Source organism: Symphalangus syndactylus, chromosome 18, assembly GCF_028878055.3.
Source record: "Symphalangus syndactylus isolate Jambi chromosome 18, NHGRI_mSymSyn1-v2.1_pri, whole genome shotgun sequence".
Lineage (NCBI taxonomy): Eukaryota > Metazoa > Chordata > Mammalia > Primates > Hylobatidae > Symphalangus > Symphalangus syndactylus.
In genome coordinates this window covers 10,172,708-10,244,322 of record NC_072440.2, presented here as the reverse complement: position 1 = coordinate 10,244,322, position 71,615 = coordinate 10,172,708, and the positions used below count along the sequence as shown (strand labels likewise).

General features: G+C 51.2%; 1 long non-coding RNA gene across 1 annotated transcript; it reads right to left on the bottom strand.

Moving 5' to 3' along the window:
* Positions 1–65,108: 65,108 nt before the first annotated feature.
* On the bottom strand, positions 65,109–70,168 carry LOC129468511 (uncharacterized). The gene is made up of 3 exons (XR_008652688.2): positions 69,816–70,168; positions 65,542–65,733; positions 65,109–65,358 (listed from the first exon to the last, which is right to left on the bottom strand). It is a non-coding gene; the product is annotated as an uncharacterized lncRNA (long non-coding RNA).
* Between the last annotated feature and the right edge of the window lie 1,447 nt (positions 70,169–71,615).

Here is a 71,615-nt window from a genome sequence, read left to right as displayed (position 1 = left end):
ACAGAAGAATAGCTTGAACCCGGGAGGCAGAGGTTGCAGTGAGCCGAGATCACACCACTGCACTCTGGCCTGGGTGACAGAGTAAGACTCTGTCTCAAAAATAAATAAATAAATAAAACTCTCCCAGCAGTTGGGGACACCCAAGACTGCACTGAGCCCCTTGGCCATGGCCCCTCCAGTCCCTGAAAACTTCCCCATCCACTGCAAGTAGACAGCACGCATGCCTCCCAGCCACCCCATCCATGACACGCTGACCCATGAAGTCCCCAACATCTGCTCCTTGGGTCGGAGGGCACGGCAGCAAAGCAGCGGGTTTAATTAATCACACCTAACTCAGCCGCTGATGACCCCAGGCACAGCCAGGGAGGGCACAGGGGGACAGGCAGCCGAGAGAGTCATCTGCTACCTTCTTCTCTCCCCATCATAGGAGACAGGAACTGATTAAAATGCACGTAATTTATTGGGATTTATTGGAAAGGGGTCTGTCATCTATTAATTTACCATCTTAGTTTCCATCAGGGACACTTTTTCTACTTCTGCAGATAATCAGCGAGATTTCTTGCAAAGGGTGGTCTTGACCCCTGCAAGACACGGTTTCCCAGGCGAACATCCTAAATGGGGTAATTAGAGCTGAGAATCGCAAATATCCATCCTCTAAACTGAATAAAAATGGAAATACCGCACTGAGGCATCATTATGTGCTCATCGAGTGAAATCCGCTTCCTCGCATCCATTAACCTTTTGTTGTGTGGCCCTCCCGCGCGGCACGGAGGCCAGCGCGGGCACGTCTGTCTCCGAGTGATGAATGAGCTGTCCATCCAGACGCCTGACGGTTTGACCTTTATTCAGCTAAAAGCACGGGGGCTCCTGGTGTTAAGTGGATGCCACTCCAGGATGAAATTGATCCAGAGTAAGCATCTTTGTAGTTGTCTTAGATAACACGATGGGAAATGTACTCTCAGCTCAAGGATAAGTTAACAAAGCCCAATGCAAATACCAATAGTCTTTTCCCTCGACTGATTTGCTTTAACGCAGAGCTACACTGTCTACCTCACTAAAGAAACTCAGGCTCTTAGATACATCGAGGCCTTCCACCGGACTAAAGGGAAGGGCCACAAACCATCACACAAGCAGTGCTCTGGAGGAGGTGAGGCGGACTCAAACACCTTCGTGTTAATGCAGTTCCACACAACAGTGAATTTGAACCTCAAAAAAATACATTGAAGTCGTTAAGAATGCTTTGGAAAAAATGAATGGGGAAGGGCCTTGTCCCACAAAAACTAAACACAGTGCTGGAACTGCTCCAAATAAGGGCAGGCAAGTGAGATGCACGCACGGCCCTTCCCTAGATGACAATCCTAGAAAGGGGATTAAACAGACTGAACGACACCGGGGGCTCCCAGTGCACACAGGTGGCCAGAGGAGTCCATTCGGACGAGCGTCCGCTGGAAAGAGGGTGCCACCAGCTCCACGGCTCTGTGTGTGGAGAAGGGTGGAGGAAAACCGCAACCTTTCTGGCTGAAAGAGTCAGAGGTGAGCATTCAGGGTGCAGGAGAATGGTGAGGAATACCTAGGGAGCCACAGAGTGAGATCCAAATTCTGGGCGTAAACCCAGCCCGACCCACAGCTGCCGGCTGCACTGTAGGGAAGACACCCGGGGCCGGCGGGAACGCAGGCGAGGCCAGGAGAAGCTCACTCCTGGGAGGGAGCCCCACAGGCCAGACCCGCGAGTCAGCTGCTGTGTTGAACCCAGCACATCCGCTGGCTGAGACGCTGAGGAAGCAGAAACCATAGGCACGAAGAGTCCGGTGGGAAGGCCGGGCCCATGTCTGCCCAATTTCACAGGCAGCGGGGAGAGCATCAGGAGCCGGGCTAAAGAAGAAGGGCAGCCCCAAGGAGCCGCCAAGGCCGAGCAGGGAGGAAACGGCCTCCTGGAACCAGGAACACCAAGTCTGCAGAGCGAACCCAGAACAGCTCCCCACCTCCCAAGCAAAACGGAAAACAACCCCCAGGAAAACACGAGGAAATTCAGTCACTAAAACGCATTCCCTACGACGTCAGCTTTTCACCCCAAAATTGTCAGACAACAGGAAGTGTTGACCCACAGTCAGGAAAAAAGGCAGCTGATAGACACTGACTTCAAGTGGACCCAAATGGTGAATTTAGCAAAAGAAGCCATCAAAGCAACCGTTATAAATACGTTCTTAAAAAACTAGAATAAGGTGACCAGCGTGGTGGCTCACGCCTGTAATCCAGCACTTTGGGAGGTTGAGGTGGGTGGATCAGTTGAGGTCAGGAGCTCGAGACCAGCCTGGCCAACATGGCGAAACCCTGTCTCTACTAAAAATACAAAAATTAGCTGGGCGTGGTGGCAGGCACCTGTAATCCCAGCTACTTGGGAGGCTGAGGCACAAGAATCTCTTGAACCCGGGAGGCAGGAGTTTCAGTAAGCTGACATCACGCCATCGCCTTCCAGCCTGGGTGACAGAGAAAACCTATCTTAAAAAAAATAAAAAAATAAAGTATATCCAAATAATAAAATATGTATAAGTACAGGAAAATATTATATCAATCAATAAATGGGAAATCTCAACAGAGAAATGAAAACTAGAGAAAATGGATGGCAATTCTAGAAGTGGAAACTGCAATAAATGAAGCAGAAATTTACTAGACAGCCTTGACAACACTTTGGAGGTGGCCAAGGAAAATAAACTTGAGAACACAGCAATAGAATTTGCCGGATTCAAAATAAAGAGAAGGCTGGACACAGTGGCTCGCGCCTGTCATCCTAGCACTTTGGGAGACCAAGGCAGGCAGATTGCTTGAACCCACGAGCTAGAGACCAGCCTGGGCAACATAGTGAGACCCCACCTCTACAAAAAACACACACAAAAAAAAAATGGCTGGGCGTGAAGGTGCACACTTATAGTACCAGCTACTTGGGAAGCTGAGGTAGGAGGATTGCTTGAGCCTGAGAGGTCGAAGCTGCAGTGAGCCATGATCACAACACTGCACTCCAGCCTGGGTGACAGAGTGAGACCCTGTCTCAAAAAAAAAAAAAAAAAAAAAAGCAAAAAGCAAAGGTTGAAGAAAAATGAGCCAAGCCTCAGAGACCTGAGGGCCAAGAGCCAGTGGCCCTGCGTGTGGACAATGGCCGTCACAGGAGTGGAGAGGGAAGGGCATGCATTGGCCAGGTCCATACAATGGCCAAAAACTTCCAGAATTTGGTGGAAGATGTTAACTTACAGACGCAAAAAGTTCAACAAACCCCAAGCAGGATAAACAGGGGAAAGAAACAGTCCTGGATACATCGTAGCCAAGTTCTAAAAATCAAAGATAAAAAGACCATTTTGAGGCCGGGCACGGTGGCCCCCACTTCCTATAATCCCAGCACTCTGGGAAGCCAAGGCAGGTGGATCACAAGGTCAAGAGTTCGAGACCATCCTGGCCAACATAGTGAAACCCCACCTCTGCTAAAAATATAAAAATCAGCTGGGCGTGATGGTGTGCACCTGTAGTCCCAGCTACTAGGGAGGCTAAGACAGCAGAATCTCTTGAACCTGGGAGGCAGAGGTTGTGGTGAGCTGAGATGGCGCCACTGCACTCCAGCCTGGCTACACAGTGAGATTCAAAAAAAAAAAAAAAAAGCCATTTTGAGAGAAAGAGAAGAAAACAGCATGTGAAATACAAAATAACAACAATGAAGAGAAGAGAATCACAGGAGATTCTCACCGAATGAAGGAGACCCAAAGTGGGAAAAACACTAAGTCAATTGTTAGCAAATGAAATTATTTAAAAATCTGGCCAGGTGTAGTGGCTCACACCTGTAATTCAAGCCCTTTGGGAGGCCGAAGCGGGTGGATTACCTGAGGTCAAGAGTTTGGGACCAGCCTGGGCAACATAGCAAAATCCCATCCATACCAAAAATATAAAAATTAGCCAGGCATGGTGGTGCACGCCTGTAATCCCAGCTACTCAGGAGGCTGAGGCAGGAGAATTGCTTGAACCCAGCAGGTGGAGGTTGCAGTGAGCCAAGACTGCACCATTGCACTCCAGCCTAGGTGACAGAGCAAGACTCTGTCTCAAAAAAAAAAAAAAAAAAAAAAAATCAGAAGGCTTTGCCCCTGTGTCAGAAAACCTATAGGAACATTCCACTACAGTAGCAGATGAAAGAGACCGTCTGTCCAAGTGTTTTCAGCTGCACGAGGCCCGGCTGCTTGTTCTCAAGGTCCAATAACGAGATGCAGACAGACTGGGAAAGGAGGGAGTTTATTTCAGCAGCCAGGTACAAGGAGGAGGTCGGAGTAGCTCACCAGACCAACTCCAAGTGACAAGTTTCTCTCCAGAGCTTGTAAACACTCTGAGATCCATGCTGTGTGTGGGGTTGCACCTGCCAGCAGGACTGTTTCTTTCAATCTCTATCGCATCTTTAGCGAGGGTCTGGTGTCTGGAAAGCTTTCTCTAGAGCCTTGTAAAGTTTCTCAGTCTTAAGTGGGCTCTGGTAGGAGGTATATGTGTAAGGATGCCTTCCTGCCCCCGCCCCCAACCCCGAGATGGAATCTTGCTCTGTCGCCCAGGCTGGACTGCAATGGTGCGATCTCGGCTCACTGCGACCTGCGCCTTCTGGGTTCCAGTGATTCTCCTGCCTCAGCCTCCCAAGTTGGGATTACAGGTGCACACCACCATGCCCAGCTAATTTTTGTATTCTTAGTAAAGACGGGATTTCACCATGTTGGCCAGGCTGGTCTCGATCTCTTGACTTGGTGATCTGCCTGCCTCTGCCTCCCAAAGTGCTGGGATTACAGGTGTGAGCCACCACGCCCGGTCCAACAATGGTTTTATTATTGGATCAGACTTCAGGGTCTGAGAAAACACATTCCAGCCCCCACACTCAGGCTTCTCCAGTTCCTTAATGTTCAGCTTATGCGTTTGTCAGAATTTTAGAAAAGAGTTAGTGGAAACTGGCTGTCTGGTTGCTAATGGAAACCCAGCCTGCCCCACAAGCTCAACAGATTGGAAGAAAAAAAGGGGGCATAAACAATGTTTCCACAACCGCTAATTAGGAAAACCTCTTAGCAAGCTAGAAACAGAAAAAAATTGCCTAAATGGACACAGAAGAACTACCAAGACCTAGAGCAAACTGCTTGCTTGCTAGAGAAATTTTATAAGAATTTCCATAAAAATCAGAAACAGGATGAGATTCTCCCTCTCTCTATCTTATAACGTTTGCTGGGTGCCACAGCCAAGACAGTAAGAGAAGCAAAGTAACTGAGAGGTATAAGAATTAAAAAAAAAAAAAGAAAGAAAAAAAGAAATGCTTTCAGGTGCCGTAATGATCTGTATAAACAATCCAAATTACCAGAACTACTTGACCAGTTAGTAGAACGAACCACCTTCAGTCAGGTGCTAGGAATGAAAGAGCTCAGAGGCAGCTCAGCACTCATCCAAGATGCAGACGTGATGGCGTCAGGCTCAGGGGATGGGGCGCTGAGGCTCTGCAAACAGTAAAGTTAAAAAGCAGATCTCTGCCTCCTCCTGTACACAGAATTCTGCATATCAAAAAATCTTTAGGACTAGTAAAGAAATCTTTAAGACTAGTAAGAGAATATCTTTAATCATGGGATAGGGAGGGATTTCTTCAAACAAATAAAAAATCCTAGAGAAAAAGATTCCATACCTCTAACTCTATATTTGAAGTTTTTTCTGACAAACAACCACACCATTTGTTTTAAAAAATGAACCATTGACTGGGAGAAATTTTGCAATACACACAACATAAAAAGGACTAATATCCAGATATATGTGGAATTCCTACAAAGAAATAAGTGAAAGAAAAACAACCCTAAAATCTGGCCAGATGAACAGGCAAACTGTAGAAGAGGAGACCCCAATAGCTAAAATAAAAATCATATAAGCAGCTCAGTCTATTCATCTGAAAATCCAGAATTAAACCGCAAAGAGGTGCAAATTAACAAAACTTTCACAGCATGACATAGGAGTGATGGGAGGATTCACAGAGCCAGGAACCCACACACCACTGGCTTGAGCGTCCATTGGTGCAATGACCTCCAAGAGCCTGGCCAGCACCCAGCAGTGTTCGCTGGGAGCACGCACACCTCCAGCCCAGGAACTTTCCTCCCAGATATACCCCCTGGAGCTCTGCTGGGTAAAGCGTGGCCCAGGGACCAGCGTCGGAATCTGCACATCAACAGGGTCTCCGGTCGCTCGCGAGGGTGACACCTGGCGAGGCCGCCCAGAGACCCCGCCGTTAAGCTCCGTGAGACACGTCAACAGGGTCTGCAGTCGCTTGTGAGGGCAACACCTGGGGAGGCCGCCCAGAGACCCTGCCGCTGAGCTCCGTGAGACACACACCATCACATGTACTCCAGCCTCATCTGCGACTAGAAACTGAGAACCCTGCACATCTGCAAGGCACAGAAATTAACGCTGGTGCCTTCATATTGTGCAATAACAAACTGTGGTTAACCTGGATGAAGCTGACCTCTAGAATCAAAAAGATAGTTCTGGAAAACATAAAAGAGCAAGTTGTAGCACATGACATTTTACAAACATTAAAATAGCATTCACCCAAAAGATGACCAGTCACCCACAGCCGCACAGGTACCGTGTGGACGCGCAGCAGAGCCAAGGAGGGGGCACCTGGCAGCGAGAGGGGCAGGCACGTCTTAGGAGGAAAGGTCTGCGGTGCTCCTTTCTTTAAAAAGAAATAGAAACGCTCTGAGGCAAATATGGCATCAGGTTTGCCTCATTTATACTCCTCTGGGATTTAATTTTCAAATTAATAAGCAAACAAGACACGTGAAATGGGATTCCCTGGGGTTACATAGCCATAACCACATGCTTGGTGTCAGAAGCTCCGCAGAGAGCCTTGAGGAGATGAAGCCCAACATTTTAGAAGCCAATTTTCCAAGATACCTCAAGACACTTTGTCTTGGTCTCCTCTTCCTAGAAGAACATTCTTTAAAAAAAAAAAAAATTAGAAACCGCCTGATGTGCAAAGATGTTTATAAGAAGAAAAAACTAAAAGCAAGTCAAATGTCCCAGTAACACGGCAGGTGTGAGTCGCAGCACGGCGCCGCAGAGGAGAGCAAACCCACCCACGGCACGAGCGTGAGTTGCTGCAAACCGCAAAGGTGTGTGCCACAAAGCACCAGAGGCCCCCAGGCCCCTGCGGCCTGGCCTGGGACAGCCTTGCTTTGCAACCCCGGAGAGGCAGGGCCTGGACCTCACCCTGGCCTCCACCTGCCACCATGCTCTGTTCCCACCACCCTGAATGCCCCCTTCCAGGCATCCCTGACCAGCACAGCCTCACCCCAGGGGAGCCTGACACCCTCCGCCATCTGCTGCCTGGCACACGACGTGAGCCACGGGCACCGAGGTTACCACAGGGTCCACAGCTCCAGAGCGTCCCAGAGCCAACCCCAGGCCCGCCCCGCGCCTGCCCGGTGATCAGGTGAGTCTGCGAGCCTGTGGGGAGAATCCTTGGGCGCCCATGTCAGGGTTCAAGGGGTGGGCGTCATGAGAGCAGGACCAGGCACCCAGGGGCCCCAGCCGCACCAGCTCTCATTCCTGCCCCACCACAGGCAGGCAGCCCAGCTGGCGTCCAAACCTCCTTCCGGGGCACCAGGGAAAGTGGCTGCCTCGGAGCCCAGGCCCAGGGGACCGTGAAAGATAAACTGCCATTGTACAGCTCCAGGGAAAATCCGAATCGTCCCTAAGGAGTCTCGACAAAGCACCCCTCAGCAAGATGGAGCCCCAGGTCCTGGAAGAGCCACGAGCTGTTCTGTCCGAAAGGGCAGAGGGTCGGAGAAGCCAGCCCTGGGGGGCGGAGGTCGGGGCCATTCGCCAGGGCCTTCCTAACCTTCCGTCCGAGCGCATTCTGGAGGAAGGGCAGCAACTCAGCCGTGCCTGAGAGGGCACGGCCCCGGTCGGGGTAGACAGCCGCACCTCTGCCCCATCTCTGCCCGGCTGACACCTGTCCTGGTCCAGGTCCACCTCCCCCAGCATCCAGGCCCCAGCTCGTCCCTCTCCTTAAAGTCTTCCGGCTCTCACACCCTCTGTGTGTCCGTTCACACACTGCTAGAAAGACCTGAGACCGGGTAATTTATTTTAAAAAGAGGCTTGGTTGACTCACAGTTCTGCAGGCTGTACAGGAAGCACGGCTGGGAGGCCTCGGGAAACTTACAATCATGGCGGAAGGTGAAGGGGAAGCAGGCGCTTCTCACCACAGCTGCGCAGAGGAAGAGAGAACGGGACCGGGAAGGACCTCGCACGTTTAAACCCGCAAATCTCGTGGGAACTCACTATCGCGAGAACAGCAAGGGGGAACTCCGCCCCCATGATCCAGTCACCTCCCACCAGGCCCCCCTTCCAACACTGGGAACTGCAATTCCTCCTGAGATGCGGGTGTGGACACACAGCCAGAGCACAGCACACCCCCCAGATCAGGCTCCTGATCTGGGCACCTGCCCGGTCTCCTGCAGGAGCTCCAGCCGGAGCCCCAGGGCCCTGCGATTCCCCTCCCTGAGAGCCCCTCTGTCAGCCCATCCACAGGTTATATCCCTCCCACCTCCAGATAGGGCTCAGGCCCGCCCTTCCTCCAGCCCCTGCCACCTCCGGCCAGTAACCCGGTGATGATGTCACCTCCGCAAAGGCTCACACGGTTCCACCTATCCCCTGCTCTTCTCCATGGAGCACCAGTGTGAGCCTGAGAAACGCGCCCTCTGGCACCTGTCCTCATAAGGCCTCTCCTGGCTTTCTGTGGAGTCCAGCCTTACCCTGGCCTCTACCTGCCACCATGCTGTTCCCGCCACCCTGAATGCTCCCTTCCAGGCATCCTTGGCCAGCACAGCCTCACCCCAGGGGAACCCTCTGCCATCTCCTCCCTAGCACACAACGTGAACCATGGGTGCCCAGTTCCCCTCAGTCGCCTACCTGCTCCAAGGGCAGGGCCCAGACTGATGGCCTCTGGGGTGAGCCACGCTGAGACCCCTGCCCCTGAGGGCCCGGCCTGCACTTCCTCCACCTCACTGGATGCTGTTAACCCCCTCTGCTCCTCCTCCAAGTACGGGGAAGCCACAGGGAGGCAGAGGGCAAACATTGGGGAGCTGTGTTCCCGCCACAGATCCACACTGTCGGTTGAGTGCACCCTCACCAGGAAAGCTGGGCCCACTGTGTGATTTCCTGGGGCCTCCATGACGAAGGGCCACACACTGGGGGCTTAAAGCAACAGAAATTCTCTCGCAGTTCGGAGGCCGGAAGTCCAAAATCAAGGTGTCCGCGGGGCCGCGCTCCCTCTGAAGGCTCCAGGGGAGGGATCTTCCTGTCTCTGCACTTTCCGGGGACCCCACGATCCCTGGAATTCCCTGGTTCACAGCCGCATGGCCCGATCGGAGCTTCTGTGTCTGCATGGCCTCCTCCCTGAGCCTCAAACCTCTCTCCCTTTTTTTTATGAGGACACCGGTTACAGGATTTAAGGCGCACCCTATCTGGGATGGGACTATCTCATCCCCAGATCTTTAACTGGATTATAACTGCAAAAACCCTATTGGCAAATAAGTTCACCTTTACAGGTCCTTGGGGGGCTAGGATGTCAACACATCTTTTTAGGGGGGACACATTCAACCCACAACACCAGTGCTAGCAGAATTCCAGCTGTGAGAGAGTCAGGCATAGGGGCAGGCCACTTATAAAGGAAGAACGCAGAGTGTTGAGGCCATTTTTTTAAGCCACAGGTAAGAAAAAATTGCTGAGTCAGCTTCAGCATTCATTAAGAGCCACCGGTTTCTCAGGAAGGCCTGAGGGAGATGAATAAGCAGCAGCCGCGATTCCATCAAGCTTAATTTAAAACCCTGGTGGAGGAAGGCATGGAAACCAGTGCTGCTGGCCCCAGGAGAATGCTGGAGTTGAATATATCTGTATTCAGATGCAGGCTTTACCTAGGAGTAAGAAAGCCTGTGTAATTAGACCTGATGACAAAGAGGCTCCACATCTCCCTCAGTCCCAGGGTCACTGGGCTGCAGCCGACAGCTCCAACCAGACGCCTCGCAGTTCCCGAGGCCAGCACCCCAGAGAAGGGATGTAGGGATCTTCAGAGCAGAAGGTCTTCAGGGATCTCAGCATATGTGCTCCAAGCAGACATCTCCCTGGTCCCGAGGGGCAGGGCCGTGGACAAGCAGCTGGAAGCCCACCCGGCCAGCCTTGCTCCAGAAGACGACCCCTGGGTGACCCCTGGTGAGGGCCGGCCTCAGTGGCTGCAGAGACGAGGGGGCCCTTCTCACATCCCAAGAGTCACTTCAACCAAATGGTCGACCACCAGGCAGAGACAGGGCTGCCCAAGGAGATCCACAGCACATCCCATAAGACACACACTCAGCCCTGGCCCTGTGCCCTCCTGTCTGCCCCTCTAGCCACCCACTGCCCGCTGCCCACCACCAGGCCTCCAGAGCAGGCTCAGCTGGCACTAAGGGCCCAGCTGTCGGGGTGCTGAGATAGAGCGAGGGTCAAGCTCCCTCTGGTTTTCAGAAGGCCCTGGCCAGGATGTACAGGTGGCTGCAGGCCTCAGTCTTGGAGATGGCCCCAGGCAGTGGGGGTGCAGGTGGCAGATCCTCGATATGAATTTAAATCATTTCAACCCTTCAGCCAGCCAGAAAACAGTTCCAATCCCATCCTGCTGGCCCAGAAGTGGGATGAGGGGAGAGAGAAAGCCGAACCCTTGACCAGCTCCCCCTGCCCTGGTCAGAAAGCCAGAGTGTGAGAATGTGCGGGGCTTGGTGTCCGGCCCCACTCAGCCATCTGTGCTGAACAGGATGCCGTGAAGGATGACAAGGCTGCCTCGGATCCTGATGCTGCGCTTGTTTCAAATCCTTGACGGGGAGAAACATGGGGCGCCACGCGGCACCTCCAGGTCACCAGTTCCCACTCTGGGATTCAGATGAGAAGCCAGGGTCTCAGGGTCCCCTGTGACCTCTTGGCCTTTGCCCATGGGGGACAGTCGTTTGACTAAAACAGGACCTTTCTCTCCCAAGGCACATTTCCGAGCCGTTTCTCACTTGTTCAAGGTACTTTTTACTTTAAATGGAACGCAGTCAAGAAGCAATGTACGGCCACCATGCACGTGGCTGCTCCTCTCTCCTGGGCCTGGGCACCCTGGGGGTGCCCCAAGAAGAGGCCCCCATACCATGGAGGTGGGCGAGGGGCTCCGGCCGGCCTGAGGGGGCTGGGATGGCGAGGATGGCCGGATTGGGCGGCTGCCGTTTCTCGGGGCCTGGTGGGTCCCTCCTCGGTGGCTTGACCCGTTTGCCTTTGAGCAATGACTCGGTGGGCAGCAGAGCCCCATCCATAACCAGCCTGCACAGCACAGCCCCACAGGAATCTGTTCAGGCAAAGGTTCTAATTATCAAGACATTTTTATTTCAAGCAGAGCTCAATATTTCAAGTTCATCCTGTGCCTACGTTTCAAAAAAAAAAAAATCTTCCAGCAAGAACGCAATAAACAAGACCGAGAGCCTCATTAGGAGCCCGTGAGCACCACATCACCGGACGCGCTGCAGCTCCCCATGACGACCGCTCCTCCTCCGAGCCCTGCACACGGCGCGGGTTAGATGGAAAAGGCACTGAGTGTGGCCCACGGGAGAGACGGGGATGGAACCAGGACCCCGAGGCATAGGCTGGGGGACGCACCGTGGCCGCCTCCCGTGGCGGGATGGTTTCCCCAATCGGGGATCCCAGCAGGGTCCATGCTGGCGGTTCTGCCTGTCCCTGGCACGGACCACTCCTCACCTGTGGTTGATGCCCCCATCCCAGGTCTGTCTGCAGGACTCAGGCTCCTCCCAGGTGCCCCCCGGCACTCAGGGACTTTCCAGCAGTGCATAGAGCTGGGGGTGCATGGAGGTGTTTGGGGGTAGCTCAGAGCCCTGCCTGGAGCCTACCCCAGCTGCAGGAGTCCCAGGGTCCCAGGGACAGTCCCATGACGGCCGAGCACATGCCTCCTCACCAGCCCCTGCGGCCCCCACAGCCTTGGCCCTGCCACTCACACAGCTCCCAGTAAGAGGTCTCCAAGCTCTGTGCCCAGCCCCCAACTCAGCCGAGCCCGCAAAGGTATCACAGATCCGGGCACATGTGGCCATCCTAAACTTGCCCTGTACCCTCCCATGGGGTTCCAGTGCCTGACAACATACTCATGACGTCTCCCAGCACCAAACAGACCACCTGCAGCGGTGGCCATGCTCCCTCCTTCCACCCGCCCAGCAGAGCACCTGCTGCATGCCAGGCCAGGAGCTGCTGGGGAAAAAAGGAGGGGGAAAAAATGAGGGCCTGGCCGCCGAATCCCACTGCCCGGGGGCAGGCAGAAGACAAGCCGTGGAGCCAGAGTGTCTGGCAGGTGGACGGGCAAAGTCCGCTGTGGAGATGGCAAAGTGGAAACAGCCTCGGAGGTGGGGAGGGAGGGGCTGCTCTGACTCGGAGGGTCCCCAGCCTCAAGTCCAGAGGGGAATCCTGCTTTCTCATGTCTGTGGCAAAGACAAAAGCACCGTGCTTGACAGACTTCGAGCATTTAAGTTATTAATTCTGTTTATTGTCCATCATTTCAATTAAAAATTAAATCCGCATGTGTTTTGGTGCTGATTCACAATTAAAACCCACTGGGTTTCACAGCTTGTTAGGAAAACAAAAGGGATGATGAAACTTTTAGGAAACTCTAAAAAACACTTTCAGGCTGCACGTGGTGGCTCATGCCTGTAATCCCAGCACTGTGGGAGGCCGAGGTGGGAGGATCGCTTCAGGTCAGGAGTTCCAGACCAGCCTGGCCAACATGGCGAAACCCCATCTCTACTAAAAATGTAACAAATTAGCCAGGCATGGTGGTGCACACCTGTGGTCCCAGCTACTTGGGAGGCTGAGGCGGGAGGATTGCTTGAGCCTGGGAGGTCGAGGCTGCAGTGAGCTGAGATCTTGCCATTGCACTCCAGCCTGGGCAACAGAGTAAGACCCTGTCTTAAAAAAATAAATAAATACTTTAGAACAGAGGCAAAAGCATCTTGATTTCCATGAAATTAACATGTGGACATAAATGTGTGGGGAAAATTAAAATGTATTATTGGTCAGATTTTGAATGTATCATATTAACTCATGGTTCAATTGAAACTCACTTCTTGTTTTGCTGAAGACCTTTGCCATTTTTTTTAACCAGTCAAAAGAAAGAACAAGTGACGGGAAAATAAGAATAAAATTGAAAACAAATTAGAGGGGTAATTTGGCAGATCCTCCCAAAGTTAAAGTTACAATATGATCCCACAATTCCACTCCTCCCTCCACACCCGAAAGAGCTGAAAACATGGGCTGGAGCAGGCGGCACACCCAGGCTCACGGCAGCCCCATTCACAGCAGCCGAAAGACACACACACAGTGGACTCCCCGTACGACGGGGCCGGGTCAGCCTCGGGAGGAAGGAAGCGCCAACTCCTGCGGCTGCACGGAGAACCTTCCAGACACTGTGCTGCCTGCAAGAGGCAGACACAGCTCATCTGTCACGGGACTCCATTTACGTGAAATATCCAAAAGAGGCAAATTCACGGAGACAGAAAGCAGATTCGTGGTTGCCGAAGCCAGAGCTGGGGAAGGGAAATAAGGAGTAACTATTCCTGGGGACTGCGCTTCCTCCTTTTGTGGGGGATGAAAACGTTCTGAAGGCAGACAGAGGTGGGGGTCATGCCGCCCTGTGAAAGTGCCGCATTCCGTTGAACCATTCACTTTAAAACGGTAAAGTCGACGTCATGCGAATTTCACGTCAATAAAATTCAGCACGAAGAGCAAACTGGAGGGTGATCGTGGTTCCCGGCAGAGCCGCTGTCAGCTAAGAAGCCATCCCTGGGTGAAGGTGCATGCAGGGCCTGACCCCAGGACCATCACCCACACGGTCACCACAGGGCAGACAATGTCCGTTTTCACTTTCAAGATCAGCCAATAGACAACGCAGAAAGGTCACCTGCCATCAGTGTCCGTGAGAGCTGGCTTCACTGTGAAAGTGCCAGCCGGGCGTTCAGAGGGGAGGCACCCAGCAGAGACCCCAGGATCTAAGGCCCACGTTGGACGAGCAGGACGTGATGGAATTGGGCTGCAGAGGGGGCGTGTGTGGATGGACGTCGCTCCGTCCAGAAGGAGGACGATCACTGAACTTCATGTCACCTACAGAGGTCACAGCCTAAGATCTGAGAGCAGCTCAGGTGCAGGAGGGGGTGCTTCTGCAGAGGGGGCCGTGCTGTCCACTCTCCCACACTCTGGTGTGCCCAGGCAACTTCATCAGGGACAGCTGAGAAAGGAAGAGACACATTTAGGAGAGTTCCATCTGAAATACCCAAAGTTAAACAATTAACATAAAGTGCGGGTTGGCACCCACAGGTGCTCCCCTCCCATCGCCACGGCCTCTCGCCTAGCACCAAGGACCCAAGGCCACCGGCCTCCCTGTCCACTCGCAGGTCTTGGACCCTCCAATACTCAGACCGGACCTTGTCTCTTCCCTGCTTAAGCAGCAGCCCTGCCCCTGCAGCCCCCAGACCCCAGAGCAGGATCGAGGAGGGAATGCCATCCTGGTGCCCCCAAAACTATGGAGACAGGAGCTGTGTCTGCTTGTGACCGAGTTCTGTCCCCAGCTCCAGAGGGTGCCCAGGCCCAGGTATGGAGCCCCCAGCCTACCTGCAAAGACCCCTCTGTGGGCAGCAGCCTACAGCCCTGCCAGGCACTGTATCCGTTCTTGAAGGAGTCCCTCGTCAAGCCCCGACCCCACAGGCTGGAGCCCCACAGGGGCCGTGTCCACTTCTGGACACCAGGGTCCAGCTCAGGGCCCAGCACATCTGGTGGGTCAGAGCCAGCTCTCTCAGCCTCTGCAAGAAAATCATCTTTAGATTGCAGGGTCCAGGATGAGAGTATTTTAAATATTGGAAACCTGAGCCATGGATCAGGGAAGGAAGACGGGATGGGTGAAAAACCAAGACGGCGCCCTGGCCAGGTCCTCCCGGCATCTCCCGTCACTCCTGGCCCAGGTCAGGGTCTCCATCTCTAGAAACCAGTTGGCCAACGGCTCCTTCCCACCCACACACAGGTGAAGCCAGGCCCAGCCACCTGGCAGAGACCTGGGTTTGGTTGTCCCAAGTCCTCGGCCGTCTAATCCCGGGTTCTCCATCCTGGGCTGCAGCCAGAGGCCCTACAGGGCCCACAGTCCAGGGACCCTGTCACGTGCGTTTGAATGGGAGGCGGCTCAGCCAGAGACCACTGGCAGCATTGAGATGCTTTGGTTGGATCAAAGCATTTGGGTTTCAGCAGCTGCCACATCTGATTAGACCTGATGCATTGCGCCCGACACGCCGGGTGGCTGTTAGCGCTGCTGATGAGGAAACCAGTGATCCAGAAAGAACACCGCGGCCCGGCACGCCATGCTGCAGTCCAGAACGAGCAGCCTGCACCTTTGCTGGGTGTGAACACTCTGTGAAAAATCAGCCATTGAGAGGGAAGGGGACCAGAAACACCGTGCAGTCCCTCGGATCCCATTCTGTCCTGCCTCTGAGATCCTTGCGTCGTTTTTCTGATCAGAAGTGCTGCTTTCCTTAACAAGACAGAGGAGATGCGTGGGCATGTGTCTCTGGCTTCCTGCCTTATTATTTTAATAGCTCAGAACCAAGAAGAGGAGAGCAAGGAGCCCCGTCAGCACTCTCTGCTCAGCCGAGATGGGTGGAAATCCAGCCAGGAGACAGGCAGGCCCCAAGGAGCGCAGGGCAGCCCCCCGTGCTCAGGAGCCCTGCTCAGTCCCAGCGCCGCCCCCAGGCCTGCAGACCCTCTAGACCCTGCTGACCCCCAGCCCCGCTGGCCACAAGCTGCTCTGTGGCTCACTCGGGGCTGGCCTGACCCATGGCACAATCAGGGACGCTGGAGGGCTCACATCACTTTTCTACACCCTCTCTGAAGGTGGGCGGCAGGTGGGCAAAACGGCTTGAATAGATATATAAATCATAAACAAAGCATTATCAATCCCACTCATAGACATAGATATATAAATCATAAAGCATCATCAAACTGAATCCACCAATAAATACTAGAATAGCACATCATGGTCACACTGAATTTATCCTGGAAATTCAAAGTTTAACAGATAATAGAATGCTCAGAATCAAAGCAATTCACTCCATCAACAGATGAGAGGAGAAAGATCACGTGTAGCTCAATCAATACAGAAAAGGAATCTGAAAAAAAATCCAGCACTCCTTCATGACAAAATAAACTCTGGCTAATGAAGAACAGAAGGTAACTCTAATGAAAGGCATTTGTAAAAAAAAAAAAAAGAACTACCAAAAAAAAAAAAAAAAAACTACAAAAGGCATCACACAGCCACCGAAAGTGCCTCTTTGACATGAAGAGAAAATCAGACATTCTTGTTTCCATCAGCGCCCATCAGAAATGGGCTGGAGGCCTGTTTACAAGGCAAAAAAAAAAAAAAAAAAAAAAAACGTAAGAGTTCCAAAGGAAGACACAGAACTGCATGTATTCATAGATGATGAGATAAATAATCTGTAGGATTACAGGAGTTAAGCAAGACTGCCAAGGACAAAATTAACATAATAAAGTCCATTATTTCTACATCAATCCACAGCTAGAAAATGAAAGATTTTAAAACATACCATCTGCAATAATATTTGTTAAATAGTTGAGATTTAGAAGTATATCTAACAGAGTCCAAGACATCCACAGAGACCTTCATGAAACTTTCCTGAGAAGCTTTAAAGAAGAACACCACAGTTGGAGGAGTATTCCCATCAACCAGCTCGGGGACTCAGGGTAGCCAAGACGCCAGCTCCCCTCCGGGAGCCTACTGAGCTGATCCTTCGTGGAACTTGACAAGCCGAGTCCACAATTCATGCCAGAGTGCAAGCAGTGAAGAATGATAGTAACGCTGGCTCCACCGCGCAGCAGGACTTGTCATAAAGCCACGGTGACAAACAGTGTGGCGTCGGCCAGAGGCTCAACGAATAGCCCAGAAGAGAAGGAAGTGGCCAGAAGCAGGGCCAGCCTCGTGTAGATACCCATGTAGGAAAGGGCAGAACCATGGAACCCGGGGAAAAGCAGTTCCCTCCATGAATGATACTGCGACCCAGGACATACACACGCAACAGTAACAAAACCGAACCCTCCCTCACACCATACCCTGGGGGTCAGCGCATATTTTCTGTAAAGGGCCACAGTCGTTTGGGCCCTGGAAAGCCACATAGTTGGCATCTGCCTCAACCACTCAATATGTGCATGGCTGTGTTCCAATAAAACTTTATTGACACAAACAAATGGTGAGCGAGAGGTGGCCCTCAGGCTTAGCTCACTGACCCCTGCCATGCCCAAAAATCATTCCTCATGAATCACAGACCTTATTATGAAAGACAAAACCCTATAGTTCTTAAAAGACAAAATAGGCCAGGTGCAGTAAATCCAAGCACTTTGGGAGGCTGAGGCAGGCGGATCAACTGAGGTCAGGAGTTCAAGACCAGTCTGACCAACATGGTGAAACCCCATCTCTACTAAAAACACAAAAATTAGCCAGGCATGGTGGCAGGCGCCTGTAATCCCAGCTACTCGGGAGGCTGAGGCAGGAGAATCGCTTGAATGTGGGAGGCGGAGGTTGCAGTGAGCCGATATTGCACCACTGCACTCCAGACAGAGTGAGACCTCATCTCCAAAAAAGAAAGGAAGGCAGGAAGGGAGGGAGGGAGGCAAGCAGTAAATAACTTCATGACCTCAGAGTAGAAATGAATTCCTCTAAAAAGGCACAAAGAAAAACTCCTATCCATAACAGGAAAATATTGATAAATTCAACTACATTAAAAGTGAAAGCTTATGTTCACCCAAAAACTATCCACAACATGTAAAAGAAAAACAAAAAAAAACGAAAGAAGCTCTTTAAAGACCAAAAACAACAGAGAAGAGGCAAAAGTCCTGAACTGAAACTTGGTAAACTGGAAATCTCCGCGGGCCGAAAACAGGCTTCCTGTTCCAAGTCACAGGGAAATGCAAATCCAAACACTGAGCGGCCACAACGCACCCTCCCCCCACGCCCCTCCACCCCGGCTCCCCAGGGTCCCGTGCTGGTTCGGCTTAGGCTTTGGGGACCCACACCTTCCCTCCTTACCCAGCCTCCTTAAGCCCAGCCTTACCTAGGATGGGCCCAGCCAGCCTGGGGTCCTGCAGGACAAGGCAGGTCACGGACGGGGGAAGCACCGAGAGAAAGCGCAGCCTGGCGGGGGTCCTGACCACCCCGGGGCCCCCGGCTCAGCACGCGCAGCTGAGGGGAGGTCCTGACCATCCTGGGGCCCCCAGCTCAGCGTGCAAGTCGGGGCGGGGTGGGGTCCTGACCACCCAGGGCCCCCGGCTCAGCGCACACAGGTGGAGGAAGGGGAGCTAAGTCCCTGCCGGCTTGTCCCACATCCTCCCTCTCCAAAGACAAAGCATCACTTTCCTGCCCCTGAAGTCGGCCACGCAGCCCCCCAGCACCCGCAGAAGCGTGATCCCACCCTGGGGTCCAGGCCTTGTCGCCATGGTGAGGACCTGCTGGGGTCCCGGCCCTGTCACCGGAGACCTCAGCTGAGTCGCTGCCATGGTGGAGGTCCTGCCAGGGTTCCAGCCCTGTCACTGGAGGCCAAGGCTGAGTTGGGAGATGAGGCCACAGCAGCAGCAAGGGCAGGGGATTCCACTCCACAGGCCAGGCGGGAGATGCGGGGCCCGGTGGGAGAAGGCCCTCGAAGGGTGGCACAGCACACCCCGTGTGGGAGGGAGGAGACACCCCAACCACAGAACAGACAGAGCCACGTGGAAGGTGACTCAGCAAAGAAAACAGGTGATCCGATTCCCTCACAAAGACGGCTCCACAACACAATGTCCAGAAACAGGTGAAAACTGGCCGGTGTTCCAGGATGCCTGCAGTCTGGGAAACTTCCGAGGAACATTTTATGGTCAATTTTGTGATTTCAAGAAAATGTGTTAAACAGTCATGAGGGCTCTCTCAGGCAACCAGCACCATTTTAAACGTGTAAAACACGAACACACCCCACCATCACAGTGACACTCTGTAAAAGGAACCGATGCTTCCTGGATGCAAAGTCCGGTTGACAGTGACCCACGGACCCCAAAAGCTGCCCAGCTCCGACGTAGCTGCTCTTGCTGGCACTCGGCCTGGCCCTGAGAGCCCGTGGATGGTCACTGCTCCGTGCCTGTGTGTCCGGAATTGGTGGGTTCTTGGTCTCACTGACTTCAAGAATGAAGCCGCGGACCCTTGCAATGAGTGTTACAGTTCTTAAAGGCAGTGTGTCCAGAGTTTTTTCCTTCTGATGTTCGGATGTGTTCCGAGTTTCTTCCTTTTGTTGGGTTCATGGTCTGGCTGGCTCAGGAGTGAAGCTGCAGACCTTGGCAGTGAGTGGTACAGCTCATAAAGGCAGTACTGACGCAAAGACCAGAGTGAGTAGCAACAAAATTTAGTACAAAGAGCAAAAGAACAAAGCTCCCAAAGCAGTGGAAGGGGAACCCAGCACGTTACCACTGCTGGCCCCGGCAGCCTGCTTTTATTCCCTTATCTGTCCCCACCCACATCCTGCTGATTGGTCCATTTTACAGAGAGCTGATTGGTCTGTGTTACAGAGAGCTGATTGGTCTGTTTTGACAGGGTGCTGATTGGTGCGTTTACAATCCCTGAGCTAGACACAAAAGTTCTCCAAGTCCCCACTAGATTAGCTATACACAGAGCACTGATTGGGGCATTCACAAACCTTGAGCTAGATACAGGGTGCTGATTGGTGCATATACAAACCTTGAGCTAGACACGGAGTGCTGCTTGGTGTATTTACAATCCCTTAGCTAGACATAAAGGTTCTCCAAGTCCCCGGTAGATTAGCTAGATACAGAGTGCTGATTTACAAACCTTGAGCTAAGCACAGAGTGCTGATTGGTGTATTTACAAACCGTGAGCTAGACACAGAGTGCTGATTGGTGTATTTACAATCCCTTAGCTAGACATAAACGTTCTCCAAGTCCCCCCTAGACTCAGGAGCCCAGCTGGCTTCACCCAGTGGATCCTGCACCGAGGCTGCAGGTACAGCTGCCTGCCAGTCCCGTGCGCCCGCACTCCTCAGCCTTTGGGCAGTAGATGGGACTGAGTGCCGCGGACCAGGGGTGGCGCTCCTGGGGGAGGCTCGGGCCACGCAGGAGCCCACGGCGGCGCGCAGGGAGGCGTGGGCATGGCAGGCTGCAGGTCCACCAAGCCCACGCCCACCCGGAACTCGCGCCGGCCATCGAGCACTGCGCAGCCTGGGTTCCCACCTGCGCCTCTCCCTCCACACCTCCCCACAAGCAGAGGGAGCTGGCTCCGGCCTCGGCCAGCCAGAGAGGGGTCCCCACAGCACAGTGGCGGGCTGAAGGGCTCCTCGAGCATGGCCAGAGCAGATGCCGAGGCCGAGGAGGCGCTGAGAGTGAGTGAGGGCTGCCAGCACGCTGCCACCTCTCACCCGGCCCAGGAGAGGACTTCCATCCCAGCAGACAGACTGCCCCAGCCAGCTCTCGGCTCAACCCAGGGGTCAGTGTTTCCTGCAGGAGCCTCTGCTAGCTCCAGCTCGAGCACTGGCTGGTTGAGGGGAGGGGATTAAACACTTGGAACCCAGACCCTGGCTGGGGATGGGCAGGGAGGCTGGAGACGACCATCTGCTCCCACAGGGCTGAGTCTTGGTGCCGGCCAAGCCCTGACCCCCTCCAGCCCCACCCAAGCCCCTCATCCCCCCCAGCCCCTGCCGTCCCTGTGTCCTCTGCACCCTCAGCTCCTCATGTCACCTCCTGCCCTCCCCACGTAAATCCTGCGCACCTGTCACACGGAGGGGAACAAAACAGGGTAGCAGCAGGGACGTGGGGGTGTGGCCGGGACCCCCAGATGAAAAGGAAGGCAGGTGGCACCCTTCGACCAGCGTCCAGGCAGCGCTTCAGATTCCCCCTGAAAGGAGGGCAGGGATGAGAAGCAGGACACGAACCACAGGATTCTCCGCCCCACGCCACAGGTCAGCGGAGAGAGAGAGGCCTGTGGATTGTGACGCTTCTTCTCGAATCCCTGTCTTGTTCTCACTGTATAGTCACACACATAGCCAATCACATGAATCACGTCGTGAAACAAGTATCTGTGGCGTGGATGTACCCCCACTAACTTAGCCCTTTAGCAGCAAGAAAATCCTATTTATCCTTAAATCCTCAGCACCCAGCCCAGGGTCTGCCATAAAAGTTAAAGAGTCAAGGCTGTAATAAGGTGTGGGGGCAGATGTTTAACCAGATGAGATGCCCCCCAAGCCCCTTCCAAACCACGAGCATTGCTCTCCAGTTCTAAAGCGGATGGGGGGAGTTTGTCTTTCCCCAGTCTGTTGGAAATCCCTCTCCTTCCTTCAGTCACTGCGGGCCATTCAGAAAACTACTCAGATGGTGAAATGTAGCTTTCTATCTTGGCTTGGGAACAGTGGTTCGAATGTACTTCTTGAAACCTATGGAAATGCAGTATCTCTCCAAGATGTTCTGTTTGGGAAGGAATGATGGGATCGCAGGTGTTCGGAACAGAACGTCATTAAGCGTCCTCAGCCCCGCTGGAGCCAGGGCGGAGGGGGGGGCTCCGACCTGTCCCTTCTCATCACATCAGTTACTTTCCATTAGCGGGAGGGGAAATCAGCAGATGCTGGTGAGGGGGGTCCCGGCGGGAAGCAGACCCCTTCTGTGCATAAACACTCAGATCTTGGACTGTGAACAAGGTCTTTTGGCAACACTTCTGGTTAATACGTTTCATGAATTTATGAAATCCTAGCACTCAACGTTTCTCCACGTGGATTATTGCCAGGCTGTGAAGGGAGACGGCTCTGACCAGCATCTGCCGATCTGAACTTCCAACAGAGATAAATGGGGAGACACTGTTTCCTCAACCAGGAATCGTTCGGCTTCTGTGGGGGCTGCAATTATCCTTCAAAAACCGAGACCCTCAAAGCCCTTAAGGAAAAATTGCCCTAGCGGGGGTGGGGGCGGGGGTGGGGGCGGGGGGCGGCTTCTGAGGCAGGAAGTGCTCTGCTGGGGGGAGGCGTGGGGAACACTGAGGATTTAAGCGCAGGTTCTGGTCCCCACTTCACCCTCCAGCATCTTCTCCACAGAGAACGGAAGGAGAAAGAGGAGGAATCATTAATTCTGAAATAAATTATTTGTGGAAAACAGAATTCGACTGATAGAGTCCACTTTTCAGCAGCAATCCTAAACGAGCACCTGGAACACAGCCAGGGCCCAGGAGGCCTGTCCAGCAAGTGAACGAGTGACCCACAGATGTCTCATCAGAGGCCAGTGCGCCAGCACAGCCTGGCAGCCACACGGGGACGGCCACGCACAAACGCACGGGGCTCCAATTAATTCTCCAAGAAGAAAAATTTTTTTTTCTGAAAAATGCGACTGTGATCTTGAAAAGTGGTGTTTCATGGATGTGTCTCAAGGGCCTGGCACAGTGTCTGGCACATTTAGATCCTCTGAAAAGAGAGGAGAAAGAAGTGAAGGGAGGAAGGAGATGGAAGGGCAGGGGAGGGGGAAGGGAGGGAGAGGGGGAAGGAGGGGAAGGGGGGAAGGGGGAAGGAGGGGAAGGGGGGAAGAGGGAAGGTGGGGAGGGGGAAGGGGAGGGAGGAGGAGGGCGGGGGAGGGAGGGGAGGGGGAAGGGGAAGGGAGGGGAAGGGAGGGGAGGGGGAGTCCCTGGAACCCGCCCCTGCCCCCATGGAGGAAAGGAGCCGGCATTCCCGCAGCATTTGGCTCCTCCAAGGCCCCTCCACTTCCCTTCCGAGAGGCCACTGTGGCTCTGGACTCTCCCAGCACAAGGAGTGGACATGGACGGTAGTGAGTCCTACTTGAGTTGGCCAGTGTCTCAGCCTTCAAAACCTCCCCTCGGCCGGTGAAGTGACCCCTAACCTCCCTCAGTTCCTCGGTCTGTACCCCGTCATCAGCTGCGTCCCTGAGAGCCGTGGAGGAGGACAGGAGGAGGGCGGGGCCGGGTGGGGGGCACCCTGGGCTTTGCGGAGCTTGGCCTCTGCAGGACCCAGCCTCATGTCGCTTCAGGGCTCCATCAGCTTCGGAGAAGTGCAGCTGCAAGGAGAGGCCAGGAACATTTCTTCACTTGGAATTCTAACCTCTTTCCTCACCGCAGCCTGAATGTTCCGGTCAGTGCATTAACACACAGAGAGGAGGTTGTCAATCCCCTCGCAAACGTGGCCACTTAACAAAGATGCAGCTTATTGTCAGCGTGTCTTTCATGAGCTTGTAAAAGAAACACAAAGAGGCCGGCACCGTGGCTCACTCCTGTAATCCCAACACTTTGGGAGGCCAAGGCGGGCAGATTGCCTGAGGTCAGCAGTTCGGGACCAGCCTGGCTAACATGGTGAAACCCCATCTCTACTAAAAATACAAAAATTAGCCAAGCGTGGTGGCACATACATGTAATCCCAGCTACTTGGGAGGCTGAGGCAGGAGAATGACTTGAACCCAGGAGGCAGAGGTTGCAGTGAGCTGAGATCACACCACTGCACTCCAGCCTTCGAAACAGAGCAAGACTCCATCTCAAAAAAAAAAAAAAAAAAGAGAGACACAAAGAGAGGAAGGGCGTTTGAATCGGATCATCAGATGCTGTGACAGTGCCAGCGCGCAGACACAAATGCCGTCCTCTGTAGCAGGGGTTCCTGGTAAACTCGCCAGGCAACTCAGATGCCCAGACTCCATGCCGAGCCAGCTGACGCTAACTCTAACTCTCGCCAGTTCTTTGAGAGCACAGATGACCTCCACATTCGCAATGTAGCTACATATTCATCAGTTAGAGGAGACAGAGAAAGCCCAGTGGATAAAGACAATTACTCAAGTGGGAAATTACTGCATTTTCGTAACAATGGGTCACAGCACAGTCCCTGGGAGGGTGGAGGACTCAGAAAGGGGAGAGGAAGCCGGGCTCAGGGCTCACACCTGTGATCCCAGCACTTTACAGGGGGCTGAGGTGGGAGGATCACTTGAGCCTAGGAGTTCGAGATCAGCCTGGGCAACATAGGGAGACCTTGTCTCAACAACAACAACAACAAAAATTTAATTTTTTACACACCTGTAGTCCTGGCTACTTGGGAGGCTGAGGTAGGAGGATCACTTAAGCCTGGGAGGTCAAGGCTGCAGTGAGCCATGATTGCACCACTACACTCCAGCCTTGGTTGCAAACTGAGACTCTGTCAAAAAGAAAGAGAGAAAGAGAGAAAGAGAGAGGGAGGGAGGGAGGGAGGGAGGGAAGGAAGGAAGGAAGGAAGGAAGGAAGGAAGGAAGGAAGGAAGGAAGGAAGGAAGAGGAAAGGAAAGAGAAAGAGGAGATGAAAATTCTTGCCAGGGTGTGTGGCTAAAACCTACCCAGTCTAACAGTAAATCATGATGCCCAAGGGGAGGGTGCACCATGGGGAGCGAGCTGGAGAAATGAATTCCAACTGAATGGCACATCCAGAGGTCCAGCCTCTAAAAACAGAATCATTCAGGAGGGGCAGATTGCATGTGAACTAACAACTTAAAATGGGTTTTCCTTAAAGAGAGTTATTTCCTTTCTCCACTTAGGAATATTTCATTGGTTCCAGTTGTATCGCCATCTTTCTGCCCCTGAGTTGGTGCAACCCTTGGGTTGTATCCATCCATCAAACCCAACCCAACCCAACCCTGGCCTGTAAGCCAACTGCCTACAACTCACTTGCAGTGGTCCAGGCATGGCCAAAGGAGAAGGAGGATAGGATAAATTACATTGTCAAGACAAACAGGGGTTCTTTCTTTCAGATATTTTCCTCGTTTATTAAAATACATACAGAGCATGAGTTTAGGGCACATTTTTGAAGTATCTCTGATCTCAGAAAAGGTAGGGGAAGACTCAAAAGTAACCAAATTTTTTTCAAGGATTACAGTTTACCTATTGCTTATTAAATGGATTAGAGAAGCACAGTGAAGGATGATTCATATTGTCTTAAACATCCAAAGCACAGTGTCTCTTTATCAACGTGAGGGACTGCAAAGTGAAGCAAGGTATCTTCTACTTTGTAGAGACACACTGACCTGCTTCAGATCACTGGATCCCTGGACATTTCAACAACGTCTTGAGGTCCTGAGTTAGTGTGGGTTGATCTCTCCTCTCTGAGATATTTGCTACTTCCAGCTCACCAGACTCAAGCAACATGATACCACCAATGTGGCTGACCAGCATGATGTTCTGCGGGATGGTGAACCGAGATGACCCAGTCCTAATTCTGACAGACGTTGGGAACACTGACTCGGCCCTAAGATGAGGCTGTGAAGGTATACTGCTGTCCCTGTCATGTGAAAGCTGCTTCTTGGGCTAACTGGCCGATAAAAGCATTTGCCAGCTCAAAGCTGCTTACAGGTGTCAAGATGAAGGTTAAATTTTCTCAGTAACAAAACTGCATATTGAATACTGGTGACAAGAGCCATTATCCAAGTTTACTGTGACTCACTGTCATTTCCTAACATCCATAGGTGGTTTCACAGCCAAACATTGTTTTCTGATATTTCACAAATCAAAGCTGCTATCCTACATATTGTTACTAAATATTTTAAAGCTTCCCATTAAGTTATGATGCATTTGAGATTGTAAGATACATCAGAAATTAATTAATTATATCAAAAAATGTAGGAAGACTTCCTATTCACCCACCGAGCTCTCAAAGTTCAGCAGAGAATCAACCTTGGTGCAGCCCTGTCCATACCACCTGCCCCGCCTCTCCCAATGTCTGCGACTGACCTCCCCCCGGAGTCTTCAACCTGGCCCCCAGGTACATGGCCAGCCTCCCTCCCCAATGCCAGGCCCTCGCCTTCGCAGACCCCACAGCGGCCTCCTGCTGATCTCAGCACTTCCTGTTCAACCCTCCTCAGGTGGGCAGAGGGGCCACCTTCACAGAGCAGCAAAGGCCAGGTCCACTGAGCTGCCCACGGCCACCTGATCCCCACACTCTACAGCAAGATCCCATGCTGGGATGCAGCAGTCACCTGCAGGGTTTGCTGGGCCCAATTGCCCTGGCTTCTAACCCAGCGGGTCTTGGGTGGAGCCCAGTAATGGCCCTCGTGACCCGTCTCCTGGCGAGGCAGCTATTGCTGGCCACTCGGGGTGGACACTGCGGGGCACGCGCCCTCCCCCATGGAGCCTGAGCTGCTGGTCCTCTCCCCATTCCCGCCGGGTGCCCCCAAAGCAGCCCTGAGAAAAGGATTTGAGCATAAGTAGCTGACTTGGGAGGTGACCCAGGAAACCGTGGGGGGTGCAGGGAAGGGACAGAGCGGGAGAGGAGCCTATGGTTGGGCCATGCTGGGGGTGCACAGAGCCCGTGGAGAATATGAGAGCCAGTGCTACAGCCCCGAGGCCTGAGGGAGCTGGGAGTGCACTACACAGCAAACACTGCCCCCTGAGCAGGACCCTGGGAGGGGCTGCCTAATTCCCCAGCAGCCCACCCAGGCAGAGGCCTTTAGGGGCATCAGTGGATACGCAAGTGTTGGCAGCTGGACATCTGGCCGGGTTGTGGGTGGCCCGACCGCGTGGGTGACATTCCCCAACCACAGAGCGCTCGTCACGCCTTTTGGGGGCACTCCCTGTGTCTTCAGTGCCCGAGCCTCGGCGTCCCCCTCTCTGAGCTGGCGCCCTTGCTATCTCCTTGAAGTGTGCTGACCCGGCTCTTCCTCATCCTCGGAGAGTGGGGTCCAGCTCCCTGAGGCCAGCGCTTCCCAGACATCAGACACCACAGACCGAGCCCACGGCCTGTGTCTGGCATAAATATTTCACGTGTTTATATACAGCCAGGCAGCTTATGGGTGCTCAGAAGCCTGGAGACTGCCTGGGAAATTGAATTCCTGTATATTTTCATTCCAAAGAAATTATTTATAAGCGATTTATGGAGAATATACTCCTTCATAAATACATATTTACACTCCAGACGTTTCCCAGGGCAGAGCCAGTTGTGCTCTCTGTCGGCCTGGACATGTGTGCATACACACACACACACACACACACACATGTCCTTACCTCTTCATTATTAAACTTAATTCTTCCATATGGGAATTTCGGTTTTTAACCTTGAAAATGATGAAAATCAGAACAGCGCTGCTTTCAAGGAGCCTTTTTACCTATCAGCTCAGGGGTGGGAGCCGGAGCCCCAGGCCGGCTCAGGCACCCCCGGCCGCACAGGCCAGGAGCCACTGGTCCACCTCCCCCACCCTGAGAGGCACAGAGCCCTAGGAGCCTCTGAGGGAAACTGAGCCTTATTTCCTTCGTTGGCCCACACGCCTGCGTAGGTGGCTGGGCACGGAGGAAGCTCGGGCTCTGCAGAGGAACAAACACAGACGATGACGGGGATGGAGGCCGCCGGTTTCTGGAAAGTGGCTGTTGATGTTGCTGCTCCAGTCCGAATCCACCCCCAGAGAAGCGGGATGGGACCACAGGGGGCATGCAGGACACTCCCCAGGAGAGCCACAGGGAGGCGGCAGGAGCCCAGGCAGCCCACGGCCCAGCCCCTGAGCTCAGAAGGGAGGTCACAGAGGCACGCAACGCAAAGGGTGACAGTGCCACTAAACGTCCTTACGGGAAGACAAAGACCCCAGTCTCGGTTGTAATACAAAGTTCAGATTTCTTCTGCTCACAAAAGGCAGAGTGATTTTTTAAATGATGGGGATTAAGAAGTCAAAAGGACAAACAAAACCAAGGAGATAGACGCAAACTCACAGTGTAGGGGGGCCCAGACGGAGCAGACACGACCCCAGGCAGATGCCGCGGACGGAAGGAAAGCAGTTGCCTCTACACAGACGAGAGGTGCGACCCACAGACGGAAGCTGCTACAAGAATTCAGATGTGCTCAGTAACAGGGCACTGAAATGTTCATATAAGACAAAGACAAAAGTATTTTCAAATTTGACAGAAAAGCAGTTACAGTGAAAAAATTTAACCTTTCACTCGCTCTTCAAATGTTGAGATGGACAGAGGTAGATGAGATTTTAGGAGGGAAATGAATAATATGATTAATAAGGATGATTTAATAAATATGCATAGATATAGCACACACTTTTCCTCTAAAAGTCATGAAAGATTTGCAAATATCCATCATAAATAAGGCTGCAGAACAAAAACTACCATAAATTGTGAGAGACATAGATGACAGTTCTGTTCGTCTGAGACAAGAAGACAAGAAAAACATCATAAAAATAAATAAGGTTTAAAAAAGCCAACTATAGGCAATTTTAAAACATATATGATTCTGTTCTAAAAGGAAATAAGAATTTTAAATAGTATGCTTTCCAAAAATTAAAAGAATTCTCTGGGCGGAAACCTAGAGGGCCTGGCCAGAGCTCAATGCAGAGGGGAAACCTCAGGTTCGGATGCCATAAATATCAACTCAGAAAACAGGAGGGGATCACAGGGTCAAAACTCTCAGAAGAACTCTGGAGAACAGAGAAGTTAGAACAGAGAAATGGGAGGAAGACGGCACTTCATAATGAATTGGAAAACCAGGACTTTTATCCCTGGATCATTGAAAAATTGCACCTTTTTGAAAACGCCAGTAAACTAGCTAAACCTCTGAGAACCAATGGAAAACACAACATATCAACTAGCAAAACATGTTTAATTGCAAAAGAACACTATGGCAAATGTGTTATTTTTGGTAAAATGTCTGCTTAGAACACGTTGTACAACTCGGCGGACATGTTTCAAAGTGTCAGTAGCGCACAGGACTTCCGGGGAAAGTGTGATTTTCTGAACGGAGCTTGCGATGTAGGAAGAATAAGCAGCTAACTGGATAGTAATGATTATCCAAAAATCACCACAGAAGAGGGCTGGCGGCCCAGAGTATCAATGCTGAGTACAATTATTTGTCACTTTAAAATAAAATGAAAAATTTTAAATACTTTTTTTAAAAAGAGCTCTGCCTGACTGCCAGTCATGAAGATGTTTCTCCTGGGAGTGTTAGAGTTTTACATTTTACATTTCTGTCTGTAGTCCATTCTGAGTTAATTTTTGCATAAGGTGTAAGCTTCAGGTTGAGGCTCACTTTTTTGTCATGGATGTTCTGTTGATCCAACGCCATTCTTGAAAACACTACTCATTAAAAATGTGAATTGCTTTTACATCTTTGTCAAAAATCGGCCATATTTGTGTGTGTCTATTTCTGGCTTCTTCACTCTGTTCCATGGGTCTGTGTTTCTGGTCTTTCACTAAAACCACACTCTCTCAACTACCGTAGATTCATCGTAAGTCTTAAAATCAAAGATTCCTCCAACTTCCTTCTTCTTTTTTAGAATTGGTTTAGACATTCTTATTTCTTTGCTTTTCCATGTAAATTTTGGAACCAACTTACCTGTATCTACAAAACGTTTGTGCAGAGTTTCACTGGTGTCGTGTTAAATCTATGGATTACCTTGTGGAAAGTTGGCGTCTTCACTTCAGAATTTTCTATACATCAACATGACATGGCTTTCCAGTTATTTAGAACTTTGCTTTCTTTCATCAACATTTTGTAGTTTTCAGCATACAACATACTTTTTAAAAATATTTATATCTGGCCAGGCACAGTGGCTCATGCCTGTAACCCCAATATTTTGGGAGGCCAAGGTGGATGAATCACTTGAGGTGAGGAGTTTGAGACCAGCCTGGCCAACATGGTGAAACCTGGTCTCTGCTAAAAATACAAAAATTAGCCAGGTGTGGTGGCATGCACCTGTAATCCCAGCTACTCTGGAGGCTGAGGCAGGAATTGCTTGAACCTGGGAGGCAGAGGTTGCAGTGAGCCGAGATGGCACCACTGCACTGCACTCCATCCAGCCTGGGCAACAGAGACTCTGTCTAATATGTATATATATATATATATATATGTGTGTGTGTGTCTAAATATTTCGTTTTTGGAACCATTGTAAATTGATTCATTTTTTATTTTTGTTTCTCGTTGTTCATGGCTAACATATAGAAATCTAATTGATGGGTTTTTTTTTCACCATTGTCCTGCAAGCTTGCTAAACTCATTCACTATAGAAATGGTTTTATAGATTCCTTGGGATTTTCTATGTAGACATATTACCTGTGATTAGGGATGGACATTTTTACTCCTTCCTTTCTAGTGCATGTTATACATATATAAAAGATTCTATTTTATATATATATTGCTTCTACACCTTTGTCAAAACTCAGTTGGCCATATTTATGTGTGTCTGTTTCTGGATTCTTTATTCAGCCTATGTTTATATAAAAATACATACATACATATTACATATATCTTATGTATATGACATGTCATATATGTATCTATCTTATTGCATTGGGTTAGGACTTCCAGCATGATGTTGAATAAGTGTAGTGAGACTGAGCATCCTTGTCTTGATTCTGATCTTCGGGAAAAAAGCATCAGTCATTCACGATGAAGTATAATGTTAGCTGAAAGGTTTTCATGATTATATCTTTTTTTTTTTTTTAAGACAGTTTCGCTCTTGTTGCCCAGGCTGGAGTGCAATGGCGCAATCTCGGCTCACTGCAACCTCCTTCTCCCATGTCCAAGCGATTCTCCTGCCTCGGCCTCCTGAGTAGCTGGGATTACAGGCATGTGCCACCATGCCCAGCTAATTTTTGTATTTTTAGTAGAGACATGATTTCACCCCATCTTGATCAGGCATGTTGATCAGGCTGGATGGTCTTGAACTCCTGACGTCAGGTGATCCACCCGCCTCAGCCTCCCAAAGTGCTGGGATTACAGGCATGAGCCACCATGCCCAGCCCATGATTATCTTTTATCCAAGGGAAGCTGTTCCTTTCTATTCTAGAAGTTTTATCATTTAAGAATGTTACTTTTTCTATGTCAATTGATATGATCATGTGTTTTTTCTTCTTTAGACAGTTAATATGGTGAATTGCATAGATTGATATTTGAATATTGACTCTGTATTCTTAGGATAAATGTCACTTGTTGAGATAGATAGATAGATACCATTTGCTAATATTTTTTGAGACTTTTTGTTTTCATGAGAGACATTGGTCTGTAGTTTTAATTTTTCATCTGGTTTTGGTATCAAAGTCATGCTAGCCTCATTCAATGAGTTGGAAAGTGTTGCCTGCTTTTCTGTTTCCTTAAAGAAATTGTATAAAATTGGTGTTATTCCTTCTTTAAATATTTGGTGAAGTTTGCCAGTGAGACCATATGGGCCTAAAGAGTTCTTTTTCAGGAAGATTTTTAACTACAAATTCATTTTTTAAAATAGTCACTCCAGAGGGTTTTTATCACAAATTCAATTTCTTTAACAATTATTGAATTGTTGAGATCATCTATCTTATCTTGGGTGCATCTCTGTGGTTTGTGTTTTGTTCATTTCACCTAAGTGGTGGCATTTATGTGTGTAGAGTTGTTTGTAGCATCGCCTTATTGTCGTTTTAATGTCTGTAGTGATAGCCACTTCTTCACTCCTGGTATTCATAATTTGTATCTTCTTTCTTTTTTTTCTTTTGTCAGTCATGACAGAGTTTTATGAATCTTATTTCTCTTTTCAAAGAAACAGCTTTAAGTTTCACTCACTTTCTCCATTGTTTTTCAGTTTCAATTTTATTTGTTTCTTCTATTTATTATTTCTGTTCTTCTGCTGACTTTGGTTATCTTGCTCTATTTTTCATTAGCTTTTTTATTTACTTTTGTTTTAGGTCAGGGGTACATGTGCAGGTTTGTTATATAGGTAAATTGCATGTCATGGGGGCTTGGTATACAGATTATTTTGTCATCCAGGTAATAAACATAGTACCCAATAGGTAGCTTTTTGATCCTTGCCCTCCTCCCACCCTCCACCCTCAAGTAGGCTCCAGTGTCTGTTGTTCCCTTTTTTGTGTCCATGTATACTCAATGTTTGACTCCCACTTATAAGTGAAAACATGTGGTATTTGGTTTTCCGTTCCTACATTAGTTTGCTTAGGATAATGGCTTCCAGCTACACTCACATTGCTGCAAAGGAAGTGATCTTGTCCTTTTTAATGGCTGTGTAGTATTCCACAGTATATACGTACCACATTTTCTTTATCCAGTCTACCATTGATAGGTATTTGGGTTGATTCCATGTCTTTGCTATTGTGAATAGTGCTGTGATGTATGTATGCATGCATGTGACTTTATGATAGAATGATTTATATTCCTCTGGGTATGTATGCAACAATGGGATTGCTGGGTCAAATGGTAATTCTGTTTGAAGTTATTTAAGAAATTGCCAACTGCTTTCCACAATGGCTGAATTAATCTACGTTCCCACCTACATGCATGTAGGAGCATCTCCTTTTCTCCTTACCTCGCCAGCATTTGTTATTTTTTGACTTCTTAATATTTTTTGCTGGCTTTTAAAGTTGGAAGCTTGGATTATTAATTTTAGGCCATCTTCTTCTTTTCTGGTCTAAGCATTTATGCTATAAATTTCCCTCTAAGCACTGCTTTAGCCACACTCTACAAAATTTGTATTTTATATGTTGTATTTTAATTTTTGTTCGAAGTATTTTTAAGTTTCCTTTAAGACATCTTTGTGATCTATGGATTATTTAGATAAGTGTTGTTCAAACATTTAATTTACAAGTGTTTGAAGGTATCCTTTTTATCTTTCATTGTTGGCTTCTAGTTTAATTTCATTGTACTCAGAAACTATACATCGTTTGATTCCAATTTCTTTAAAGGTGTTAAGGTTTGTTTTATGACCAAAATATGGTCTATCTTGGTGAATGTTTCATGTACTCTTGAAAAGTATGTCAATTAGATCTAGTTGGTTGATGATAATGTTCGGTTGTTTTATATCCTTCCTGGCTTTCTACTAATTCTATCCAGTACAAGGAGATGCCAAAATCTCCAACAAGTGTGGATTTGTCTCCTCATTTCATTTCTGTCTATTTTGCTTCATGTATTTTGAACCTCTGTCGTTCGTTAGGTACATATACATGTAGGATTATTACATGTTCTGTGAATTGATCTTTTTAGCATTATATAATATCCCTCTTTTTCCTCTCATAATTTTCTTTGCTCTAAACTCTGTTTTGTCTGATATTAATGTAGCCATTCCAGCTCTTTTTGTTTAGTGCTTCCATTATATATATTTCTTTATCTTTTACTTTCAACCCACCTTTTTCATTATATTCAAAGTAAGTTTCTTGTACATAGCACCTGATTAGGACACGTTTTCTTTCTTTCTATTTTGTTTTTTGTTTTTTTTGAGGCAGAGTCTCACTCTGTTGCTCAGGCTGGAGTGCACTGGTGTGATCGTGGCTCACTGCAGCCTTGAACTCCTGGACTCAAGAGATCCTCCCACCTCAGCCTCCTGAGCAGCTGAGATCACAGGCACATGCCACGACACCCAGTCTAATAAAACTATTTACATTTATTGTAACTGTTGATACATTTGATTGAGATTTGGATTGAGACCTCCCGTTTTCTTTGCTTTTTGTTTCCTCCCTCTGGTTTTCATTTTTCTGTTTCTCCTTTCCTTCTGTCTGGTTTATCTGGACTTTTTTTAGTATTCCGTTTTAATTTCTCTATTGTGTTTCTGACTGTATGTCTTTGTATAACCTCTTTAGTGATAGCTCCAGGGATTATATTATACTACACACAGTTACCTTTTCACAGTCTTCTTAGAATCGTATTTTACCACTTCACGTGTATTACGGAGACTTTGCTGCCAGTCAGGCCCCTTTATCCTCACCCTTCTTGTGGTCATCTTATATAATACATTTATGTTCATTGAAAACCCCATCAGACAGAGTTATAATTTGTAATTTCAACCATAATTCTCAAAGCATAATTTCAAATGCAAGAGGGAAAGAAGAATCTATTTACCCAGATATCTACTGCTTCTGTCTCACTGGCTGTGAAGTTCTTGAACTTTGCTATGGTGGCTGGAGGCTGTTGTAGATGGGCCAGTCAGCAGGGAACTTGCAGACTCAAGCCCCCGGTCTAGACAGGGATGGGGTCCAAGGTGATGACTTGGGATTTCCAGGCCCTAGATCCAATTTGCAGAATACTCGGCTGACCCAAGGCACAGAGCATTATGCAGCGGGTGTGCTGGCAGTTTCGAGATCTCTCCCACCCTCTGGGGAAGCCACCAGCCCAGAAGTGTGAAGCAGCTGTGTTCCTGCTGCCATACCCATGCCCCTCACCCCCACCTGGACTCTTCTGCCAAGCGTGGAAAGAGATCAGATCCCCCCGAGATTCTTGGTGCTGCGAGATCATGTGACTGTGTGATCACATGACAAATACAGCATCCATCTGATACATGTCTATACCCAGTTCTGAAATTTTAAAAATAATAATAACTTTTAAACAGCTAACAAATACGCTGCCCACTATCCGGGACCATTCTGAGCACTTTCCTTACACGAACTCCATCTTTTCATACCCAGCCTAGGAGGCAGTATTTTCAACCCCATTTTACAGATGGGACAACTGGGAAGAGAGACGTCAATCAAACCCCCAAGGCGACGCAGCAGTAGCTGGCGAAGCTGGAATCTAAACCCAGACGATGGGCCCCTGAGTGTCTTCACTTACCTACCGTGGCCCGGGACCACCAAGCAGACCTGAGAGCGACCTCCCTCTGCATGAGGAGGCTCAGCAGCCAGCACAGTGCTGAAGCCCCAGGGCAGGACGGCGTCCCGTTCTGATACCGGCTGCTGGCATGTGTCCATTCACCCGGCAGTGGTCCAGTGAGCACCTCACCTGGACAAACCGCTCCCAGGCTCTGCAGGTGGCCAAGGCCTCCCCGCAGGGCCACCCGTCCAGGAGTCTGCTTTTAGTGACAGACAGTAAACCATGGTAGAGGAGGTTCAAAATGCAGAAGGAAAAGCAACATGTAATAACACGTTCTCAACCCTTCCTTACAAAGTTCTTTATTTGTAAAAATAAATAAATAAAATAAAGCCAGCATTAACTCCACATACCAGAGTGAAAATGTAAAGAGGTGAGAAGGACAACCCACCAGTGCCCCCAACCCCCGATGCCCCCAACTTCCAGGAGCACCTGCGGGGACCTCCTGGGGACTTTCCAGTGGGCGCACCTGCCCCTTGGCTGGTGGAGGGAATGACACTGTAGACAGTGGGCTCATCAGCAAGGGTAAGGGGCGGATGGATGGTTCCGAAAAAAACCTGATGCTTCCAGCTGGGAAATTAGGGTCCGGGTCCCTAGATAGCGGGGGAATTATAATTTTAAGAACAAACTTGTACAGAGTTCAGGGCCCAGCTCTTACTGAGCCACAGGAGGTGTAAGCCAGTGAGGACAGGATCCCCGTGGACGGGCGTGAAGAGCCCACGACCTGGACACCAGCCTTTGGTCGAGGACGCTGGGCTGCTGTGAATGTCGGGTTGGACAGGAGTGAGGGGGATCAGGGTACGGATCCGGAGGCAGTCCAGGCCCACCCCAGGCCCCCTCCTGCCCTGGGAGCAGCATGTGGGGAGGCGTCGGGGAGAGCGCTACATGGTCCAGCTCCCTCCACCTGCAGACCCACAAGGGCGAAGAGGAGGTGACCGCCCACAGAGCAGGTGAGGACCACACAGCAGGTGGGGAACTGCCACCACCCTGTGAGAAGTGCACCCTTCCTCCCGCCCACACAGCAGGTGGGGACCACGGCCACCACACCCCGGGAGCTGCAACCCTCCTCCTGCCCAGTGCAGCATGGCCGTTGGAATTCCCTGCTGGAAACTTGAGGGAGGGATCAAGTCATCTCCGTCTGAATTCAGGTCCGACTCTGTGGGGAGCACCCAGGTTTGCAGAAGGGTTTATGAGCCTGAGGCCAGACTCCCCGCAGACCTGGGTGAGCCCTGATAACCCTCGCCTAAAGCGTCTGGCAGCATCGCAAGTCCAGCTGCCTGCCCAGCTGAAATGACAGTCTGAGGCAATGTGTGGTCTCATCACCTCGGTGCCCAAAGCTCTAGTGACCATCGTTTTAGCAGCAACACCACTGTCTACCTTGGAGAGCCACAGAGGACTGCGGGCAATAGGCTCTTGAGGCCCTGAAGGCTCAGGCAAGGTGGTGGGTCCCGGGCCTCACACTGCTGTCCCCCAAGGAAAGCAGGCAGGCCCCTAACAGCACCCCAATCTGCCTGGGGTCCCAGCTGGCTTATCCCAGACACTGCAAGCTCACATGGGGCGCACAGCTGGGGCTGGGCGGGATGCTGCTGCTGGCCTGGGAGGAGCGGCAGCATCCAGGCGAACAGCAGAGCCATCAATCAGATGGACATGCAGGGCCAGGACCACTGGGACCCCGGAGCGCCACCTCCCAGGCCCCGCAGTCTCAGGCCCCCTCCCTCCATCTCAGGATCTCTCTTTCCTTTGGGCCCCGGATATCAACAGGTCTAATCTCTTCCTCTGGAAAAACATCCTCAATTTGACCCTTTCTCACCAACTCCATCTACTACCCCTGGTGCAAGCAGCCCCACCTCCCACCTCCCACCCCACCCCGGGCTGCTCCTGGAGCCGAGGCCACCATTCAGAGACACCCACTTTCCCACACTCACCACCCAAACCGGACTCCTTTCTGTGGGTGACCTGGCCCTGCGCCCACCCATCTCCCACCAGCCCTGCGGGGACCCCTGTCAAACCCCTCAGGGCCACACAGCTTGGCCGGGGGCAGCTGCTGGGAGAAAGCCAGATCCCACGCTGGCCTCTGCCCTGAGCCCGAACCCAGGGACTATCAGTGCAGATGCAAGGGCTGGCCGCTCCCCAGATTCAGGACACCCGAGAGCCATCCAGGCCCGGCGTTCCCATGGGGCCCAGGGAGGCCTCTGCTATGACTGCGTTGGGTCCAGATCCTGCCCTGCCGCCCCTGAGGGCAGCCGCAGGAAACCTAGGCCACAGCTGCCCTGCTGGAGTCTGTCTCCCAGGCCCCGACCTGAGAAGCTTCCTGACCCGGCCGCGCTTGTCTGGAGCTGGGTCACCTGAGTGCGTCAGATCTGCCGGCGTCCACTGATCCCCTGAATGTGTCAGATCCGCCGGCGTCCCCTGGCACCCAGGCAGCCAGCATATGTGAATCACAATTCCACACTCAATCCACTGGCCTCACCAGGGCAGGGGCCCTGCCTTCCACTCCCGGCCACTGTGGATGACAGGCTCCGAGGTGCCCAGGACCCATCTGTGCAGAGCCCTTCCCCACACCAGCCAGGCCTGGGACCAGGTGTGCAGACCAAGGAGGTCCTGGGGGAGGGGAGCAAGAGAGGTTCTGGCTTCTTCGATAGCCATGAGCCCTACAAAAAACACCTTCCCTTTAGGAGCAAGGACAGGCGCTGCTGACTAGCAGTGGAGGTGGGATTAAGGCAGCAGCTGCCTCAGGAGCTCAAAGGTGCTAAATCCCTCATCGGGGTGGAGAAGGCCTCCCAGAGGGTCTCTCCTTGCAGTGGTGCCTGGCGGGGGTCTTGAGAAAGCTCTAGGGATTTTCAACCTGGGAAAGTGGATATGGAGCTTGGGAAGGAGGCAGCGCTCCCCAGAATGTTAAATCAGCGTGGTCCCTCCACCCCACGCCCCACATGCGAGTCAGCTCTGGCTACCAGGCACCAAGCCTGGCAAGCTGCGAGTTTGAGAACAAAGGACACATACTCAGGCCAGACACTGGAGAAGAGGGCAGGGCCAGACAGCGTCTCCTGGGCCCGAGACTGTGCCCGGCTCTGTGCCCCTTTCTGGGTGAGTGAAGAAAAAGGGCCTCAAAGTCGCTGCCACAGAGGATGTGGGCCCTCGAGAGCGCACCATTTCCCAGTGCCCCCTACTGCCAATTTGCCTGAGGCCCCCCCAGGCTCCAGACCCAATCCTATTCCTTCATCCTCATCTAGGGCTCCTGCCTGCGGAATACTCCCAGCCCTCATCCCTGCCTACGACAGTCCTATCTGTCCCCAAGACCCCTAAATATCCTTCTGCTGCAAAGCACCCCTGGTTCCCCACCCATGATCTCAGAACACAGACTGTGTCCCTTGGTGATGGCCTCTCCAGGGCCCCCTTGAGAGGGTCTGTGAGATTCAATCCCTCAGAGCTCCAGGAAGTACAGAGGGAGCTGGCTTCACGGCCCCTGTGCTGGGACTCAGTCCCTCAGAGCTCTGAGAAGTGCAGGGGGAGCTGGCCTCGGGGCCCCCTGTGCTCAGTGCCTTCCCGTCCCATTGGCTGCGTGGGACTAGTAGACCAGATGGCCTTACAGGCAGGGTCTGAGATCCAAAAAGCAAACTCTACTTGGCCTGGCCTGAGATGTCCGCAGCAGGGGAGTTCCTGGAAGGACACCTGTAGTTTGCACGCACAAGGAAAGCTTCAAGAACAGGGAAACTGAGGCTGAGGCTCCAGGGCCTCAGGGTCTCAATAACCATCAGCTCATCACACACTCCCTCCCCCAGCCCCTCCTTCCAGCAGGAGACCTGGGCTCCCCTGAGTTGAGATCAGCCCAGCCATGGGAAGAACTCTCCCTCCACCTTCAGTGTGAGAACCCCCAGGACTCGCTGGCGGAAGTCCTGCCTGACTGATCACTGTGGCAAGGAGACCACAGGAGCCATGAGGGAACAGCTCATGGGAGAAGGGACTTCCCAAAGAAAGGGGGTCAGTAGCACCCAGGGGTCTCTCTGACAAAAGCTGAGGTGAGGTCTGTGCAGCCTTCCTGGCCGTGCCATCGCCCCAGGACTGAGGGTCCTGCCAGAGACAATACCATGCCCCCAACCAGGGCTCCTGCAGCCGCTCCAGGGGGCACGACCAGCTGGCCACAGCCACCTTTCCTGGGCCTAGAGTTGCATTAGGAGTAGCAGGCGTCAGGGGCAGGGTGGTCCCTGCCTGAGGCTCTACCAGAGAGCCGCTAGGAGCCCAGGAAGAATGACAAAGCCAACCCACACAGGTAAAGGGCAACCTGGCCACCTCCTGCCCGTCCACCTCCCCGAAGCTGTCACAGCCCAGAGTCCGTTGTTGGTGCGTGCAGAGCTGCCCGCTGTTCCAGAGGGGGCAGCTTCCCGACCAAGCAGGAAGGAGAGGGAGGGCGGGGGCAGAACTCTATCTGGCCACTGGTGGGGACAAAAAATTTGGAAAAATGGTTTGCAGATTCTGACAAAGCTAAACATACAACCCAGATATCACCCTCTTAGCACTGAGTCCAGCAAACTGAGAACTGTTCACACAAGAAACCACACACGATGACTGCTCAGGGCAGCTGCGTCTGTAATCGACAAAACCGGGAATCGCCGAAGTGTCCAGCCGGAGAATGGACAGACAGACTGCCGCACATCCACACTGGGAGCGCCACTCAGCCACAGGAGGAGCGAGCCTGGGAACGGACAGACAGACTCACTGCAGCACATCCAGGCCGGGAGCACCACTGAGCCACGGGAAGGGCGAGCCTGGGGAACGGAGCAACACGCACTGATCCTAAGTGCATTTTGCCAAGAGACAAAAAACAGACCCCAGCAGATACACGGTGTGTGGTCCCATTTGTATGACATTCTGAAAAAAACAAAACTATAGAACAGAAAACATATTGGCCACTGCCAGGGCTTGGGGGAGGGGGCGGAATTGGCTAAAAAGGGACACAGAAGATGGTTGTTAGGGCAGTGGAGCTGCTCTATGTAATGCCTGGTGGTGGATAAGTGGTTCCAGGCATTGTCAACACTCTGAGACACTTCACTGCATGTGCAATGGACTGAATTGCATCTTCCCCAACTGAGATGCTGAAGCCCTAAGCCCCAGTGGGAGTATATTTGGAGACGGGTCCTAGAGGTAACTGAGGCTAAATGAGCTGACATGGGTGGGGCCCTGGCCCAGCAGGACTGGTGTCCTCCTAAGAAGAGATGCCAGAGGTCCACATGCACAGAGGAGAAGCCACGAGAGGACACAGCGAGGGAGACAGCTCCCCCCCAGAGCCACACCCCCCAGCACCTTGCTCTTGGACTTCCCGTCTCCAGGACTGTGAGCAAATCAATGTCTGCTGTTTATGCGGCCCAGTCCATAGCATTCTGTGAGGGCGACCCAGGCTGACTGGTATAGTATGCAAACCAAGAAATCAGCCAGGAGGTGGGGGCCTCAGGATGGCATGCGGCGCCTAACAAGTGGATCCACCTGTATTTAAAGACAGAAGCAATAATCTCGCCCAACGGGGTGGGGAGAGGAGCTGAGTAAGTAAGTAACTCCAGAATAGGGTGTTTCGACTGATGCTGCCTGTGCACAGTGTGCTCTAGTGTCCGGCAGGGTTACAGATGAGCAATTCTGACACTATGTACCCTAGAGTTAAACAAGCACATACATTGTAGAGATGAGAACCAGTCAGTGCAGGGAGAATAGTTACACTTACACTAGGGGGAGGCAGAATGAGCTTTGAGGTAGTGGATTTGAGTCTGAGATGTCAGCACGAGGCTGAGCTTATTTTAATAAGTGTCTATTTACAGTTAGATGCATACAGAAATATTTAAGATGTGTGTGGACATGGGATGGGGATAGTGGACACATGTATTTCCCAGCTCTGCCCCTGAGAAGGCCTAGAAGCAGTGACACCCCAGGAGCCTCAAGCACAGCCAGCACCCAGACTGTGGCTTCTAAATCCCATTCTCTAAGGAAAGGAACCAGGGCTCTTTAGAAGGAATCTGACTCTGGGTCTACAGTGGGAAATATACAAGATGAGCCTGTGGCATCTGGTAGTGCCAGAAAGTTGGGAAGTGCAAAGAAAAAAAAGAAAGATGGTGGGGCATGTCAGAAACACACAGGAGACCCCAATGGTCAAGGGTGGAACCATTGCAACCATAAAATAAATAGCGACCCTATTAGATTATACCCAAAGAAAATGTATCCAAGAGCCCCTATTAATATAAATTAGTGAATACATAAATAGATAAATGGGAAAGAAGAGAGAAGTCTTCCTTACAGAATTCCAAATCACCCACATAGAAGGACTGAGGGAAACGGAAAGTCGGTGAGAGCACGGAGCAGGAACAGCCAGGGGAGCTACGCTGTGCTGGAGGCCGAGATTGGTGAGCAGAAGTGCAGGAGAAAGAGGAAAGTTACATGGCTTGGAAGTGTCTCTTAAAGTTGTTATTAATTACTGTGTAGGTTTGAACAAGTGAACACAAATCCCTGGGTGTGCCTCCTTCTAGTGGGCAGAGCTAAACTCCCCTCCCTGGGTGACGGGCTTAGGGACTTGCTTACATAAATAGAGACCATGCCGTGGGCAAGCCCACAGCCACCCTGAGCCGAGCAGTCACGTGACCCCTACAGTGTCAGTTAATGACTGGTCAGCTGGAGGAGAGTTCAGCAGGTGCCGACCACGAGGTCTGACACCACTCAAAATGATGGAGAGGGGCAGGGGTGGAAACCCAGCCAGCCAAGGAGCGTCTGCCACTGGACACTGGACGTCTGCACAGCCAGGTGGGTCCAGGTCATCTTGGCAGGACTGGGGGAGCACCAGAAACTCCAGGGGACTCACGGTCCAGCCCAGGCCCTTCCCTGTGGACACAGCCCCACAGCCTGTTCCTGCCTCTGTCACCTGCAGCTGCAGGACGTGGCAAGCTCATGGTGGTGCTGGGTCCCTGGTTCAGCTGAGCTGCTGTCACAAAGGACCCGGCCTGGGGGACTCACAGAGGACCAGGCCTGGGTGGGGGTCACAGAGGACCCAGCCTGGGGGCCTCACAGAGGACCCAGCCTGGGGGGCTCACAGACAACAGGATGTTATTTCTTACATCTCTGGCGGCAGGAAGTGCAGAGGCAGGGACAGGCCTCCCTGGGGTCTGGTGTGGGTCTCTTCTGCTTGACAGATGTCAAGTGGTTGCGGAGATGGGGGTGTCCCTGTGGTCCCTGCTATAAGGGCAATAACCCCTTCAGGAGGCCCTACCCTCACGACCTGATCACTGCCCGAAGGTCCTCCCTCCTAACACCATCAGCTGGATGACGTTAGGGCTCAGCAGGAATGTTGAGGGGCACAAACGTTCTGTCCCCAGCAGCCTTGGACCCTGTCTGTACCCCAGGCAGTGACAGGGCGAGGCCCAGGCTCAGGACCACATCAGCCTCAATGTTCTCGGGCAGGCCCAGAAGGTGTGGGCCCTGAGGCTCCCAGTGGAGGGAGGGTGCGGAGGCCCAGGGTCTGAGGCTGCCCACTGTTGGAAGGTGACTCACTCCCCCGAGGCTCATCAGACACCAGCTGCAGACAGCTGTGCCTCCAGCTGCATGCCTGTGCATGTACACACACGTAGGTGCGTGTCCTTGCCCATGTGCAAGAAGGCTGCGGAGGTTTGAAAAAGTGAATACAAATCTCTGGAGGGAAGAAGGAACGGCGGGGGGAGGTCTGGGAAGAAGAGGGGGACCCTCTAGGAAACCAGCATCAACCGACCCCATCCTTGCGGCACCCCCATCTCCCCATCTCCTCCATTCCTGGCCAGGAAGAACCTCTGTGTGGAATGGAAAAACCATAGAACACGGAGGTGACCGCTGTACCCCAAGGACCATGCAGGTGTCGTCATAAGCAAGCAGTGTTATGGCCACAATGACTCATGTCCGTTAATAAAGTGGCCTCCAGCGACGGCCACCCATGGACAGAAAGGCCTCGCAGGGTGGCCAGACCCTGGCTGCCCAGAGCATGGAGCTCAAGCGAGTTGGTTCTGAGCAGGAGGAACTGGGGGTCCTAGGTGGACAGGGGCTTGTCCTGTCCCCCAGGCTGTGACCCCATCCAGCCCTCCAGCCCCTGCACTCACCTGCACCCACCCCACAGAGCACACCCCTTGTGCCCAGGAGTGGAGCCGCCATCTGGCCTGTGGGCACCATGTTTGGACAGGAATGTGGAAAATTTCATTATTTCCGTGATGAAAGAAGATTGATTTTTCTGCAGTTTCTGGAGATGCTTCTAATTGAGTCTGCTGGCCTCGTGCTTCCAACAGATGCCCGTTTAGAAACCTTTCCCAGTTTTGAGCTGTTTTTCCCCCTCTTTTGGTGGGAAGAGAGCTGAATGCTTGAGTTAATCAGATATTGCAGAAAAGCAATGGGGCTGTGGCCAGCTGGAGGGAGCACACGGTGTGTCTGGGGTGCCTCATGTGTCTCAGGTGCCTGAGGTATCTGGTGTTTCTGGGGTGTCTGGGGTTCCTGGCGTTGACTGGGGTACCTGGAGTGCCTGGGGTGGCTGGGGTGCCTGGAGTGCCTGGTATGTCTGGGGTGCCTGGTGTGTCTGGGGTGGTTGGGGTGCCTGGAGTGTCTGGGGTACCTGGGGTGTCTGTCATGTCTGGCATGTCTGGGGTGCCTGGTGTGTCTGGCATGTCTGGGGTGCCTGGAGTGTCTGGGGTGCCTGGGGTGTCTGTCATGTCTGGGGTAGCTGGGTGCCTGGAGTGCCAGGCATGTCTGGGGTGTCTGAGGTGACTGGAGTGCCTGGGGTGACTGGGGTGCCTGGAGCGCCTGGCATGTCTGGGGTGCCTGATGTGTCTGCCATGACTGGGGTGCCTGGGGTGTCTGGGGTGCCAGCATCTGGGCAGCTGTGGACAGGCCCAGAGCCACTGGAGCACAGAGGACATTTCAGCCCAAATGCAGAGGACAGGGGTGCTCAGGGAGCTCCGGGGGTGCCTGTGCCAGATGCAAGTTAGCTGTTCCAGGCAAGTGGGGTGGAAGGAGGGGTGCAGGGCAGAGGGGGCCTTCCTGGCAGCTATGGGACAGGAAGGGGAGGGTGACAGTCAGCAGGGGTGGCCAGGGCTGGGTCCACGTCCCATCCAGCTGCCAGCTCCCTCCAGCCCCTCCCCGGTCCAGACACATAGAAATGCTGACCATGGCATGACAACTGCAGGGACACATGGAGGAGACTGGAAGGACGGAGCTGCCAGGATCCAGAGCTCAAAGCTGTCCTGGGGGTTGGAGAGGGATGAGAAGCAGCAAAGACTCTGATGTGGGTCTCAGGGGCTGGGCTTGAGGCCCACACTGGCATCACAGCCAAGCCACAGAACCAGGCTTGGACGGGAGCTGGGCTGAGTGCACTCCTTGCATAAGGTTGGGAGCCCCAGAGAATTCCCTCCTTATGAAAAAGACTAAAAACTTCACAGCCAGTCTGAGGAAATGGCAAGGCAGCCAGTCAACTGCCAGGGCTTGGGCTGGAAATAGAAGCCAGCTGAGAGCTCTGCTGGGCACGGACAGGTGCTCAACAATTATTAATATTTATCAATGAAATGAAAATGGGTGGCCTTGGCCTAAACCATGGATGTGTATAAAGGTGGGGTTTACACTCCTTGTTCCATGGGAAGAACTCCTTAAGTTAAAATGCAAACACTCCTAGATCTAGTGGAAACTCTTCAATCATGTAAGAAGAAAGTTCCGCAAATCAGGGCACAAGAGGCTGCTATAAAGAGAACCCATGGGATGTTCTCACAGTGAAGACGCAAACCAGGTTAGGCAGTGACTACTCGAGGCAGCGACTACTCGAGGCAGCCCTAGGGGCTGGCCAAAGAACTGGAGAATGTGCACCCCAAAGGCAAGGGAAAGCAGAACTGCTAAGAGATACTTTAAAATAATATGTTCAAAATGTTTAAAGAAAAAAATACAGAAACAATAAGACAAGAATAGGACACTATGCTTGCAATCCCAGTGTTTTGGAAGGCTACAGCAGGAGAATTGCTTGAAGCCATGAATTCGAGACCAGCCTGGGCAACAAAGCAAGACCTCGTCTCTACAAAAAATAAAAAATAAAATAATAATTTTAAAAAATTAGCCAGGCGTGGTAGATGCACTGTTGTCCTAACTACTCAGGAGGCTGAGGCAGGAGGATTGCTTGAGCCAAGGAGGTCAAGTCTACAGTGAGATATGACTGTCCACTGCACTCCAGCCTGAATGATAGAATAAGACCCTGCTTCAGAAAAAAAAGAAAGAAAAAAAAAGGACATTAAAAATAAAGGAGGTAGGCCGGGCGTGGTGGCTCATACCTGTAATCCTAGCACTTTGGGAGGCCAAGGCAGGCAGATCACAAGGTCAGGAGATCGAGACTATCCTGGCTAATGCAGTGAAACTCCGTCTGTAATAAAAATACAAAAAAATTAGCCAGGCGTGGTGGTGGGTGCCTGTAGTCCCAGCTACTCAGGAGGCTGAGGCAGGAGAATGGCATGAACCCAGGAGGCAGAGCTTGCAGTGAGCTGAGATCGTGCCATGTACTCCAGCCTGGGTGACAGAGCAAGACTCCGTCTCAAAAAAAATAAATAAATAAATAAATAATAAAGGAGACAGATTGTAAACAAATGAAAAAGAAGGAGAAAGAATTTACAGACATAAAAATATTGAGTGTAAGAAGTAAATAGACAGGCTAAATAGTCAATTAGACACAGCTGAAGAGAAAAATTGTGGATTTAAAGGTGGATCTGAGGAAGTCACTTTCTCACAAGGAAAAGGAAAATAAGAAAAGGAAACTGAATGAAAAATTCAACACACATTTTCTAAGAGTTCCAAAAGAGGGAAAAGAAAGAAAAGAGTGCACAGGCAATGTTTGGAAAGATAATCAATGGAAGTTTTCTAAGATTGAAGAAAACATTTTCTTTTTTTCTTTTTTCTTTTTTTTTTTTTTTTTTTTTTTGAGACAGAGTCTCACTCTGCTGCCCAGGATGGAGTACAATGGCACAATCTCGGCTCACGGCAACCTCTGTCTCTTGGGTTCAAGTGATTCTCGTGCCTCAGCCTCTAGAGTAGCTGGGACTACAGGCATGCAACACCATACCTGGCTGATTTTTGTATTTTTTGGTAGAGATTGGGTTTCACCATGTTGGGCAGGCTGGTCTCCAACTCCTGATCTCAAGTGATCCACCCATCTCAGCCTCCCAGAGTGCTGGGATTACAGGCATGAGCCACCATGTCCAACTGAAGAAAACATTTTCTACTAGAGAATAAATAAAAGCAAATACATGCCTTCATCATATTGAAATGAGACTTCTCATCAACCATAGTGATTGCCAGGTCAGTGGGATAATATCTTCGAATCTTCAATGTGCTGATAGAAAGAAACTGTCAATCAAAAATTCTATACCCAGCTAAATTACTCAAGAGTGAAGGTAAAGGCAGTTTTAGACCAAGATCAAAAGTTTACTATCAGTGAAAGAGCTTCATAGAATGTATTTTTAAATGAAGTAATAGCAGTCAAGAAATGATCATGATCAGATAAATTGGTAAACTTGATAGTAAGTCTAAGTATTGAGTGTAAATGAAGTGCAAAATATAGAAGTGAAGGACTTCTATATCCAGCAGTATGGCAGATGAAGTGCATAATATGAACCAATTGAAAAGACCTATAAATGCTAGATACAATATGCTTTAAAGATCTTTTTCAGTAAATCACAAAACTATCTGGAAAGTAAGACATCCTCAGAGTCCAGAACCACAGTGAAAGTGGACATCCTGTGAGGTGAATTCACATTGAACACAGGCTCCCTCCCAAGGAAGGGGTGGAGCTCTGGTGACCAGACTTCAGGTTCTGACGATGTGGAGAGGGTCTAGGAGGAAATCCACAATGTAAGTGTATTCATGAAAATGCATATACACACATACATGCACACACACACACACACACATATTTATATGTGCGTAATAGGTATAATACATGTATATATACCAATCAACAGGATTTTAATAGAGTTTGGAATTGCAGATTAAAGGGGAAAGGAAAGCTTATTCAATAATTGATGCTGGGAAAATTGGTTAATATCTTTAAAAAATAGGGAAAATTGATTTCTACCTCCTTCATACATAAACATCAGTTCCAAATGAATGAAAGACTTACTGGAAATATAAATGTTTACAAAACTTTGAAGGTCAACATAGGAGAACATACTTATGACCATGGCCTAAGGAATACTTTCTTCAACAAAACCCCAACAGTGCAAATACTAACGGAAAAGATTGACAAAGTCTGTAACATTAAAATTCGTCAAAGGCAGCATAAATAGATGGGATGTAGACCTACCAACTGGGAAAAGATACTTGCAATGCATTCAGCTGGCATGAATTGGTGTCCAGAATGCATAACTAACTTCACCAAATGAATGAGAGACAATCAAGATTGAATGTGGAAGAGGAATAGAAGTGGCCAGTTAAGAAGCACGCGGTATTCAGGTGAATGCAAATTAAAACCATCATTTGAAAACGCGTTACAGAACTGTCCACAGTCTGGAAACATCAAGCGTTGTTGAGAATATGAGGAAGGTGCCCTGGGGCAGTGAACATCGGTTTGGATCATTTTAAAGAAAACTAAGTGAAATTGAGAGATGCTGAGGTTGCACGATTGCACGTGCGTTCCTCTGAGCTGCTGGAGTGTTGGGTGCGTGTGGCCCCATAAGCGATTTCCCGCATTTCTCACCATAGCACAGGTGGAAAAGGGCAGAGTGAGGGGAGTGGTGAGGGGCACCAGGCCTAGCCAAGTCACCCTGCAGGTCAAATGGGGGGCATCGCGATCTCCCTGCCCGCCTGTGGGAAGCACTAGAGAAACTCCCACCCTGGGCGTGTGGGGGTGCGTGCAAGAACGCTCAGCGTGGTCATTTCTGTAACGTTGTGAAAAATGAGAGCAGCCCAAGCTCCTAGCAGTGCTGGGTTGGATATATCAGCTGTGGTTCATCGAGACAGCAGAACCCCATGCGGCTGTGGACAGGGCAGAAACCCATGCAACTGTGGACAGGGAGGAACCCCATGCAGCTGTGGACAGGGCGGAACCACAGGCAGCTGTGGACAGGGAGGAACCACAGGCAGGTGCTCAGCATGAGGGGCTCTCAGGGACATCATACCAGGAGAGACAGCGTCAGCAGGATGTGGGGGAGGAGTCCCAGCCAGTGATCCATCTAGGATGAGGTGATCCAGCAAGACATTGCTTAGGGGTCCTTGCCAATGTGGAAACATTATTTTAAAAGCCAGGGGATGGGAAACAAAATTCATGGTGGCATTTCCCCCGTGGGGGTGGGAGATGGATGGAGCTGAGCAGGGCCCCACAGGGCTCTTCAGGAATTCTTGGGTTTTTCTGCCTGTTTGAGGCTGAGTAGCAGATACCCAGGTTGGTTTGCATTTCTTATGGGTACCATGCATTTAAACAGCCTTTCATCTATTGAAGAAGAGTGTGAATCCACAGGCCACACGCCCGCACCAGTCGGTCTCCCTCGGCTGCACGGCAAGCCGCCCCCAAGACAGCAGCTTCTCACGGCAGCCATCAGGGCTCTCGAAGCTGTGCACCTGCAGCCCCCTCACGTGCCAGCAGCCCAGGCCAGGCTCAGCAGGGTGGCTTCTGATCTCAACTTGACCCTCACACATCGCTGGTCAGTGGCCGGCATGGCTGGGGCTAGGCTGGTGGAGGCCTGGTGTGAAGACCCCGGTTGGGCTCCTTGCTGCTCCACAGGCCCAGGCTCCTTTGCCAGGCAGCTCGGCAGGGATCCCACAGTGAACAGGAGGCTCTTGAGCCCCGGCCGGGCCTCACAATGATGCTTCCACCACATTCTGTTGGCCAAGCGGCCACAGGCTGGCCCTGGCTGAGGGAGTAGACAAGAAGCAGAGTCCACCTTTTTATGGGAAGGGCTGCAAAGAATCAAGGTGGCTTCACACCCCTGTGAAAGCCTGGAGCCAGGGGGACAGACTCAGGGGCATCTGGGTCTCCCCACGTTTCTGATGCGTGGTCCCTGGGCAGAGAAGCTCCCCCTCTCCTGCCCACCGCTGGATCCACGTGTGCCACCAGGCCCCAGGGAGACCCTGGAGGTCAGGTTCCCCCTCAAGGTCTCAGGGGTATCCTCTCGGTCTGGCCCCAGTTCCTGCAGCCTCTCCTGAGCCCCATGGGCTGGAGGAAGCTGCTGCCCACATCGGCCCACACTTAGCCCCAGGCCTTGGCAGCCTGCAGGATCCAGCCCTCCACTCAGGCCTGCTCTGAAGTCATGGAGCCTTTGGAGGAAACCCTGTCCCTCCTCAGTGTGTCCTCAGCCCACCCAAGTGGCCGCATCAGGGAGGACCGTGGACTTCCATGGGCTGTCCTGCCTGCCTTCTCGCACCACAGTGCTCACTCTCACTCTCTCTCTGTCTCTCTTTGATATGGTTTGGCTCTGTGTCCCCACCCAAACCTCATCTCAAATTGTAATCCCCATAATCCTCATGTGTCAAGGGAGGGACCAGGTGGACGTGATTGGATCATGCGGGTGGTTTCCCCAGCGGGATACCATGCAGGTGGTATCCCGTTCTCGTGATAATGAGTGAGTTCTCTCGAGACCTGATGGTTTTATACGCATCTGGCATTTCCCCTGCTTGAACTTCTCTCTCCTGCCATCTTGTGAAGAAGGTCCTTGCTTCTCCTTTGCCTTGCTCCATGACTGTAAGTTTCCTGCGGGCTCCCCAGCCATGCTGAACTGTCAGTCAATTAAACCTCTTTCCTTTATACCCAGTCTCGGGTATTTCTTTATAGCAGTGGGAAACCGGGATATCTTTGTGTCTATCTCTCTGCTATGTCTCTTTTTGTCTCTCTGCCTCTCTCTGCTGCTCTTTGTCTCTCTCTGTCTCTGTCTCTTTGTCTCTGCGCTGTCTCTGCTTCTGTCTCTGCCTCTTTCTGCTGTCTCTCTCTGCTGCTGTCTCTCTCTGTCTCTGTCTCTCTCTTCCTCTCAGGCCCCCTCTCACCCTCAGCCCCTATGGTCTGACAGCCCTGACTGTCCTTTGCCCCCCAGAGGGGTGACCAGTGTCCTTGCTGTGGATGCTCCAGGATGGGTTATAGAGGAGGAGAAGGCTCCCATGTGCTTTTAAGAACCAACTGATGTCCTTTTTGAGGGAAAAAAAATATTGATTGCTGATATCTGCAATAATGAACCCCAGCAAATTACACAAATTACCTCAGACGGCCTCCTGACAAGTGTCATCCCCAGAGGCGTCCACAGAAATGTCATTTGCCAAACTCATATTAAACATCCTCCAAGACAGATTTAAAATAACTTTGGAGGTAAAAGTCTAAGTTGCACAGACATAAAAATGACAACATATGCTAGCTGGAATTATATATTTGTAAATTAATTCTTGTATAAAATTAGAATTGAGGCAACTGCAATGCTGTACATTTTTGTTGTTAGCAATTATCTTGTAACTAGTTTGAATCTATACTCAAAAACTTCATTTACATTTTTCTCACAATGTGCTGTGTAAGGGAAATTGGCCCTTTAAGAAAACAACTTAAGGGAAGTTTATCTTTTTTTAAAGTCTGAGGCTGTCTGCAGCAATTTGAAGCTGCTGAGAGCCATGGGATGAGGAGGCGGAGCTAGGAGAAAAATTGTATTTGAATCATGGGAAATCTGGTGCTCAAAGCCACAGGAAGCTGAGGAGAAAGGTGTTTGGGTACATGCTAACTCAAGGCTAGCCCTGGCCCCCTGTAGCCACTACTGCAGGTAATAGTGCTTTTGTTAACCCCATCAATAACAGACTACAAGCTTACATGTGGGGTTAAAACTCACTGCTCAGATGTCCGTGTTCAGACTTCAACACTGCCTCCTGGTGGCAAGAGATTCAAAATGCAGGAAAAGATGGAAAATAGCTGCACAGTTGTTTTGTTTTGTTTTGTTTTGTTAGTACTGAATGGCAAATCTCAATATATAACAATGCAGGGAATTAATGTTCCTTTGCCCCTCTGTCTTTTTCATTTGCTTCACCTGAACAGCACTAACTGATGGTGGTCATTGTAACGAGAACCAGAAGAGGGGCCTTTGGCTTTTGGACACCCAACAGTAGACCTGGGTGAAGTGTGTGCCTGTCCCTTGAGACTCAACAAGACACTGCAGTGTTTTATCCCTGAAGTGTGAGAAGCCCTGGATCCAGAGGCTGCTGAGAAGGGAGTCCCCAGAATGGGTGTGATGGCCCTCCTGCAGTGCAGGCAATCCCCTTGCTACATGTGACATTGGTTCAACCAACAGTTTTAGTTGCTTTGGGAATTTGGGTTCCTCCAGGATGAATCTCCTCAAACCCCAACATGTTGGGGTAGAATCAGGAAGGATTTGCTGCATTTCTCAAATGAAGAAATTTATGGAAATTAGAACTTTTTTTCCCATCTTAAGTTTCCCTCCCATCTTTCAAGACAAGCAGAGGTTAAAGATGAACCTCTGTGAGTTCTCTGAGAATGGCTGAAACTCTTGCTTTTGTGAAATGTTCTGATCTCATTACAAGCAGGGAATCTACCTTAAGCCCTGGGTTTAAAACAAAATGACCTGTCTTTCCTGCTCTCCCTGCAAAGTGGGGCAGGTTTTGGCACTGGGCTTCAGTCTCGTCAGCCCCTGAGTCCTGGCACAGAACAACTTCTACAGTGTTGACTTCACATCCCAGTTTACTTAAGAATTCAGTCACTCTCCCCTAGATTTTTTTAAATGACTTGTGTTTGACATCTCTTCTCTTTGGAAAACAGTTTCCCTAGATGCAGAATCTGATAAATAAATTGCAGTCTCTTATGTCTTTTATATTATTTCCTAAATATTTTTGCTCATTATATTTTTACAGTTTCATATGCTTTTTTGATTTTTTGGGGGGTGGGGGACAGAGCCTTGCTCTGTCGCCCAGGCTGGAGTGCAATGGCGCGATCTAGGCTCACTGCAACCTTCACCTCCTGGTTCAAATGATTCTCCTGCCTCAGCCTCCCAAGTGGCTGGGATTACAGGTGCCCACCACTACACCTGGCTAATTTTTGTATTTTTAGTAGAGATGGGGTTTCACCATGTTGGCCAGGCTGGTCTCCAACTGCTGACCTCAGGTGATCTGCCCACCTCAGCCTCCCAAAGTGCTGGGATTATATACATGAGCCATTGCACCTGGCCTTTGATTTCTATAGAGAAAAAAACCTTACTCACATTTTCAGAGAATCCAGTTGGAATCTTCAAAGACTCCAATATCTGCTTAGAAGCTTCTTAGGTAAGTGAAGTTTGTTCTTTTTAAAAATCAGTAAGTCGGCCGGGCGCAGTGGCTCACGCTTGTAATCCCAGCACTTTGGGAGGCCGAGGCGGGTGGATCATGAGGTCAGGAGATCAAGACCACGGTGAAACCCCATCTCTACTAAAAAATACAAAAAAAAAAAAAATTAGCCGGGCATGGTGGCGGGCGCCTGTAGTCCCAGCTACTCGGAGAGGCTGAGGCAGGAGAATGGCGTGAACCCGGGAGGCGGAGCTTGCAGTGAGCCGAGATTGCGCCACTGCACTCCAGCCTGGGTGACAGAGCAAGACTCCGTCTCAAAAAAAAAAAAAAAAATTAGTAAGTCATTTCACTCACTAAGTATCCTCCCTGTTTAACATTTCATTTTGAAACAATTATAGATTTATATGAGTTAAAAAGATATTAAAATATTACAGAGAGGTCCTGTATCTCTTCCACTTGGCTTTCTCTAGTGTTAACATCTATATAACCATGAGGCATTTATCAAAACTAAGACACTAACATTGGTGCACACTGCTATCAGCTAAATGACAGACTTTATTTGGATTTCACCAGTTTTCCCACTAATCTCCTTTGTCTGTTCCAGGATCCAGCCCAGGATCCCATATTGCATTTAGCCACCAGGTCTCTTTGTCTTCTCTGGTCCACGACAGATTCCCAGAGGTGTAGGTGGCCCTGAACAGAAACCAGGAGACCACAGGAGCCACCTGTGAGACACAGGGAGAGGCATGGGGGTCACAGCGGAGCAGCGTGCATGTGCATGCATGCATCATGTGTGTATGTATTTGTGTGTGCATGTATGTGTGCACGTGTACACATTTATCAAAACTAAGACAACAACATTGGTGCATACTGCTGTTAGCTAATGACAGACTTTATTTGGATTTCAACAGTTGTCCCACTAATGTCCTTCATCTGTTCCTGGATCCAGTCCAGGATCCCACATTTCATTCAGCCACCGGGTCTCCTTGTGGTCTCTGGGGTGTATGTGCACATGTGTGCATATGTGTATGTACTTGAGCATGCATTTCATATGTGCATGTGTGAGCACATGTGTGTCTATGTGTGCAGTACACTTGCCTGTGTGTGTGTGCATGTGTTGGTGTGTTCGTGTGTGTGTTGCATGCATGTGTGTTTGGACATGCCTTGTGGTTCCATGTGTTCTGTGTCTCCATGCTCATGCATGTGTGTGCACGTTTGTGCACATGATTGTGTGTACATATTTTGGTGCATGTAAGTGTGTTGAAGGTGTGTCTGTGTGTGCTTTGTGTGTGCATGTGTTGTTCTGTATGTTGGTGTTTGTACATGTGAGTTTGCATGTTTCGGGTGTGCATGTGTGTCTGTGTGTGTGCCTATGTGTGTGCATGTGTATCTGTATGTGGTGTTTGTACATGTGTGTACATGTGTGTTCTTGTGTTTGTGAGGCCTCCTCAGCTCAAGAGCCAGCAGAGCTGCCACCAAAACCTCTTGACCCTTCACCAGAAGTTGTGGTCAGGGAGGTCAGTTGGTCACAGGCCCCCAAATGACTAAACAGAAGAAAATGCAGAGGCATAGCCTCAGCCGGGCATGCCGCCCCAGGCACAGTTCACAGGGTCTGGAGCCATTTCTGATGTCAGGACTGGGGGTGCTGGTGGCATCCCGTGGGCGGAGGCCAGGGATGGGCTGAACATCGGCCTCGGTGGCTGTCTGGAGTCTCCACTATGAAAATGGGGAGCCTCAGTCAACAGCAAAGCCCTGGCTGGACGAAGAGGGCTGCACGGCAGCCCAGGGCACCAGAGGCATCGGCCACACTACCCTCTCTCCCATCGTCTGACCTCAAGGTCAGGGGTCGCCAGGACACTGAGGCTCTGAAGGGGGCACCACTCGCAAGGCCTGGGGTCAGGCGGGGCAAGTGCCTGGGGTGGTCGGGGGCCATGAAGCAGGGGGACCCTGCCACAGCCAGGACCATCCTCCCAAGCCCCACATGGCCCCTCTCCCCTAGTGCCCCAACTGACCCTCCCCTGCCCAGGCCCAAGCACCCAAGTCCCCTGGGTTCGACCCGCCTGTCTCTGATCTCCTCCCCACCACTGCCCACGGCTGGGTGGGCAGCAGCCAGCTCCAGGGGACTCCATGCCCTTCCTCCCCTCTACAGGACCCTCCCAAGCCCATGCCTCCTCCAGACCCTGGGATCCCACCCCACTGGCAGGAGCAGCCCCTTTGGCCTCCCATGGGGCAGGGAGGGGCCACAGGCCTGGATGGTCCCGGCATCAGCCCCTTCCCTGCAGCTCATTCACCTCATATGTGAATTGTCATCAGACACATCAGTGCCACCAATAACTCAAGAAATGCAGCCCCTGTTATGAGTCATTGTGTCAGCATTCACAAATAATCCAACCCTGCTTCTTACTGAAATAACGGCAGGCATGATAATTAGGGTCACCGCACGCTCGTCACATCGTTACGATCCCCCCGTTCCAGCCACGCTCGTTAGAACCCATGATTTATTTTGTTTATGCACAAAAACATATTTCTGTGGAGAATTGTGACTTCTGTTTTGAGTATAACTACGCACCATTTTAAACACACATATCAATTACTTATATAAAATACTGAATTTTTCAAAAGACTCCCCAGGAGAGAAGAAGGGGTGCAGCCCAGGGGGAAGCTCGAGGACAGTCTGCAATATTAGTGTTATTTATCATTATCCTTGTTCTTATCCTTAGCAAGCAGTGAAGTCCTGAAAAGGGGCGGGCAGAGTGGCCTCTAGGTCACCAAGCCGAGGGAAGGGGTCGCCTGGTCTGAGTGAGGCCAGATTTTTCCCTGGCCTGCTACAGTGCCTGGCCTGCTACGGGGCTGGGTCCCAAAAAGGTGAATAAATGGCCAACTCCATCCAGGTTTGTACCCATGTCCCCCGTGTGGCCAGCAGGGCCTGCCTTCCTTCTCAAAAGGGTCCTGCTGGCCCCTAAGTTCTATGCACACCCTATGGATAGGGCCGTGAGATGTGCAGGGTCTGAATGACCACAGGGCGTCCCGGGAATCACAGTCGCTGGGTGAGAAAGTGGCCGCAGTACCCGGGTGCAAGGCAGGGAATGGTGCAGACCGGCGGGCCGAGCTGGGAGGGTCCGGCATGTGGGGTGAGAGCTGAGACGGCTTCCCCTGTGGCCTCTAGGCAGCCAGGACACCTCTCGACCACCGTGCCTGCCTCCTCCCGCCAGACCGGGGTTCACATAGAGAAAGACGCAGCTCCAGGCCCAAGCAGCCCGCAGTCCCCGGCTTCCAGACAGCTCATTTGTCTTGATTATCTCTGCTGCTGCCCCCAGCCCATCCTCATTTCCGGTAGGTACTGGAGGCCAGATAAGGGTTTGCAGGAAAATAATCAGCAAGAACAGCTGCTCCCAGCCCAGCCGGGCCTCAGCACCTCAGACCCACTCAGGGCTCCCCACTCCTGGGAGGGGCTGTGTCCCCTCCCCACCCCAGCCCCAGGGGCCTGCTTTGGGGCCACTCCCGGTCCTGGGAGAGGGAGGTGCCTGCTGGGGAGACAGCATGCCAAGGGACCGAGGCCCCTGAGATGCCCACAGCAGGAAGCGGCGCAGACACGGGGGCAACAGGCAGCGTGGGTCTGGCGGGGCTGGTCTAGGGTGGGTCTGGGCAGAGCTCCTACCTGCAGGGCCCACGTAGACGCCTGTGAAAAGGAAAGTTCCATGAGTGCGTCCTCAATACAGCTCCAGGCCTGAGACACCCTTGCCCCATCGCCTTACAGCCCTTCCAGGGCAGGTGCCGTTGCATGCTCCACCCACGCTGCACAGGTGGCCAAGGGGCTCCTTGTTTTGTGGACCCCCCCTTCCAGCTCAGGCGCCAGCCAGGTGCTGGGGTCGCTAAAGGGGATGGAGGAGGCATTTGTCACCTTCCTTTTGGGGTGCAGGGCGGGCCCTCGCTCCAGCTGTGGCGGCCGCCTAGGGAGGGGGTTTTTCTGCCCAGAGCCCCCAGGAGAACCACAAGGAGGACGGGAGTGTGTGGGGCAAGGGGCCTCCCAGCCCAGGCAGAGGAGAGAGGCCGAGAAGGCGGAGGGGAGTGAGGAGGGGCCGCTTCGTTCTCCTAATGACAAACCTGGCTCAGCTCAGGCACCTGAGAGCGATCGGCAATCAATACTCACTCACCGAAGGCTTATCTGGATTAAGGTGGTTTCTGTTCTCTTTTGAGATTTTGCATCCCTTTAGATTTCTTTTTTCTCTTTTGCCTACTTGGGTGTATTTTCTGAATTGTTTAAGTAGTTTGTTGATGAACACCACTGCCTTAATTTCAAGCAACAAGCAGAATCCAACCTGCTAACTGACAAGGAGGCCACGCAGGGAACCAGCCCTGGATGTGCAGGACAGAGGGGCCGCTCTGCCCGAGGGGAGGCGCCAGCACCCCCCCCATGTCTCTTCCTGAACCTGCATGGGAGGGGCCGCTCTGCCCGAGGGGAGGCGCCAGCACCCCTCTTGTCTCTTCCTGCACCTGCATGGGAGGGGCCGCTCTGCCCGAAGGGAGGAGCCAGCATCCCCCATGTCTCTTCCTGCACCTGCCTGGGAGGGGCCGCTCTGCCCGAGGGGAGGGGCCAGCACCCCTCTTGTCTCTTCCTGCACCTGCGTGGGAGGGGCCGCTCTGCCCCAGGGGAGTGGCCAGCACCCCCCCCCCCCATGTTTCTTCCTGCACCTGCATGGGAGGGGCCGCTCTGCCCGAGGGGAGGGGCCAGCGCCCCTCATGTCTCTTCCTGCACCTGCATGGGAGGGGCCGCCTCAGAGCCGGGCGCAGGCACTGGCGCCGGCATGGCAGCTCGGCCTCAAGCTCCCCACAGCCTCCACTCAGAGCACTCGCTGGCTCACAGCCCATGAGATCTAAAAACTCAGGGAGAAAATGTGGGAAACAGAAGACAGACTAGCATGGAACCTCGCAGGGGATTTTGCTCAGCTGAGAAACAGCAACAAAAAGGCCGAGGCTGAGACGGAGAAAGGGGAAACCATCACGCCAGCATGAGGCGACAGCCACACATGCGGACCAGGCGCAGGTGACGCATGTCGCCTCCAGGTGCGCAGCTCCGGGGCTGTCCCAGAAGAGCAGGTGGAGAGCATTCGGTACCATTCCTAGAAACACTAGAGACTCTAAATCACATGTGTGTAGGCGCCCATTAACCCACCTTTTAAAATAACTAATCCAAATCCTAAGATAAGAATCCTTATGCTCAAAGATATTTGTTGCAGTCTCATTCATGAGATAAAAATTCACAAACAGCTTCAGTATCCATCAATAAGGAAATAGGAAAATTACTATATATCCATCTGCCCAATGAAATAGGCACAGATGGGATCTCAGAGTGGATAAAATAGCATAGTGTATATGTAAATACACTTTATTTACAATAAAGTCTACATTTAAAATTACAATGTCTTTTAAACATGATTATGTGTCTGTGTGTGTGTGTGTGTGTGTGTGTGTGTGTGTGTGAAAGCCCGTAGAGGAAAAAAACCCATTCAATTGAAATAGACCAAACTATAGCAGAAGTCATCTTTGGTCAATGGATCTAAAGATGATTTTTTATTTTTGCTAAGTTAAAATGTTTTACAAATTATTTTAAATAAGTACACATTACCTTTATAGTATGGTAATGTACATATTTTCAATGTAGGCAGACAGAATTGTGATGATAAGTATTCTAAGATCCAGGATTTTTATTCTTTCGATGTGTTTGAAAAGCGCAAGGGAGAAACCTGTTTTCCTTCCTCTTTGGGCCGAGGCTCCCTGGGCCGTGCAAGGCTCTGCCAAAGGGGAGCCCTGCCCCCGTCTGTCCCGGATGTGGCCCCTGGAATTTGGTGGCGCCAGGAAATAGGAGCTGAATGAAAGAATGTTTTATTGAGTGCCTGCTGGAGCCAGGCCTTGTTAGATTGAGATATACTATTAACTAAGTGGGTGGATCACTTGAGGTCAGGAGTTCAACACCAGCCTGACCAACATGGTGAAACCCCATCTCTACTAAACATACAAAATTTGCTGGGCATGATAGCACATGCCTGTAATCCCAGTGACTCGGGAGGCTAAGGGAGGAGAATCACTTGAACCTGAGAGGCGGAAGTTGCAGTGAGCCGATATTGAGCCATTGCACTCCAGCCTGGGCAACAGAGCAAGACTCCATCTCAAAAAAAAAATACTGGTAAGAAGGCAGAGCCCCAGACCAGAGCAGCCCCTGGATATCTGCAATCTGGCTTAACAAATCTATCAGCTAAGTCTGCAGGTGCAAGCCCCCCAGGATAGATAACACCAAAAGAATAAATCCGATGGATCATGTATGAAATATTGTACATTCAAGACAAATCATTTGAACTACCAAAATAAGTCAGAAGTACTCTACAAAAGCAGCTAAAAAAGTTCTTAGATGGCCCCGCTGGGCCAGCTTCTCCAGGCCTCTGGTGATTCTGGGGCCACCCAAGTCCACATTGCCTCAACCATCTGGTGGCACCTGGACCAAGCCAGGGCCCGAGCCTGGCAGAGGAAGCAGGTCCTGTTTGCGTCTCAGGGTCAGAATGTCCTTCTCCATGCTACACTCACACCCTGTCCGGGTTAATTTTTGAATTTTTAGTAGAGATGAGGTTTCTCCATGTTGGTCAGGCTGACCTCAGGCGATCTGCCCACCTCAGCCTCCCAAAGTGCTGGGATTACAGGCGTGAGCCACCATGCCCAGGCAACACACTCTTAATTTTATTTTAGCTAGTACATAACAATAAACAAGGGACTGACTGTTTTGCTTTTTTTATTACTTTGCATTTCCTTATGTATCCAGCAAACCAGCTCCCCAGTAACTGGTAACTTTCACCTTCAGTAGCTGAGCCCAGACCACCTGCAGCTCCATACCAGGGGTGACCATGTGGCCACCTAGGAATCAAAGTTCCTCAACCCCTACCCTTTTATCCTTTCTCTTCCCAAACCCACGTTTCTATGAGCCAGGCCCTTCTAGCAAATCCCACTTCTGACACCAATTCTGTAGAAAAAAACAAAACTGTTTTTCCTCTGCTGTCATCCCACATCCATCAATACAGAAGACTTCTGTGACCTCTGGAGTCACAGAGGTCAGGGGTGGGTTGTCCCCACCAACAACCAATCAATTGCCTCTGTAGTGGATGGTAGCTGAGTGTCCCCTAATTCAATTCAGTTCTGATACTGTCTACCTGGAGATAGCATCAGAGCACACAGGTTGAGGGCTCAGTCCCACAAGACTCTCCCCAATTTCAATGCCAGTTACAAGCCCTGGGTTGTTTTGCTTGTGCTTCTGACTAAAAGGCTATAAATCAGGGTTCCCAAATCCCCTCCTTGGGTTAATAAAATTAATAAAATTTGCTAGAGGGGCTCACAGAACTCAGGGAAACAGTTAGTTACATTTCCTGGTTTATTGTAAAGGATATTACAAAGGACACATATGAAGAGATGCATAGGGCGAGTTATGGGGAAAGGGGTGTGGAGCTTCCATATCCTCCCTGGCCACACCACCTTCCAGGAACCTCCACGTGTTCAGCTGTCCAGAAAGTCCCAGAACCTGTCCTTTTGGGTTTTTATGAAGGCTTCATTATGTAGGCATGATTGGTTAAATCATTGGCCATTGGTGATTAGCTCAACTTCAGCCCCTCCCCTTCCCACAGATTGGAGGTTCGCTGATAGTCCCAACCTCTCATCCTGCCTTGGTCTCTCCAGTCACAGCCCCCATCCTGAAGCTACCTAGGGGATGCCAGCCATCTGTCAACTCCTTAACATACAAAAACACACTCATCACTTTGGAGAGTCCAAGGATTTTAGGACTTATAGGCCAGGAAACTAGGTGAAGATCAAATATATATTTCATGGTATCACAGCCTGGAAATAAGGGAATGATTTCCTGGAGGAAGCATCAGACAATTTGAACTTGGAGGTACTATGAGGCAAAAATCCCCTGGGAGCTGCCCATGCAGCCTTCAGCAGGGTTAGCACCGCCACCCACACCCCACTGTCCTTCCCAGGCCCAGGCCCTGAGCCCATGCTTTCCCAGGGGAATAAAGGTGTTCCCCTAGGACTCAGACCCCAGTCCAAACTGCAATGCTCCCTTTTCTTTTCTAGGATTTGCAAAGAAAAGAAGGGCTTACCCTCACCAGCTGCCACTGGAATAAGAGGTGTCTGGTTGTCCCCAGTGGGAGGAGGGATACCTGTACCCAGAAGAACCCAAGTGCCCAGTAAGGATGGTCATCTCAGTAGGCATTGGGTTGGCCAGTCCTTGCCCCGGAGCTGTCCTTGCTGCTACCTCCTTCCAAGAGAAGCCAGGAAGGGGCTGTGCCAACCCCACATTTGCACAGTTTCCCAATTACATGGTACAATTATTCTTTCACTCACAGGGAAATTAGGTAGAGGCCTGAAATCAGGCATCGACTGGACCTCAGTAAGCTGCCATTAAGAATAGCCAGGTAAAGAACTAAGGTCATAGACACTTAGGAAGGAATAGAAGAGCCTGGGAGTGATGATGTATCCCCAACAGCACACTTTGGACTAAGAACAGGGTCATTTCTCTGGTTATGAACCTATTATTTAAAATGTCATGCCAATGAATTCGAAAATTTACATGCAATGGAAAATGTCCTAGATAACTCACCAAAACTGACATAAGAAGAAAAAGAAAATGTAAGCAGCCCTATATCTATCTATTAAATACATTGTATTGCATTTAAAACCTTTCCACAAAGAAAACTGTAGCCCCAAGGGATTTCACCAGTGAATTCTGCCAGATATTTAAGGAAGAAAATGCTGATTATATCCAAACTCTTACAGAGAATTTTCGAAGCATGAAAATGCCCCAACTCATTTTTGAACCCAGCATGTCATTGATACTTAAGTAAGACTAAAAAATTACAAGAAAATTGAAATAAAGGCCAATATTCCTCATGAACTTGGATGAAAACTCCGCAGCAAAATATTAGCAAACCAGACCGACTAACACAGACAAAAAGGAATGTATCACAAATACATCTGGAAGTGTGTTCACCTGGGAATGCAAGGTTGGTTTAACATTTAAAAATCAACCTGTGGGATCTGTCACATTAATGCTGAGCTGAGGGGTTCACCACATGAAAAGATTCCCAGAAGATGAAAACACTCCTTGCCTCCCACTCTGTTGACAGATGCTGATGACAGTCAACTGGCCAAAGACCTGTGGAGAAGCAAGGTGGAAACTGGTGGGCTTGGCTGATTGGGAAAAAAAAAATGACCAGAGGAGGAAGAAGGGAGACAAGGAGGAGGCATTCTCTAAATCTCAGGAAAGCTGCCAAATGCTTCCCGAGCCAGGAACCCAAGACCCACACCTCCCACCACGGTCATTTGTCCCCAAGCCCCCCCACTCTCCTCAGCAGCAACATTACCCTTAAAGCCCAAATGCAATCAGGTTACTTCCCAACTGAGTGAAACTTAATTGCAGAGGATGAACCCAAAATCCTACTGGGCCTCCAAGACCCTTGGCAAAATGGCACTACACTGCCCTCCAGAGTTACCCACCTGTCTACCTGTGAACCCTCGGCCCCCGAGCACTCATGTCTTTGGGAACTTTGATCACACACACCCACCTCTCACACTCCTGCCTCACCCGACACCCACATATTTCTCTTCTGAGCCAAGACCAATCCCTCCCTCCCTGGGTGCCCCTGTATGTCCACCCTCCTGTGTTGGGTCCTGCTGTGTCCCAGCACCTGTTCCCAGGCCAGCTTTTCCTCCAGTCCTGGCACCACGCCTTGGTTGTTCATCCCCAGTGCTGGGCACATACATGATGTCTTCGTCCACTTGGGCCGTGGCAGCGAACTACCATAACTTATAAACAGCAGGCATTCATTGCTCACAGCTCTGGAGGCTGCGAGTCCAAGAACAGGAGGCTGGCAGGCTCTGTGTGGTGGGGACCCACTTCCTGGCTCGTAGATGGCATCTTCTTGCTGTGTCTTCCCGTGGTGGAAGGGATGAGGCTCCCTGGAGAAATGGTTGATTGCAGGCCTGGGGTTGATACAGACCTGGCGCCTTGAATATCTTGTTATAGCAGAGAGAAGAGAAGCCTTCAGAGCTGCGTCACATCAAAAGGATTCGAGAGTCAATCGTGTAAAATCCGCTAGTTCAAAACAATAAGAAAGACACCCCACTATTTCTAGTTTTTTGAAAACTGGTAAATAAAAAGGAAGAAGCAAGCCCTAACCTCACTTTCCTACACAAATGATATCTTGAACTAGTCAAGTGGTCAAGGAGGAAAAGTGTCTCCTAAGAGAAGAATTCCAGCCCTGCGTGGGGAAGGAGCAGTGGAATTAGAGCTCGCCCCTTTGCAAACTCCAGAGGCAACGGTGGGTCTGGACACTGACCGTCAACAGCAGTCATGTGGCCAAGGGCCTGCCGGACACTGAGTGCACCCTGATGAAGAGCACAGGACCGCCGTGGGCCATGCTGCTCACCAAAAAAGCCCACCAGGCCCACGATCTGACTGTAACCTCACAGGGAATTCAGGGCAGAAGAACGCATCTGAAATCAGCACCACAGAACGCAACCAGCAAAATCCTAAATGTAGAGAAATCAGCAGGCCCAGCGACACGGCCTCTTCAACATGTCCCAGGGAAAAAGGCAGGAAGAGAGCCATTTCCATAGGACTCTGAGACACACCCAAGACCCACCTGCCAAGGCAGCCCGAGGCCAGGCTTGGGCCCCGACTGAACAAAGCAGAACATGAGATGGGAGACGGCTGGGGAAATGTGGACACTGACCAGATATTTGTTGATATGAAGAAATTGTGGGCAACTTTTAGATGTGGGAGTGATATTGTGGTTGCTTTTAAAAAGGAGTTTTTGTCCTTTGGAGATACAAACTGGAATGCCCCATCCATGAAATGCTGAGATCTGGTGCTTCCCTGACGTTCCAACAAGAGGAGCTCTGAAATGAGGGCGTCCTAAGGCCCTGCCAGAGGGAGACGGGTACAGTAGATGATGGTCTGATGCTTTTTCTAAATATGTTTGAATTTTTTTATAATAAAAGGCTCTTTTTATACAAATCCCTGGGAGAGGCTCAAACCGGCCCAGCTGGGATCTGGGGCCCTCTTGGCCCACCCTCTGTGGCCGAGGAGAACAGGTCAGCCCGGCCCCGCCCGCAGACGGGCCGCCCCAGGCCAGCTCCAGCCTTCCCAAACCAGAGTTTTCTCAAGCTCAGGATTCTAAAAGCATTTGTGGGGAGACACAGTCCCCTATTCGAATAACATGGTCAGAAGGGCTTTTCCCAGAGGGCGGCTGAGGCGGGGCACAGCTCAGAACAGCAACATGGCAGCCACGGTGGCAAGACCCAGTGGGCTCTGAGCTGTGGCTGGGGCCAGGGCTTTGCCTCGACTGCCCTGAGGGAGGAATTCAGAAAGCTCACTTCCTAACTGCAAACGTCTTCTTGCTGAGCTCGTTTCTAATCCTCATGGATACCAAGAGCTGCTTCCACTAACGCCCCCTCTTCCTCCACGGGTCACCTGGCACCTCTTTAGTTTCCTCCTCCTAGAGGCCTCAGACACCAGGACAGGGCTTCCAAAACCAGGACTGAGGCAGCTGCCAGCTCCAGGCTGGGCTGTGGGTCTGGTCTGCGGGAGGAGGCTGAGGAGGCTGAGGACGTCTGAGTTAAGGGCTGGAGCCTCGAGGCATTATTGATTATGCATCTTTATCACACAAAATCAAATTCCCTCCGCAGAGAGCTTGAATTGCTGGGAAGAGCAGTAGAATCGACACGACAATCACACACCCCTGTCCTCGGCGCAGAATTGGAGATTGTATATATTTATTTGGAAAAGGCCTGGGCTACTTGTGGCATCCTGCCAAGACAATTTGAAAGGTATCAACAGTTTAAATGACATTTTCACCTTCAGCAAATACATCTCTGCCTGCTCGGAATGTGACGCTATCCTGCCCCAGCAATCTATGATACAGTCGCGTCAGAAATAGGTGTCAGCTCTCATTACATTCCCGAGGATAAATCCCACTTATCAGGGCCTGCAGAGTCCCAGGCCTCCTGACATCCCATTTCAGACAGCGGCCTCCCACCCCCGCCCCTCCTCTCCCTAAGAGATGCCGTCGGAGTTTTCAATCGCTGAGCTCCTGCTGGATGGGAGGAGACGGAGAGGCAGCCTGAGATTTTCAGGGCATGGTGGACAGGACGCCCTGTGTTATCAAAGACACCTTGGGTGATCAAGCCCCCAGGCCTGTCTGCTCCCTTGCTGTAAAGTTTTCTATTGTCAAAAAGAAAGACTGTTGCTCAGAGGCATGGTCCCCGGGTCATAGTCTCAGCTACCCAGAAGGGCGTCCTCCCTAATCCCAGGGGCAATGAACTAAGAAGCATGGGGAGCCCCCAAGGAGCAAGAGGAGCAGAGAGCGTGGCCGGCGGAATCCTGAGAGTCAGACTTTGCAAAAGGCGGAAAGTCTGCAGGGGAAGAAGAGGGTGTGTGTTTGCAAATGTCTCAGAGAAGATTGATCAAATTTTAAATCTCTATCCAATTAATAACGGAAAAAGAGAGAGGAAACAAATAACCAGCACGGTGGGAGGCTGAGGTGGGAGGATCACTTGAGCCCAGGAGTTCAAGACCAGCCTAGGCAACATACTGAAATCCTGTCTTTAAAAAAATAAATAAAAATACATTCATAAAAATTTTAAAGACATTTTTAAGCATTGAAAAGACAATCCACAGCCCGGAAGAAAATATTTGTAAATCACAAATCTGATAAAGGAATAGTAAGAAAAAATAAATGCACAAAAGATTCGAACTTATATGTCGTCAGATATACAAATGGCCAATAAGCACATGGAAAGATACTCAATATTATGAGTCATCAGAGAAAAACAAACTACGAAGTATCTCTAGACCACACCTTTTCAAATGCCCAGAACTCCGACACGGGACGTATCAAGGGCTGGTGGGAATCGGGGATACCGAGAGGCAGATAGATACCCTGCTTGCCGCTCCAGCACTTTGGAGAGGAGTTTGGTGGTTTCTGCGGAAGTGAGGGGGATGCGCCCACAGGACCGAGCCATCCCGTGGCCAGCGATCTACCGAGAGGGGTGAACGCCATGTGTCCGTGTGAAGACACGCACATGTTCACAGCCGGTTTGGGAGAAAGGCACTGGGAACCCGATGTTTTATTTTCCCAGGCGTTTGAGTAATCCTCGGTTTCCACTTGCTTGCTTTTGTTTTGTTTTGTTTCGTTTTGTTGTTGCTTGTTTTTTAGAGACAGAGTCTCGCTCTGTTGCCCAGGCTGCAGTGCAGTGGCTCAGTCACGGCTTCCCGCAGCCTCCACCTCCTGGGCTTAATCGATCCTCCCATCTCAGCCCTGTGAGTAGCTGGGACCACAGGCACACACCACCATGCCTGGCCATCAGCTTTCTGATTTTATCAGAGAATTAATCTGTAAAGGGAAGGAAGCGGCGCCTGTGGTTTATGAGAAGACACCACCACCTAGGTTGCCAGATGCCATCCGCACCATCTGCCCTGAGGGCCCCCAGCAGAGAGTGGATCCCACTGTGACCCGGTTGAACGTCCGCATGAAATACATCAGGCTCTGCCAGGCCCTGGCCCTCTCCACACTCACAGAGATGGGCCTGAATCCATTGACATTCACGTCTCCTTCCTCCTCCCAGAAGTCTCTGATTTCCTCCATCTCTGCTGCTGGTGCTGCAAACCAGGCACACGCCTGAGTCCCCGTCCTCGGCACACCTGCTGCTCTGGAGAGGCTCTCTGTGAACGGTAGACACTCTGGCCTCCCTCGCTGGGTTCCCAGGACCTTTGGGGAGGAAGACGTGCATCAGTAGCAGCATCTCAGGACAGGAGAGGGGAGGGGAGCGCTCCAGGGGTGGGGCCACGCTGCTCATGATGCTTCCCACTGCCAAGCCCTGCCCCCCGGCTCTTTCTCCCCAGCGCCAGACCAGCCCCAGCACAGAACCCTTGTTCTGGGCAGGTTCAGAGGAGCATCCGGCCCAGGCAGGTGGGGCCCGGCAGCCCCGAGTGGCCAGAGCTAGGACGATGGCAGGAGCCTAGGACAGAAGAACATGAAGACCCAGGGTCAGGAAGGGAGGTCCACCTGAGTGGGCGTGCGACCAGACCAGACACAGGAACAAGGGCTCTGGGCAGGTGCCGGAGTGGGCAGGAGCCACACACACTTAAATCCACCCGCTTCACACAGAGACACTTATGCACATGCATGTATGACACACACCACATGTATGACACACACCACGCAGACATGCATGCACTAAGACACGTCTACACACACACACGCCAGGGCACACATGCACACAACTTAGGCACACATCACCCACGAGGACATGCGGTACACGTGTTCACACCACACAAGACATACAGTCATCCCTCCATGTCCACGGAGACAGGTTCCAGAACCCCCCACAGACACTAACATCCACAGGTGCTCACGTCCTTTCTAGAAAACGGTGCAGCGTTTGCTTGAAACCCAGGCACACCCTCCTGGATGCTGTCAATCATCTCCAGGCCCCCCTGTGACACCGAGTCCAATGTAAATGCCACGTAAACAGTTGTTACACGGCACAGGTTTTCTAATTTATTTGTATTATTTTTAATTGTTGTTTTGTTATTTTTTAATTTTTTTGATATTCAGTTAGTTGAATCCACAGACGAAGAACCCACAGATGTGAAGGGCCATCGTATACACACACGTGCGCACATGCACACACAGACACATGCACACTTATACACACATCCAAACAGCATGACATATGTACACACACACATGTCCACACTCACACACACACCCCACAGACCCGGGGACTTGGCTGTGCCCTGGGGTCTGACACTGCCCGTCCGCCCTCCCACACAGCCGTGGTCCCTGCTTTTGGAAGTGCTGATGAAAACCTGCTGCTCACGAGAGGCAGCAGCCAAGCCACCTGGAGCTTGGCAAGCCCATCCCTGGAGGCCGAGGCTGATCGCCATAATCCACAGTCCTATTTACATCTTGATTTCATTCTGGGAGCTTCGGCCGCCGGCATTTGCATAACTTGCGGCCGGTGGTGTGCGCCCTGCCCCGGGGAACGCAGACCGTCTCCTCCCCGTCAGGCCTGGGACCCGCCTGATTGGCAATTTGATTAGGAGACAGAATAATGCCGGGCGATAGAGTATGTAATTTATTTAAATAGAACAAAACGTGACACGCTATCACTGGAACCCGGGACCACACCTGTAAGAGCTTATTTGACACAAATTGAGATTTCAGGGTTTACAGATACTGCAAATGAAAACTCCCCGTAGGGTGTCAATAAGAGTTCAACGGTTCCTTTTATTTGGTTTGAATTAATCACAATATAGGGAAAACGTCGGTTCTATTTTTTGAAGGCTTTTTGAATAAAATCATTCTAAGAAGCATACATTTCTTCCGGAGATATAATTAAATTTCCAAATCGTAGTTTCTGGCTCTCAACCTCTGCAGTCAGTGCTGGGAAGGGATGTTGCTAACACTCAGGCACCAGGAAAGTTCTCGCTCAGCTCCGAGCCCAGCAGAGCAGTTACACCCTCTCGGGAGGCACCAGGAAAGTTCTCGCTCAGCTCCGAGCCCAGCAGAGCAACTGCACCCTCTCGGGAGCCACAGAACACCCGTGAGGACAGCACCTGTGGGCTTGAACCAGAAGCCCAGCCCTGCACCTCCCCTCCACTTCCCTTTCTTCTCCTTTCTCTTCCTTTCTTCTTCCTTGCAAACTGCAGAAATACCTTGCTATGAGCTAGGCCTGGACTCCTATCTGTGCGGCCACTCACAGTGGGCGGTTGCATCCGTCAGCCACTGCTGCGTAACAAGCACCCCACGCTCAGTGGCCTGAAGTGATAAACAGGTAGTACTGCTCACACGTTTGTGGACAGCTGGGCGGGTGTGGTCTCAGCTGGGTCCACTCACGTGTCTGGGGTCCGTTGTGGGTCCCAAGGCGGTTCTGCCACGCTTAGCTGGGGTCTCTCCCGTGTCTGGGGATCGGCTGGGTGTCAGCTGGCCTAGGACGGCCTTGACTGGAACAAATGGGCACTCCTCTCTCCTCTCATCCTCCAGCAGGCCAGCCCCCGGGTCCAGCAGGGGTCTGAGAGAGCAGAGATGTGCAAGGCCCCTTGAGGCCCCAGACGACCGCACATTCTTGTTTCCCCCACAATCTATTGGCCAAAGTAAGCCTCAGGTCCAGCCCAGATTCGATGAGTGATGAAAGAGCCCCCGTGTCTTTTGGGGGGCAAAGCTGCAAGGTGACAGGACAGAGGGTGTGGAACCTGGGAGACCTTCCTGTCCCCCACAGCTGAGTGGCTGCAGTGCGCCCCAGAGCTGCATCCCCTGGCCTCAAAAGCAGAACAGCCATTGCTGCCCCACTGCCTATCCTGGTGTCTCTTCCCCGGACCACACGTCTGAGTCTGGGGCCACTGGAGAAGATGGCATCATGGCCCAGCCAGCCTGGCACACGTGATGATGCTCACAGCTGGCTGATCCCACAGGAACCATAGGGAAGCGGCTGATTAAAGGCATCTCAAGGCAAATACTTGTAAGCAGCAAAACTGCCTGGGGGAGAACAGTGAGTCCACTCTGGTCCATCTCTAAATCCTCCACTTGCTCAAAGCCAGGGCCGCATGCTTTTAACAAGTTGATCTGCTTGAAAGAAGATCTACATGAAAGAAAAGAAAAGAAGAGAAGAGAAGAGAAGAGAAGAGAAGAGAAGAGAAGAGAAGAGAAGAGAAGAGAAGAGAAAAGAAAAAGAAAAGAGAAAATGAACCTTCAACCTAAAACTTTCTCAAAGAAAGTCTCCAGGCCAGGTGAGTTCCCTGGTGAAATTTTTCAAACATTCAAGAAAGAAATAAGCCCAACACACTGAATGATGCCAGCGTAATCTTGGTGCCAAAACCTGACCAAAGGAAAGGTGGCTACGGGGCCAGCCCTCATGAGCAGATGTGCAAATCTGAACAAGTGTCAGCAACCAGACCCAGTGATGTCTTAAAGGATCTTGAACTGCAACTAAATTATTTGTCTTTTCATTATTAATTTTTCCAACATTGAACAAATACTCTTTCACTGACACTGGTCCTCTATTTACCCACATGTGAGCTTCTAATTTAAATTACTATGTTTTGTTTTAACATTTTGGCCGCATGCAGTGACTCATACCTGAATCCCAATGCTTTGGGAGGCTGGGGCAGGAGAATCATTGAGCCCAGGAGTTTGAGGCCAGCCTGGGCAACACAGTGAGACCCCATCTCTACAAAAAAAAGTAGGGGGGCAGGTGTGGTGGCTCACACCTGTAATCCCAGCACTTTGGAAGGCCAAGGCAGGCAGATCACCTGAGGTCAGGAGTTCAAGACCAGCCTGACCAACACAGCGAAACCCAGTCTCTACTAAAAATACAAAATTAGCCAGGCGTGGTGGCGCATGCCTGTAATCCCAGTTACTCAGTAGGCTGAAGCAGGAGAATTGCTTGAACCTGGGATGTGGAGGTTGTGGTGAGCCGAGATCATGCCACTGCATTCCAGCCTGGGCAACAAGAGTGAAACTCCATCTCAAAAAAAAAAAAGAATGAAAGAAAAAGAAAAAACTAACCAGGTGTGGTGGCATGCACCTGTGGTTCCAGCTGTTCAGGAAGCTGAGGCAGGAGAATCACTTAAGTCCAGGAGGTGGAGGCTGCAGTGAGCTGTGATCACACCACTGCATTCCAGCCTGGGCAACAGAGTGAGACCCTGTCTCAAAAATAAATAAATAAATGAACAATTTCTACTTTGTTCTTTGTCTAGCCAGTTGTTCTTGTTCCTAATACTCTGTTCTTGTTTTATGAATGATATCTTTCTTCATCTCTCTGAAGATTGAGTTTTGAATGGACTCACTGTGAAGTTCTGACTACTTTGATTACCTCTGGTTTCTCAGCTGTGACTCCTCCTGTTTGTTGAGGCTGCAGTCTCTTTCCAGAGCAGGACGTCTTTGGGTGTTCGGTGATCCTGACTCCTGGGGGTTTCTCTCCCGCAGGTGTCCAGGCTTGAAGAGGCCTCCGTCTGCAGCACTTTCACTGCCCTACTCTTGCCCTTCAGGTTGGATGTCAGTGCCTTGAGTTACAAAGCTGTGTCGGGGGCTCCATCTGTCACCACAGCCGGACACAGTGACACACACCTGTGCTCCCCAGTACTTGTGGGGCTGACGCAGGAGGATGGTTCGAGCCCAGGAGTTGGAAGCTGTAGCACACGGTGACAGTGGGTTGAATAGTTTCTGAAATGTTCATCCAGAACCTCAGACTGTGGCTGTATTTGGAAATTGATTCTTGGCAGATATGAGTGATTAAGTTTAGATGAGGCCACACAGGAGCAGGGTAGGCCCTCAGTCCTGACTCGTGTCCATATAGGAAGTGGAGGGGACACAGAGAGGAAACAGGTGTCGGGGAAGATGGCCTTGTGCAGACAGATGCAGAGACCAGAGCGATGCAGCCGCTACTGAGGACACCTGGGGACACCGGGGCCGGAAGCCGGAAGAGGCAGGCAGGAAGCCGGAAGAGGCAGGAAGCCGGAAGAGGCAGGAAGGAGCTTCTCCCGGAAACCGCAGGGAAGGCGGCCCTGCCCACACCCTGATGTCACACTTCTGGCCTCCAGAATGGAGCACAGCACGTTTCTGTTGTTTTAAGCCCCGCAGTATTGGGGTCTTTGTACCGGCAGCCCTGGGGCACCCTGTGGACACCCTGCCTGAGGGCGCCGCTGCCCCCGCCCGGGTTCCGTGCCCAGGCGTTTGCCCCGTCCGTCCTGTCCTGAAGGATCCTGGCCGGGTCACTGTGGCAACGCAGTTGGTCGCTGTCCCCACAGAGCAGCTTCAGCAACACGCATGACGTCAGGCGCCGCAACCTCGGGACCCCAGTGACCAGGAAAAAGGAGACTTGTGCATAAACAGAACCGGCATTTTCCATAGAAACTCCAGAACAAAAAAACATGCAGGGCATTTTGGAGAAGGAGAAACAGGAGTTGAGACCGTCAGAAATGGCGGGAGTCGGTGCCCTGCACCTGCCAACCGTCAGCCCCATTCCAGGGCTCCACGGGAGCCAGGAGCCCGCCCGGTGTCCCCCACCTCGCAGCGGGGAAGGAGGGTGGCCTCCCAAGTCGCACGCGGGGAAGCGGCAGCTCCGGGACCAGGGCATGGGTGGCCCTGCTCCACACAGCTCCGGCCACCACATCCCTGGCCGGTCCCACAGCCTCACACCAGCCCCTCCAGCCATCGCCACAGACAGCTGAGTCCGGCTCATTCCTGGAGCTCGTGCTCCCTCCTCTGGGCTCCCAGACTGCGCGCAGCCGAGCGTCTCCCTGCACAGAGGCACTCGGCGCTGTCTGCAGAATGAACCAGTGTGCAGAGACACCCAGGCAGGCCAGGCCCTGAGACTCGCCCGGGAGCCCGGCCGGGTGGTCCCCACGCCTCCCTGGTCTGTCCCAATCAAAGGTCCTGATTTATCGGGGAATTTTGTGGGACTGGAAACTGCGTGGCTGAGGGAGGGTGGGGAGGATTTCCCTTCACTGTCTGAGGTCTGGTTGCTGATGGCTTTGAAGCCTCCCCTCTCCCTCCTCCCTGGGCCCCACACCGGGCAGGCCTCCCTTTAGTGCCTGTGAAAGATTCGAAGCACAGAAGCCCCTGGCATCCCGGGGAACCCCCGCCCT